General features: G+C 45.3%; 1 protein-coding gene and 1 pseudogene across 1 annotated transcript; both read left to right on the forward strand.

The window, feature by feature from the left end:
• The first annotated feature begins 2,965 nt into the window (after nt 1–2,965).
• On the forward strand, nt 2,966–44,021 carry LOC120044886 (inactive tyrosine-protein kinase PRAG1-like). The gene is made up of 7 exons (XM_038989606.1): nt 2,966–3,244; nt 7,221–7,574; nt 7,750–9,539; nt 27,895–28,061; nt 31,137–31,906; nt 40,652–40,921; nt 41,094–44,021. Exons 2-7 carry the CDS (start codon nt 7,320–7,322, stop codon nt 41,898–41,900), a joined length of 4,059 nt encoding a protein of 1,352 aa, XP_038845534.1. The 5' UTR covers nt 2,966–3,244; nt 7,221–7,319; the 3' UTR covers nt 41,901–44,021.
• A 3,892-nt stretch (nt 44,022–47,913) lies between these two features.
• LOC120044887 lies at nt 47,914–57,407 on the forward strand (annotated as a pseudogene).
• The last annotated feature ends 6,530 nt before the right edge of the window (nt 57,408–63,937 follow it).

Consider the following 63,937-nt stretch of genomic DNA (forward strand, 5'->3'; position numbering starts at 1 on the left):
GTGATTAGACATCAGGATAGATAATAATAAGGTATTTGAGGTAGATATGTACATGAAGGCAGGTTAAAGTGACTAGGCATCAGGATAGATAATAATAAGGTGTTTGAGGTAGATATGTACATGAAGGCAGGGTAAAGTGACTAGGCATCAGGATAGATAATAATAAGGTATTTGAAGTAGATATGTACATGAAGGCAGGGTAAAGTGACTAGACATCAGGATAGATAATAATAAGGTATTTGAAGTAGATATGTACAAGAAGGCAGGGTAAAGTGACTAGACATCAGGATAGATAATAATAAGGTATTTGAGGTAGATATGTACATGAAGGCAGGGTAAAGTGACTAGGTATCAGGATAGATAATAATAAGGTATTTGAGGTAGATATGTACATGAAGGCAGGGTAAAGTGACTAGGCATCAGGATAGATAATAATAAGGTATTTGAGGTAGATATGTACATGAAGGCAGGGTAAAGTGACTAGGCATCAGGATAGATAATAATAAGTTATTTGAGGTAGATGTGTACATGAAGGCAGGGTAAAGTGACTAGGTATCAGGATAGATAATAATAAGGTATTTGAGGTAGATATGTACATGAAGGCAGGTTAAAGTGATTAGACATCAGGATAGATAATAATAAGGTATTTGAGGTAGATATGTACATGAAGGCAGGTTAAAGTGACTAGGCATCAGGATAGATAATAATAAGGTGTTTGAGGTAGATATGTACATGAAGGCAGGGTAAAGTGACTAGACATCAGGATAGATAATAATAAGGTATTTGAGGTAGATATGTACATGAAGGCAGGGTAAAGTGACTAGGCATCAGGATAGATAATAATAAGGTATTTGAGGTAGATATGTACATGAAGGCAGGGTAAAGTGACTAGGCATCAGGATAGATAATAATAAGTTATTTGAGGTAGATGTGTACATGAAGGCAGGGTAAAGTGACTAGGTATCAGGATAGATAATAATAAGGTATTTGAGGTAGATATGTACATGAAGGCAGGTTAAAGTGATTAGACATCAGGATAGATAATAATAAGGTATTTGAGGTAGATATGTACATGAAGGCAGGTTAAAGTGACTAGGCATCAGGATAGATAATAATAAGGTGTTTGAGGTAGATATGTACATGAAGGCAGGGTAAAGTGACTAGGCATCAGGATAGATAATAATAAGGTATTTGAAGTAGATATGTACATGAAGGCAGGGTAAAGTGACTAGACATCAGGATAGATAATAATAAGGTATTTGAAGTAGATATGTACAAGAAGGCAGGGTAAAGTGACTAGACATCAGGATAGATAATAATAAGGTATTTGAGGTAGATATGTACATGAAGGCAGGGTAAAGTGACTAGGCATCAGGATAGATAATAATAAGGTATTTGAGGTAGATATGTACATGAAGGCAGGGTAAAGTGACTAGGTATCAGGATAGATAATAATAAGAGTAAAATAAAGAACAGAGTAGCAGCAGCATATGATGAGTGTAAAAGTGTGTGTGTGTGTGTGTGTGTGTGTGTGTGTGTGTGTGTGTGTGTGTGTGTGTGTGTGTGTGTGTGTGTGTGTGTGTGTGTGTGTGTGTGTGTGTGTGTGTGTGTATGTGTGTGGTTGTGTCCCAAAAATGGAAGACAATAACATAGGATTGGACTTCCCAAACCTTAACTGACTGTGTAGATAAAGCTGGCATGTGTTGTTGAACATGCCAGTACATGTCCTCTCCTCTTTACCCCTTCTTCTTCTCTCCAGTCCATACATTAAACCTTCATAGGCAATGATGGTGCTACAGGTGTAGGATCATAATTAGATTTTTTGTTTATTCAACTAGGCAAGTCAGTTAAGAACAAATTCTTATTTATGTTGACAGCCTACTGGGGAACAGTGGGTTAACTGCCTTGTTCAGGGGCAGAATGACAGCTTTTTACATTGTCAGCTCAGGGATTCAACTCAGCAACCTTTACAGTTACTGGCCCAACGCTCCAACCACTAAACTACCTGCCACACCTGTTGATCAGGAAAAAAGGGTGAAGGCAAGTGTTTTCAATTTGCATTGAAAGTTAATAATGAATAATCCCCTATCAGCATATTAGGATAATCATGGGTTGCTCAGACGAAAACAATTCACAGACAGACAGGTTCCTTTTCGGTATGCCTGCCCTGAGGCGAGAGTTGTCAACTCAACTCTCTCTGTGTGTGTGTGTGTGTGTGTGTGTGTGTGTGTGTGTGTGTGTGTGTGTGTGTGTGTGTGTGTGTGTGTGTGTGTGTGTGTGTGTGTGTGTGTGTGTGTGTGTGTGTGTGTGTGTGTGTGTGTGTGTGGTTTGCCTGGCTGTTCTGACAAAGTTTGTATTTATTTATTTGCACCACAGAAAACAAGTGATACACAAACAATAAAGATAAAATAAAAAACGGTGTGCAGGTGTGGTTGGAAGCTCTGTTCGGTGAGGTGACAGTGATGTTTCAACTTTCAGTTGTGGAATGGGATGATACTGAATGGTACTGACAATGCGGAGTTGTGTTAGGATTTATGTTTATGCACTATAGGCTGTTAGCATATTGGTTGTTTAGTGGGGGACCCCTACAGGGAACCCCAACAGTTGGGCCTCCTTTGGTCCCGGTCATAATGCGGTCATAATGAGGATCAGCGGGGACCGATACCGCTCCTCCCAGCTGTCTTTCTCTCCTCTCAATTAAATTCGCCACTGTTGCTCGGCAGAGGTTGAGAGCAGAAGGTGAGCTAGTTGTACTGCGATATTAACTGTACATTTTTTAAAATGTTTTTTTGTTGATGTTGTTTTGTGTTTCTTCTCACATTTGTTTGTTGTTTATTTCACTGGCTTTGGCAATGTAAACATATGTCTCAAATGCCAATAAAAAACCCTTTGAATTAAATTGAATAGTACCCGAAACCACTTTACATCCACTTGAATGCGGCCAGACTAGTCTGCAACTCAACGAATAGTTTATTCGTTTAGACTAGGAAGCTCCGCCCCTCGCTGAAGCGCTTCATGCTCACAATTCCCCCGTTCCTCCACCAGTTCACCTCGCGGTGCGTTTCAAGAGCCGCGGATCAAAGCTGCCTGCTGGGACACATTTCCCAAGCTACCTATCAGTGCGTCGGATGTAGGATGAATAACATAAAAATTTGCCACTTTGTTTTTGGGACCTACATTGTTTAGAGTTTTTGGGGAGGCGGAAGGGGTTGCCAGGCAAGTCAAGAACGGGAGAAGTCCTCAGGTAAGCAAAAACATTTGACACTTTCCACAGAACTGACACGCGTTTTTCTTTTCTCCGACCAATAGATTCGCATATACAGTTATGTTCATTTAAGCCAGTAACGTTGTTTGTTTAATGTATATAGGTTGTTGAACATATAGCTGTCCGTCTATTTAGTATTTGCATCCTTATAACCAGGCTAAGAACCCCCTTATTGGGTAGGAATATGTCACAGGTGATAATGCTTAGCCTCTAACCATAGTCCAGGAGGACGCATTTAGATACTACAAGTGAAACATGTTATTTGATACCATGTCTGAGCAAGGATAAGGAGCTTGAAAATGTCAACATATATCTATAGATATTCTCAGGAACGAGGCACGTCCTCTAGGAGGCTATAGGCATCCCACTTGTTTCAGAAATGGAATGAATGATACCTTCAGGAGTCGCGGTTCGAATGAGAAGACATTCCAGAGATGGGAGCAATGTGTTCGAATGCTCGATCAACTGAATGGGAAATTCTGTCTCGATGTTCAACCAGGCGCTTCTGCACAGGAATGAATTAATCGCGTGAAACAAACACTGCGTGGCAATGCCTTGTAGATCTTTACGATAATTCGATGTATATCGTCCGTGATCGAGTTGAGAATGTATGGCTCTATTTGGTAATATATCGTTTTTGTACCGTTTATTAGACAGTCAAGGAATGTAAGGAGTATCGATGTCCCCCCCATATGTGCGCGTGCGTGCTAAGGCTTGAATTACTGGTCACATAATATCAATATTGTCTTAAGTATCTTATGGCTACTTTGAACTTGGAAGTGTAAAAGTCAACCAATAATTCCTTCTTTTTTTTCAGTTGTTCTTTCTTTGACAAAGCCCTGCCCCGCCCCTCTGTCGTTATCTGCCTATGACTGTCAAAATGTTGCCTCTGAGTCTAAACATTGTCACACAGGTTGCATTCCCCACTGCATCAGGCTAGCCCTGAGCAAATAATACATTGTGTGTGGTCAGTAGTGTTGTGTTGTTAGGGCGACAGGAGTCAGGCAGTTTGGCTTCCAGACACTGTTCTGTTATTGCATGCCAGAGTGAGACGGCAGGGGGTAGGCTACAGCGCAGAGGCAACACTAGTTGATTACACACTCGCACTCACAGAGAGACAAAGATGGTTTTTATTATGTACCCAAGAGGCGGAATGACACAAAGTTTGAGGACAAAGTTGACCCAGACCCATGCAGCAGGTCACCTTTGCACTGCTGATCACTTTTGTTTTCATTGTTTTCCCATTTTGACTTCTGAAGTTCTTACCAGCTATATGACAGAAAGCCCAGACTTGAATTTGTGTCATGACTCTTGACCATCTGACCGTACTCGTGTATATAGATGTTAGTCTCAGAGTACAGGACTAGGTCTACATAGAAATGTCATTTTTTACTGAGGAAGAATAGGCTACACTCAGAATCTGTGTGAGGATTTGGTCGTGTTCATTTCTAGAGGTGATGGAGCTGGAGAAATGGACATCAGCCTCAAATGAAACTCCATCTCACCACATGTCCAGTCTTGTTTTTGTTTTGGGTGTTACAGTGCATTTGGGAAAGTATTGAGACCCCTTGACCTTTTCCACAGTTACAGCCTTATTCTAAAATAGATTTTTTCCCCCCTCATCAATCTACACACAATACCCCATAATGACAAAGCAAAAACAGGTTTTTAGAAAAAAAAATAAAAAAAATATCACATTTACATAAGTATTCAGTAAGGGGTCTAAATACTTTCCAAGTGCACTGTAGGTAGATACCCAGGCTGATGAGAAAATGGAAAAGATCATATTTGACTATACCATTCAGAAGTAGACCATGTGCCATACATCTATCAGTCATACATTTTAATATAGGCTACAGTGGAAACAACAATCAGTGCTGTTTCCAGTGCTTTCCAGATAGTTAATGTGTCATTGAAACAACAAAGGAATATCAGATTATGCTGTAGGTGTAAACATGCATCTCACTAAGTCAAGAAACTCCCCTCCTACAACCCATGTCTATAGTTGGTCCCTAGATATTATAATGATAATAATAATATAATGATATTGAATGAGTAATCTGTGTTATTCCTCCGGCTTTTATATAAGGCTACATCCCCTGTATTGCTTTATTAATGACTTTCGGTGGTGGGGATATGTATACTGCTGTGTGCCATTTCCAAGGCTTGTCTCTGGGTATTTAGCTCTGTGTGAAGACAGAGAGCGACATCTAGGAGAAACAAGACAGACAAACCCTCTAGTCATGTTGATTTTCTCACCGTCCTCCAGTCTTTAACATGAATTGCACAGGGAGAGGTGTTAAGAGCTGCTAGTGTGGTGGTCTGACACTTGCGCCTCTCCACATTCCAGGCATTCTGACCTCTGGGATGTTTGAGGCATTCTACAACAGAAGACTGCATTCTAAACGCCATTATGTTCCTGGGGGTCACGTGGGCTCAACAGAAAGTAGGACCCTCTAATTTAGGAAGCCTGGGAATGAGGACAGAGCTCAGAGGCATCTGAAGTTACAAAGAACACTGCAGTGGAGTGATAGTGGAGGAGCGTGTTGAGTTTACTACAGAGGTTAAAGCCTGGTATAGTTTAAACTTACTGGCATCACATGACCACACAAATTCAGACACTTGATGGATTTGGCCATAAGTAATTTGTTAGAATCACTGGGAAAATTGAATCCGTAGAGTATTATTGTGGAATCAATGAAACGCGCATCATTATTCTGAGGTGTTTACTGTGGTCTTTCTATTCTAGTTTACTCTGCAGTCAGACAGGTGCTTCCTGAACCAGACATAATGCTCGTTCTGTTAGGAAGAGGAGACCAGAGGAAAGGGCTGTGTCCGAAAATGGCACCCTAATCCCTACATTTTACTAGGCAAGTCAGTTAAGAACAAATTCTTATTTTCAATGACGGCCTAGGAATAGTGGGTTAACTGCCTTGTTCAGGGGCAGAACGATAGATTTTTACCTTTGTCAGCTCGGGGATTTGATCTTGCAACCTTCCGGTTACTAGTCCAACGCTCTAACCACTAGGCTACCTGCCATACTTTTTTAGTGCAGTACTTTTAACCAATGTAGGGAATAGGGTGCCAGTTAGGATGCAACAGAGTATTGCACCTTGTGCTTTTCATCAGTGGGTGTCAAGTACTGATCATTATGCAACACCACAACCAACTCTCAAATACCTTTTCCTTAAAGGTTATATTTTTATTGCGCTGATATGAATGAAGTTGTATTTCGTAATTCAACAGAGAGAACTGAATGGTGTAATGTTGAGGGTTAAAGTCTAGAAAGGTGACTGATTGTCTGACTGTTGTCTCGGCGTGTACCTGTAGGGGATCTGGGATTCCAGGTTGACAAATCTGTTGGAGATGAAATGGGTATAAGAAACATTGTAAACTATGAGTCTCCAATTACATCCAGCTCCAGGCCGATTCTTCCTTGAGCGGAAGGTCGGGGGGGGACATGTACACTGCAAATTGACCGCAAGAATCCCAACCAATATAGTATTAGACAAAAACAGAATAATTTCAAACCTTAATTACATTGGGATACGATCACATATGGCTTTATTTATGAGTGGGAATACTTGGGAACAGATTTCTTAAATTAAAATCACTTTGACCTGATTTCCTGGTGATTTTTTTTTTTGTCTTTTATGTCCAATAATAAAAATGGTATAATTTTATTAGTTTTTATTTATTTTGCTCAGGGTAAATAAAATCACCTCCGGGCCAAATTGTTCCATTGAGCCACCTATTGAGGAATGAACTTGTCTTGTTCATAACCACTGCTGTTATGTTCAGCTCAAACTCTGTGCTCTCAATAGCATTCCTTTGTGTTATGATAGTTATTGATTAACTCAAGGAATTCAGATAAGAAACGGTGCTTTTAAAATGAGAATCTCCACAGTAAATACACTTCTATTCACATTGTTATTCTGATTTCTTCTCTCTGCAGGGTTTCATGTGACACCAGGCTTCTGTGTACAACTACGAACCATGTCGGATCATCCCATCTCCCACCTACATTGACATCAACTACACGTTTCGGACAAACATGTCGGCCTGCGGTGAGTTTTCAGAACACGTGTGGAAACCCGGCTCGTGTAAGAACTGCTTCCATCCGCGTAGCGCCCACCGTGCCAGCGGGGGCAGCATAGTGCCCTGTGGTGCCCTGAGGACCAGTTTGGGGGGAGAGGAGGAGGAGGGAGTGACCGTGCCTTACTCCAAACCCACCATCGCCGTTCGCCCCACCATGATGCTCCCTGACTCCAGCGAGATGCTGGCAGACCTCAACATGAACATAGAACAGGTTAGATCTCACTAGCTCAAATACAAATGTATGACACTGTATGCCTTTGCATTTAACTAAGTACATCTAGAATGAAACCCATAGGTTTTAGAGTCACTTAATGTGAAGTGATTCAATAATGTCTATGCTTTCTATAACCATGAATTGTATTTCCCCTCAATATGTTTCCCCTCAGGACAATCTGAAGAGTCCAGTGGACCGACTGGGCCTTAAGAAGATGTTGGGCCTGTCCCCTATCTACATAGACAGTAAAGGTTGTAACAAGGCCCTGAGAGAGGCCGTACTACAGAGTACTACAACCCCTGAGAAGATAGACTACCCCTGCAGCCGTTTCTCCCCCGGTCCTATCAGCCCCCGGTCTTCTCTGTCCACGTCAGCCCTCCAGAAGAACTCTAGTACGATCATCAGCAGTGTCTTAGTGACCCAGGAGGACGGACACAGCCGAGGGCCTCACAGTCTGAAGGAGAAAGGGAATAGCAACAGTGACTCGTCCTACAGGCAACAGATCACCAAGACTACCAAAACAACCAAGAGTACTTGCAACGGGCACGGCGTCCACATGGTGACCACCACTAGAGGGTCTTCCACAGTCCAGGCCATCCAGGAAGTGAAAGCACCTCTGGGTATTGCTATCAACATCATTGCCACGGTAACAACGACGGCTGGTAACGGCATCGGTAACGGTCTTATCACCACCACAACCGCCCCTAGTAATGGGGGCCTTACGTCTGGGAACACCAACCAGTCCAGTACTTCTTCCGTCCCATCCTTAACCACCCTGGGCTCAGGGGCATCTCCGGGGCCTCTAGGGCACAACCTCCTGTCCTGTGGAGGAGGCCGAACCGGCTCCTTCCTCTCCGAGCCTGGTACTCTGTCTCTGTCAGACTCTTGCTCCTATCGCAGCAGCACAGACTCTCTCACAGGGCCGGATGGCTTCGGACTGGCTGGGCCAGATAGTCCCACTCCTCAGAGCCTCTCAGCCTCGTCAGCCAGCTCTCCCTCAGACGGACAGACGCTGTCGTCAGAACCCATCTATGCTGAGAGCACCAAGAGGAAGAGGAGGCCTCAGAGCGCTGGAGGAGGGAACGGGAAGGTCCAGGCCCAAAAACAGCACTCCGAGCTGGAGGTGGAGCTCACAGAAGAGGGTCAGAACCAGAGGGCCAAGATAACCGTCCGGGCTGCTCATACTGAGGAGAACAACCGGACATTCTATCTGAGCAGCCCGGACTCGGCCGTCAGCACCCAGTGGCCTGACTTCAGCCCCACGGCCCTCAGCAACCCCGGAAGCCCAGCTTTCAAGTGGCCCTCCAGCTCCTCTGTAAAAGAGACATCATCCCCAGGTTTCCCTGCTTCCCTCCAGCCCAAACCCCAGAACAGCCCCCCTATACCGCCCAAGAGGAACAACCGATCGCCCAAACCGCTCCTGGGGGCCTCCAGCATCTCCCCGGTGCCTGAGCTCAGCATACAGACTCTGGTTTTATCACCGTCTTCCAGGGACATCCAGGTGCAGGTGAAGTCCCAGATAGAGCCCAACAGCTCAGCCTCATCTGAGGTCCGGAGGCACAAGCTCCATACCACTCCCTGGAACTGGGAGGGCCGGATCGAGGAGGAGGAGGAGACAGAGGAGGGCCATGCTCAGGAGAGTGCCTCTCAGAGCAGGGTGACGGGGCTCATCAATAGGGCGGCTGTCTGGAGAGACGCCAGTGACTGGAGACCCACGGGGGTGACACAGGGCAGCGAGGGCCAGCAGGGCAGCACCCAGACCCTGCCAGGCACCACGGCCAACAATAGTGCCAGTCAGAAGCAGGCAGGCTGCAGCAGCGCGGAGGAGGGCAAACATAGCGGGAGCATGTTGGCCAAGTCGCCTCCGTCGTCTCTCTCCAGCGCGGAGCAGCTCTCAGCAGAGGGGAAGAGTTCAAGCCATGACCCCACTCCACCACCCCCTCCCCCTAAGAAACACCACAGGTAAGAACCTGGGCCTTTTGGTGTTAAACACTGACTGAGCTACGGGCTATGGATGGCATTCCTGACAGTGTAGAATGAACATCAGTCATTCTACTGTAGTGAATTAGTTTTGTGATTCTTTGTAGTTTAGTCACTCTTTTGTGATATACGGTACCTGTATTTTATTCACACTGAGCTTTGGGAGATTCCTGAGAGTGTAGCATGAATGATGTTGAGAAACAGAAAGGCCATGGATGACAAATTGAAAATGAATGGGCTTTTGGAACATCACTCATTCTTGACAAAGTAGGTTTGCTTGTCTTTATAGTTTACCCATTTAATATACAGTATTGTCATTGAGTTGTCATTAAGTTCAGTGATTTCAGTTGGAAATGGATGGCTACTCCATATTGATGAGACAATATTTTAAGTGAACGTAATATATCATGACAGAAACAACTTCAATCTGTAATGTTCATTATTGGTTTTTAGACTCCTCACTTACCCAGTGTACTGCATGGTGCTGCTTGCCAGCAATAGTGTAATTCTTTATAGCACGACAGTAATGAACTTCATCCATCATGAATTGGATTCTCATTTTCTAATGGGGGAAATGTATTTCTGTTCAACTTCAAAGGGTATTTCATCCTTTAGATGTGATTTACATTTTAGTCGTTTAGCAGACACTCTTATCCAGAGTGACTTAGAGGACTAATTAGGCTTAATGTACGTGCCTTGCTCAAGGGCACATCGGCAGATATGTCACCTAGTCAGCTCGGGGATTTGAACCAGCAACCTTTCGGTTACTGGCCTTAACCTGCCACCAGGTCCCAGTCACTCACTACAGCTACTATTCCACAGGTGGATACAGTCATGCGAGGCTGTATAAGTTAAGTAACAAAATAAGGTATTAACACTAGGTTAATGTAGTGTGGACATTTTTATTAAGTATTCACAGACTATTTGGGGAATCTTAACTGTGTTTTGATGAATATTTTCAGCTTTGCAGCCACATGGTTGATGCCCTTGTTCTGTCTGTCTTGACTGTCTATCTCTTTCTGTCAATTCAATTCAAAGGGGCCTTTATTGACATGGGAAACATGTGCCAAATGAAATAAACAAAAGTGAGAACAAAAAAACCTCCCGCTCGCTAACACTTCTCTCGCTCCTCGCTAACACTTCTCTCGCTCCTCGCTAACACTTCTCTCGCTCCTCGCTAACACTTCTCTCGCTCCTCGCTAACACTTCTCTCGCTCCTCGCTAACACTTCTCTCGCTCCTCGCTAACACTTCTCTCGCTCCTCGCTAACACTTCTCTCGCTCCTCGCTAACACTTCTCTCGCTCCTCGCTAACACTTCTCTCGCTCCTCGCTAACACTTCTCTCGCTCCTCGCTAACACTTCTCTCGCTCCTCGCTAACACTTCTCTCGCTCCTCGCTAACACTTCTCTCGCTCGCGCCTCGCTAACACTTCTCTCGCTCGCGCCTCGCTAACACTTCTCTCGCTCGCGCCTCGCTAACACTTCTCTCGCTCGCGCCTCGCTAACACTTCTCTAGCTCGCGCCTCGCTAACACTTCTCTCGCTCGCGCCTCGCTAACACTTCTCTCGCTCGCGCCTCGCTAACACTTCTCTCGCTCGCGCCTCGCTAACACTTCTCTCGCTCGCGCCTCGCTAACACTTCTCTCGCTCGCGCCTCGCTAACACTTCTCTCGCTCGCGCCTCGCTAACACTTCGCCCGCTCGCGCCTCGCTAACACTTCGCCCGCTCGCGCCTCGCTAACACTTCGCCCGCTCGCGCCTCGCTAACACTTCGCCCGCTCGCGCCTCGCTAACACTTCGCCCGCTCGCGCCTCGCTAACACTTCGCCCGCTCGCGCCTCGCTAACACTTCGCCCGCTCGCGCCTCGCTAACACTTCGCCCGCTCGCGCCTCGCTAACACTTCTCTCGCTCGCGCCTCGCTAACACTTCTCTCGCTCGCGCCTCGCTAACACTTCTCTCGCTCGCGCCTCGCTAACACTTCTCTCGCTCGCGCCTCGCTAACACTTCTCTCGCTCGCGCCTCGCTAACACTTCTCTCGCTCGCGCCTCGCTAACACTTCTCTCGCTCGCGCCTCGCTAACACTTCTCTCGCTCGCGCCTCGCTAACACTTCTCTCGCTCGCGCCTCGCTAACACTTCTCTCGCTCGCGCCTCGCTAACACTTCGCCCGCTCGCGCCTCGCTAACACTTCGCCCGCTCGCGCCTCGCTAACACTTCGCCCGCTCGCGCCTCGCTAACACTTCGCCCGCTCGCGCCTCGCTAACACTTCGCCCGCTCGCGCCTCGCTAACACTTCGCCCGCTCGCGCCTCGCTAACACTTCGCCCGCTCGCGCCTCGCTAACACTTCGCCCGCTCGCGCCTCGCTAACACTCTGTATCTCTCTCTCTGTGTGTGATGATTAAACGATGCTCCCTTGTTTTTGCAGGGATGCAACTTGAGGGCTGACTGCCTACTGTGATCTCTCCTTTCATAGTGAGATTATTCAGGCGGTATCAGCCTCCATTCTCAGTCTAGAACCCTAAGGATCATTCCGACTGTTCCGGAACCAGTCTCAATGCATTCCTTGTTCCATTTGTAGTAGTCTTAACTTTTCACTGTCATTTCAAGAACAACATGGGCTGTAAAAATATTCCCTGTCACATTGTAAATTTGTTTTGGCCACCACACAATAGATGGGACTGGTAAAAGAGTCCTTGTGCCTTTGTCCCATTGACACTGACAGGCACACACACAAAGATAACCTTGTCAATGATCTGCATTTAACTAAGATGTTAATGTATCTTAGATTGTAATTCACTTTATAATATTTTTGACACTGAGAAAGTTGTGGCCTATCTATGCACAGACTGTATAGAATAACCTAGTGACATTTCCTCCTGTACTGTTTAGACCACAGGGCTTCAGATCACTACTACACGTTAAGCTTTCTGACTCACAGACCTAAACCAGAAGGAGACAAATAGTTCGCCAGCATGTTGACTTCAAATGGGCACTTTTTAAAATAAGCCTTGCTTTATCGGGTATGTTGTAGGGTTTAGAATACAACTGTGTATTCCCCAAGTCCTTTCAGAGATTCAGGCGTTTAATCAACAAGGCTGTGCTGGTTCACTGTGTAGATTACTATCTCAACAACATCTAATGTCTTTGTTTTAACCTGCAGGGAAGCTGTAGTGGTGGTATTATTATGTGTGTTACAATGTGTCTAACTTAGCCTAATACTATACAAGTCCTTGGGGAGTAAGATCATTTCAGGCATCAAGATGATCCCAATAAAAAAACTTTTCCTCTTAATTCTTTGACATTAGAAACTAAACTAATTGGTCTTGGCGACAGCTCCTGTTTTGGCTGGCTGTAGGGAACACTATCACCGCTGTTTCTGATGGCGTTTCCCAGACCTTTATTTCGGTTGTAATACTAGTAAGCCGATGCATCTCTCCTATTTTATATTATGACATTGCTAGCATGCTGCTGCTGCGCTTGTAAAAATACATTTTCTAGAGACTCATGTGGGAACGTGCCCTAGCGATGTCCTGATCTTATTTGTTATCCCAGGGCTTAACTATTGAGGGTAATACTGTAGTCTTGGTCTGACCTGCCTGTGCCAAGCCAGAAAGCTTATTGTCTTTAAACAAACGCCCTGGAGCTGTTTCAGCCCTCATGTAGACTACAGTGAAGTGTCCTTTTAACATGGCAGCAGATTCAACCTCACAGTTCACATAATACATTCAGGAAACATCTTGAACAGACCTAAATCACAACGAGACAGTGTCTTAGAAAAGCCTTTGAGAACAGTGTAACACAGGGAAGTAGAAGACAATCATACAGTGTAGTGTGTCCCAAATGGCACTGTTTTTTTCCCCCCCTATATACTGTACTACTTTTGACCAGTGCCCCATAGTGCTCTGGTCAAATGTATTGCACTATATAGGGAAAAGACTCAACTAGTGATACGGTGTCATTTCCACAGGGATGTGAAGGAGGAAAACTGGGCAAACCAACAACACAGACGAGGCAGCGTTTTGTGTGATGAATCATTTAAAGAAACAGATGGTTGAGAAATCTGTCCTTCTCATGGGTGCATCACAGTTCTTTTGGTCACTGTGAGGAACCAAACAAACATGGTCGCAGTGAGATCCTCGTGTTAGGTGATACTTTTCAACCAGTCCTTTTATCCTTAGTGACAGTTTGTCCAAACCGTTTGGGTGGCCTACAGTCTTACCCCAAATAGTATGTGTGTTTATTATGTACTGCTGAGCGTTTAACGGAAATGTTGGTTATTTTTTGTTGGACCATGTTGGTTCAATAATTGAACCATGTTTGTTCAATTATTTGAATTCCATTTCATTCTGTTTTTTTTCTGTTTTTCTAGAGATAAATTGTATCAATCCTGAACTGTGGGATGTAGGCCAATATTTTACATAATTACCACGTTTTCTGTGCTAAACTAACTACAATGACCATAATCCATTACATTTTCTGTGCTAAACTAACTACAATGACCATAATCCATTACGCGCCTACTTGTCCGGGTCTGTTTCTTTTACGCATGCTGCGCGATTGAGAGAGCAGTTGCTTCGTGAGGTATCGCTACCTGAAAATACATGATCTAAGTGATTGATAGTTGGTGTTCAGCCTTATTTACTTTGATGAACTACTAAATAGTGATTTTGTCAGACAGCAGCTCTATAGAGATGAGATGATGACTTGGAATTAAATAATAGATTCATCAAATAAAACAAATGTAATATACACAACTGAAATATATTTTATTAAAGTAATGTGAATAAATGATGGTTAGTGATAAGCAGTAATGGGCAGTCACTACTTTTATTCATTGTTTTATTCTGTTTTACAGCATTCAACCCACAATGCATAGTGCTTTTTTTTTAAAGTAATCAAAATGGAAAACCATTATTTTTGTAATAATCGAACCAAATTCAAAAAGCACTATTCGCTCAGCACCAATATTATGGGACGAGGGTGTTTTCAGTTGGTAGTGGAAGAGCAGATTGTTGCCCGGGGCAACTATCAAACTGTCCCTGGCAAGGAGGTGACATTGCTTTTCCTGTGGAGAGACACTTTAAATATACCCGTCTCTTGTTGAGAGAGAGTTGTGTTACTTCATGGGCTGAAAGCGCCCGTCAGATCTGGGATCATGTCGGATGTCCGTCATGCCTGGACCTTCGCTGATACTTCAGTGTGAGGTACTGTGTGAGACTTTTAGCTGAATCCTTTTACAGAGCGTTTGAACAAACTAATAATGGTTTCCGATATGAGCTGATTGACACCTTTTAGCCTAACCATCTGTCTACTGCTTTTGACCTGCTCTAGAGTAGACAGTGATTTAATGCCAAGGAGCAGGTACTGTGTTGCATAAAGTGGTTGTAAACTACAGAAGCTTACTGTGCTGACTCTACAATAGGTGTTCCCAAACTGTTTTGCTCTGCGACCCCATTTTGATATAAAAAAAATTATAATAATCTGCGACCTCACCATGTAAAAGAGTGATGTAATCAACGGCCAATGTTTACTTTTTTTTAATGCTATGACAGTACTTTTGACAGTATTTCAAGTTGAAGGAAGTATTGGTTTGAAGTGACTGCAATATATCAGAAAAGTGTTGAAGTTCCTCATAGGTCAGTCAGCCTCTCTCCTCTCTGACTCCTGGCCCCCCAGCACTGTGTGTGAAACCATGTCCTTCTGCCAGCTGCCCAGATAGATACAGGCATCTCCTGTCTGATTTACATAAGCTGCCATCACCCCTCCCTTCCAGGTGTATTCCTCCCATGGCTTGTGGATGTGGAGCTTACAGGTTCCTTCCCAAATGGCACCCTATTCCCTTTATAGTGCACTACTTTTGACCAGAGCCCTATGGCACCCTATTCCATTTATAGTGCACTACTTTTGACCAGAGCCAAGGGTTAGGGAATAGGGTACCATTTGGGATCAGCCCTAGTCATCTGATGAGCTGGAGGTGATGGGGTGAAAGATGGTCTGGTGAAGGATGTAGGGGGTGTATCTGAATGTTCAATGGGATACATCCATCCGGGTAGCATGACTAGTCCTTGAGGACTCAGAAATCGTGAGGAGGGAAGGAAGGAGAGCTCTGTGGCTGTACTTTAATATCCTTGGCAGCAAGGACATTGTCCATGTGACCCGCCCGTTGTCCATGTGACCCGCCTGTTGATGAAACAATGGTCACTATTCTTCTACCATAGTATAATAACTACCCTGGATGCAACAGCAAGAGAATCCGCATTTGAACGGGTGAAAGTAAGCCGGTCCGGTACGGCTTCCCGGCAAAATAAATAGTGGGGGTACACCGTACCAGTAAAACGTGAGCCTATCACAATTACTAACACAAAATGCCAATAACTATATTACACTATTATTTAACATTTACTGCATGTCAGCTGCATGAAAAATGTGTGAATTGACTTGAGGCCAGGGTGGTACATGCTCCAAATTGCATTGTGGTTTGACGAGAACACTTTGCCAAGGCGGAGATGAGTGGCCAAGACGCGTGGGGACAGCAGTGGACGCATCAATTGTGTATGAATGACATAATACACATTTTAGGTGTTTTGTAACAGATGTCTCTTTCTATTCATCAAACTGCGGATGCACAGTGCACTGTTTTGATGCTGGAATTATTTTATGAGTGGACAAACGTGTACGGGTAACCTACAGGAGCGCCCTTTTCTGAAATGATTGTTTGACAATCAGATGAAAACATCACGACTGGTTTTGTTGATTTCTCATTTAAAACATAATACATGATAAAAGTGATATGACAATTCTTCACTAGGCCCACGGAGATCATATGAAATTGATAGGGATTCTTCTATATGTAGGAAGTTCATCTTTACAGCGTGATGGAATGTTCCCGCTTTAGCTGAGACTGTATATCTCGGCTCAATCCGAAATGACCATTACATTTCTATCTCGGTATCTGTAACACTTCCACTTCAGACTGAGTAGAGCCCCTAGGCTATAAAGAGAAGGTGTGCGAGCAGTGCTGTGTGGTTCAGTACTGTGTCACTGTGCAGTTCAGTACTCAATTAGCCCGACTAACCGGTGCCTGTATATAGCCTCGCTACTGTATATAGCCTCGCTACTGTATATAGCCTCGCTACTGTTATTTTCACTGTCTTTACTGTTTCTTTTTCTTTATCTATTGTTCACATTATACGTATTATTTACTTAAAATACTCTTGGTTAGGGCCTGTAAGTAAGCATTTCACTGTATTTCACCTGTTGAAGTCGGCGCACGTGACAAACTTTGATTTGATTTAAGATTTACTGTGTCACTGTGGTTCGGTACTGTGCCGTTCAGTACTCTACACAGCAGGTAGTGCTCATTAGGCTGTATTAACGTTGTATTTCTATCCTCTAGCCCAGGTATTCCCAAACTGGGGTATGTATGCGCAATGCCATCGGGGGTACGCCAAATAAAAATGTGATTCACATTTATTTTTTTCACATTTTCAAACAGTCAATTTTTATATTTTCTTGCCTGAGTAGCCTCGTTTCACTGCCAAAAATAAAATGAAACCATCTAGTGTTCAGCGAAATAACAACACAATGTCAAATACAGGTAGCCTAGTCAAATAATTAACATCCAATCACATTAACCATTACTCAATTCTGGGAATTCCACTAACGGTCTGTATGTAGCCAAACATAGCTGCTGCTCATGTTGGTATCTACTGATGATGCAAAAGCCATGACAGGGAGACATAGTGGAGTGGTAACGCGCGTGCAAACAGTTGCTCCCGACGCCACTTGGGTACACTGCAGTATCCACCGAGAGGCTCTTGCTGCCAAGGGAATGCCTGACAGCTTGAAAGACATTTTGGACACTAAAGTAAAAATGGTTACCTTTGTTAAAGCAAGGCCCCTGAACTCTCGTGTATTTTCTGCATTATGCAATGATATGGGCAGCGACCATGTAATGCTTTTACAACATACAGAAGTGCGATGGTTATCAAGGGGCAAAGTATTGACACAATTTCTTTGAAATGAGAGACGAGCTTAAAGTTTTCTTTACTGACCATAATTTTCACTTGTCTGACAGGGAGACATAGTGGAGTGGTAACGCGCGTGCAAGCAGTTGCATGATGATGATGATGAGTTTCTCACACGACTGGCCTATCTGGGTGATGTTTTTTCTCGCCTGAATGATCTGAATCTAGGATTACAGGGACTCTCCGCAACTATATACAATGTACGGGACAAAATTAAGGCTATGATTAAGAAGTTGGAGCTCTTCTCTGTCTGCATTAACAAGGACAACACACAGGTCTTCCATCATTGTGTGATTTAAAAATATATATATAATTGTGTGCAAATGAACTCAAGTTTATGGACAATGTCAAATGTGATATAGCAAAGCACCTGAGTGAGTTGGGTGTGCAATTACGCAGGTACTTTCCCGAAACGGATGACACAAACTGGATTCATTATCCCTTTCATGCTCTGCCTCCAGTCCACTTCCTGATATCTGAACAAGAGAGCCTCATCGAAATTGCAATAAGCGGTTCTGTAAAAATTTCATTTAATCAGAAGCCACTGCTAGATTTCTGGATTGGGCTGCGCTCAGATTATTCTGCCTCGGCAAATTGTGCTGGGGGGGGGGGGCTTACAATGACGGCAAAAAACAACATTTGCACTGATTCTGGTGCTAGAGGGGGTATGTAGCTGGAGGTTGAATGTTGTAAGGGGTACGGGACTATAAAAAGTTTTGGAACCACTGTTCTAGCCTAACACCATGTTTAGTTAACAGCCTAGCTAGTTGATGCTGAAGTGCTGCTGGGAGGAGGCTACAGGAAGGCTATTTTTAGGTCAGTCATGGCGGGAGGGTAGCATATTGGAGGAGGAAGATGATGCTGATTTATGCTGCTACTACTACTTCATAACATTCACTCTGCTTTCCCTGTATTGATTAACAACAGTCAGTTCTAGATCTGTTTTGGATTTTCTTTTAAATGATTAAAATGATTTTTGAATGACTACCTCATCTCTGTACCCCCACACATACAATTGGTCCCTCAGTCGAGCAGTGAATTTCAAACATTGATTCAACCACAAAGACCAGGGAGGTTTTCCAATGCCTCGCAAAGAAGGGCACCGATTGGTAGATAGGTAAAATAGAATTAAATGCAGATGTTAAATATCCCTTTGAGCATGGTAAAGTTATTAATTACACTTTGGATGGTGTATCAATACACCCAGTCACTACAAAGATACAGACGTCCTTCCTAACTCAGCTGGAGAGGAAGGAAACCATGCAGGGATTTCACTGGTGACTTTAAAACAGTTGGAGTTCAATGGTTGTGATAGGAGAACAGTGTTGTTGATTCATCCTCAGTTTAGTTACTCCACAACACTAACATAAATGACAAAGTGAAAAGAAGGAAGCCTGTACAGAATTTTTTTTTTTAAATGTGCCTTTGGAAACTATTCAGAACCCCTTGACTTTTTCCACATTTTGTTACGTTACAGCCTTATTCTAAAATGGATTGAATAAAAAAAATCCTCATCAGTCTACACACAATACCCCATAACGACAAAGCTAAAACAGGCTTTAAAAAATAATACCTTATTTACATAACCCTTTGCTATGAGACTCAAAATTGAGCTCAGGTGCTTCCTGTTTCCATTGATCATCCTTGATGTTTCTACAACTTGATTGGAGTCCACCTGTGGTAAATTCAATTTATTGGACATGATTTAGAAAGGCGCACACACCTGTCAATATACCGTCCCACAGTTGACAGTGCATGTCAGAGCAAAAACCAAGCCATGAGGTTGAAGGAATTGTCCGTAGCGCGCCGAGACAGGATTGTGTCGAGGCACAGATCTGGGGAAGGCTACCAAAACATTTTTGCAGCATTGAAGGTCCCAAGAACACAGTTCTTCCATTCTTAAATAGAAGAAGTTTGGAACCACCAAGACTCTTCCTAGAGCTGGCCGCCTGTCCAAACTGAGCAATCGGGGGAGAAGGGCCTTGGTCAGGGAGGTGACCAAGAACCCGATGGTCACTCTGCCAACGCTCTAGAGTTCCTTTGTGGAGATGGGAGAACCTTCCAGAAGGACAACCATCTCTGCAGCACTCTACCAAGCCGGCCTTTATGGTAGAGTGACCAGACGGAAGCCCCTCCTCGGTAAAAGGCACATGACAGCCCGCTTGGAGTTTGCCAAAAGGCACCTAAAGACTCTCAGACCATGAGAAACAAGATTCTCTGGTCTGATGAAACCAAGATTGAACTCTTTGGCGTGAATGCCAAGCGTCACGTCTGGAGGAAACCTGGCACCATCTCTACGATGAAGCATGGTGGTGGCAGCATCATGCTGTGGGGATGTTTTTCAGTGGCAGGGACTGGGAGACTAGTCAGGATTGAGGGAAAGATGAACGGAGCAAAGTACAGAGGTCCTTGATGAAAACCTGCTCCAAAGCACTCAGGACCTCAGACTGGGGCGAAGGTTCACCTTCCAACAGGACAACGACCCTAGGCACACAGCCAAGACAATGAAGGAGTGGCTTTGGGACAAGTCTCAATGTCCTTGAATGGCCCAGCCAGAGCCCGGACTTAAACTCAATCAAACGTCTCTGGAGGGTCCTGAAAATAGCTGTGCAGCGACGCTCCCCATCCAACCTGACAGAGCTTGAGAGGATCTGCAGAGAAGAATGGGAGAAACTCCGTGGCCTACCCAGTTTGATCTCAGGCCTATTATTCAATGTACATTTTTATTTGTATTTATTTTATTACATTTTTAAAATAAATGCATGTGAGATTTATTTTCTATGGGTAGTTTTAATATAATGTAACAAAGAAATAGTCCGCGACAATCAAGCTGGCTTCCGACTTGGTTACATTCTTTATTTTTTATTAATTCGGTGGTTTACCTGAACAACCTGGCAACGTCACGTGGATAAACTTTGTAGCGCATAAGCTAGCAAACTCTACCACGCTAGCTTACTGGAATTGACTCACCAGCTAAGGTAATTTAGTAGTTCTAGCAATGGCAAATAATTTGTATCAATCTACCAATAGCTTCCGGAATGAGACATTAACAGGAGGCGCGCGCCAGGATAGAAACAACCGCAATCGCCATCACAACAGCCAATGCCACGTTGAGCCAGGCATGCTTGCCAACCCCACCGTCTCCTCTCGTTCTTGATGCTGCGGGCGGGGGTGAACCTGCAGTGGGTCCACCGACAGATTTGTCTGCCGTTGATGAACCAGCCTGTCAACCAAAGCTAGCAAAGTTCCCTTCAAGTATGATAAATGGCAAATCACGCTGCTTCTCTTCAAGGTGGTATGACCAGTTCGTGTGGATTGAGTATAGTAAAGCAATAGATGCAATTTATTGTAAGTTTTGTAGGCACTTTCCTGGGGCAAATTTCGAATTCAGATTTGTACGAGATGGATTTAAAAACTGGAAACTCACAAGAAATGCTTGCTGCAAACACGAGAATAGCAAATGACATGCTAGTGCCCTGGCAAAATGTGAATCCTACAAGGTGACCCATGAGCCTAGAAGTCGTGGGACTGTGTTGAACCAAATACATGCTGATGCAAACATGGATTTTATAGAAAGAAACCGTGCACATGTTAAAGTGGTCAGAGATATTGTTCTAATGTGTGCAAAGCAGGATATTCCACTCAGAGGGCATAGAGAAACCCATGAGGCAATCAACAAAGTTAACTTTTTAGAAATCTTCAATTTCATCTCAAAGTATGACTCAGAAATACAAAACAGGCTTGATGAGCTACCTGACACTTATGAGCCGTGAAATTCAGAACGAGTTGCTGGAGTGTGCAGCATCATTGTTACTGTGCAGGATAAAAGATGAAGTTCATTCTGCGCCTTCCACGTATTTTGCCACACTAGCAGATGAATATAAAGATCAATCTAAACCTGAACTTTTTGCTGTGTGCATCCGATACATTCATGCTGGATTGATTAAAGAAAGAGCTGTTGGGTTTATGGAAACCGCTGATTTGTCTGCATAAGGAATTTCTCAAATACTTGAAGTGTTGCAACCCCTTGGAGTTGGATCCCACTGTGTGTGTGGGTTTGTGTTTCGTTGGCGCTTCAGTCATGTCAGGAAACAGAGGTACATGTCCTACTAAAGCAAACCTTTAAGCAAGTGGTATATGTGCATTTCAACTCCCACCGTTTTGAATTTGGTTCTGCGGCAAAAGTGTCGGGACATGTCAGTACTTTTTGACACAGTAAACCAGCTACACACATTCATGAGTGGATCCCACTGACATGCTGGATTCATAGAAGTACAGAAAGAGTTGCATCCCGACAGACCATGTATCGAGCTAGAAAGATCCACGGATGTACGATGGAGTTCAAAATCAGGGTCTGTGAGTAAAGTGCTGTTCCTGCTAGATGTCATTTTAGAGGTTCTTGCAGATTTTTCAGAGGCTTGTGGACCAACCACATTTAAAAGCCGATGCCCTCTTACAACAAATCCAGAATAAGTTTTTATTCCTGTTAGTCACGGACTGTATTGGTTTAATTGAAATCCTCAAAAGCAGCTTTTCTACGTTCAGAGAACTCAGGGGGAGACTTTGATGAAGTTCTCAAGCTAACTAAAGAGATGATGATGATGATTAAGCGTGATATTAGTAATTGGGATGTGAGCGCATCGCAGCAGCGAGAACTGCCTGTAAAATTGGCAGACAGTGTAGTCACAACTTCATTAGGGGAAACATTCAGCATCAAGAGTGACAGTGACCTGAGGCAACTTTGGAACAATATTCTAGACAGACAGATTACTGAGTTAAACTCAAGATTTCAAGAAGACACTCATGCAAGCGGCAGCCTCCTTTTCCAAAGAATCCCAAACCTGCCCGCTTAAAGAGCAGCTGAAGACCACATGCGAGGATGCTGAATTCACTTTTTTTTTTTTCAGCAGTTGAGTCGCAAAATGAACATGGGAAAGAGTGACTTTTCCTCCATAATGAGTATACTTGACAGCTGCCCTGATATTTTCCCTAATATAAACTCTCTGTTAAGGATCATTGTCACACTTCCAATGACATCATGCAGTGTGGAGAGACTTTTCTCAACAACAACTTCGCACATCAGTGACAAGCGCCCGGCCCATTGGATTATGATGAAATCATCACCATATTCAACTCAAAGCCTCGCCGTCTGCGCCTTATGATGTAGGTCACGCCTTATTGATACGTCTACTAAAGGGAAGGTACCTTTTTATAGTACTACTGCCCGCTGTGGTATACATGGTAACATCAAATATAGGCGTGTTTGCCAATCGAGATTAAAATGCGCCTGAAGATGAGTTTTATGTTGTTGGCAACTGGTCTAAAGTTACTGTCTTATTTTAATATGCTGGGATAAGTCATTATTTGTATATGTAACAAGGTTGCTCCAAGTACTATGCACTAGTATAAAATGATTGTATTACGAAATAATATACAGTGCACATCGCAAAATAAATGTAATAAACAAGTAGGAAAAATGCCGATCCAAATTCTTCTAGGCCTATCCAAAAACAACCGTTCTGTCTACGCCCCTGGTGCAAACGGAACACTAGAATCAAATCAAAGTTTATTTGTCATGTGCGTCGAATACAACAGGTGTAGACCTTACAGTGAAATGCTTACTTACAGGCTCTAACCAATAGTGCAAAAAAGGTATTAGGTGAACAATAGGTAAGTAAAGAAATAAAACAACAGTAAAAAGACAGGCTATGTACAGTAGCGAGGCTACATACAGACACCGGTTAGTCAGGCTGATTTGAGGTAGTATGTACATGCAGGTTTAGTTAAAGTGACTATGCATATATGATGAACAGAGAGTAGCAGTAGCGTAAAAGAGGGGTTGGCAGGTGGTGGGTGGGACACAATGCAGATAGCCCGGTTAGCCAATGTGCGGGAGACCTGGTTGGTCGGCCCAATTTGAGGTAGTATGTACATGAATGTATAGTTAAAGTGACTATGCATATATGATAAACAGAGAGTAGCAGCAGTGTAAAAAGAGGGGTTGGGTGGGGGCCCACAATGCAAATAGTCCGGGTAGCCATCTGATTACCTGTTCAGGAGTCTTATGGCTCGGGGGTAAAAACTGTTGAGAAGCCTTTTTGTCCTAGACTTGGCCCTCTGGTACCACTTGCCATGCGGTAGAAGAGAGAACAGTCTATGACTGGGGGTGGCTGGGGTCTTTGACAATTTTTAGGGTCTTCCTCTGACACCGCCTGGTGTAGAGGTCCTGGATGGCAGGCAGCTTAGCCCCAGTGATGTACTGGGTCGTACACACTACCCTCTGTAGTGCCTTGCGGTCGGAGGCCGAGCAATTGCCATACCAGGCAGTGATGCAACCAGTCAGGATGCTCTCGGTTGCAGCTGTAGAACCTTTTGAGGATCTCAGGACCCATGCCAAATCTTTTTAGTTTCCTGAGGGGGAATAGGCTTTGTTGTGCCCTCTTCACGACTGTCTTGGTGTGTTTGGACCATTCTAGTTTGTTGATGTGGACACCAAGGAACTTGAAGCTCTCAACCTGCTCCACTACAGCCCTGTCGATGAGAATGGGGGCGTGCTCGGTCCTCCTTTTCCAGTCGTCCACAATCATCTCCTTAGTCTTGGTTACGTTGAGGGATAGGTTGTTATTCTGGCACCACCGGGCCAGGTCTCTGACCTCCTCCCTATAGGCTCTCGTCGTTGTCGGTGATCAGGCCTACCACTGGTGTGTTGTCTGCAAACTTACTGATGGTGTTGGAGTCGTGCCTGGCCATGCAGTCGTGGGTGAACAGGGAGTACAGGAAGGGACTGAGAATGCACCCCTGGGGAGCTCCAGTGTTGAGGATCAGCGTGGCAGATGTGTTGCTACCTACCCTCACCACCTGGGGGCGGCCCGTCAGGAAGTCCAGGATCCAGTTGCAGAGGGAGGTGTTTAGTCCCAGGATCCTTAGCTTAGTGATGATCTTTGAGGGCACTATGGTGTTGAACGCTGAACTGTAGTCAATGAATAGAATTCTCACATAGGTGTTCCTTCTGTCCAGGTGGGAAAGGGCAGTGTGGAGTGCAATATAGATTGCATCATCTGTGGATCTGTTTGGGCGGTATGTAAATTGGAGTGGATCTAGGGTTTCTGGGATAATGGTGTTGATGTGAGCCGTTACCAACCTTTCAAAGCACTTCATGGCTACGGACATGAGTGCTACGGGTCTGTAGTTATTTAGGCAGGTTGCCTTTGTGTTCTTGGGCACAGGGACTATGGTGGTCTGCTTGAAACATGTTGGTATTACAGACTCAATCAGGGACATGTTGAAAATGTCAGTGAAGACACCTGCCAGTTTGTCAGCACACGGAGCACACGTCCTGGTAATCCGTCTGGCCCCGCAGCCTTGTGTGTGTTGACCTGTTTAAAGGTCTTACTCGCGTCGGCTACGGAGAGCGTGATCACACAGTCGTCCGGAACAGCTGATGCTCTCATGCATGCCTCAGTGTTGCTTGCCTCGATGCGAGCATTGAAGTGATTTGTGCTCGTCTGGTAGGCTCGTGTCACTGGGCAGCTCGCGGCTGTGCTTCCCTTTGTAGTCTGTAATAGTTTGCAAGCCCTGCCACATAAGACGAGCGTCGGAGCCGGTGTAGTATGATTCAATCTTAGCCCTGTTAACGTCTTTGAGACAATTTCAATTTCAATTTCAGCCACAGAGCACATTCCACCAAATAGTCAATGGTTACAGATTGAGCTTTGAAGTCCGTTTGAGTACTTAATTACTCATCTAACCCTCATCATCCTCAACCACTCTGTATCTAACCCTCATATCATCCTCTACCACTATGTATCTAACCCTCATCTCATCCTCTACCACTCTGTATCTAACCCTCATCTCATCCTCTACCACTGTATCTAACCCTCATCTCATCCTCTACCACACTGTATCTAACCCTCATCTCATCCTCTACCACTCTGTAGCTAACCCTCATCTCATCCTCTACCACTCTCTGCTACTTGCCAAGGTCACCCTTTGCTCTGTAAACAGAAATCATGTTCTCAGTAATCTATTTCAGCCAGAGCTGTCCTTCCCTGGTCCTATTCCCTATTCCACTTCCTCTTTCAGGCATACACTTGTCTGAATTGTTTTGTTTCATTGTTCAATGTAAATGTTCATCATGACCTGGGAGAGAAATGTTTTTTTATATATGTTACCCAGTAGTAGTGATAGTAACTGAATTCATTAAACATTAGGAACATCTGCTCTTTCCATGACAAACTGACCAGCTGAATACAGGTCAAAGCTATGATCCCTTATTGTTGTCACTTGGTAAATCCACTTCAATCAGTGTAGATGAAGGGAGGAGACCGGTTAAAGAAGGATTTTTAAGCCTCTGCAAGGGCCGCGGCCTTTGTGGAGCGATGGGTAACGATGCTTCGTGGGCGACCGTTGTTGATGTGTGCAGAGGGTCCCTGGTTCGCGCCCGAGTCGGGGCGAGGGGACGCCATAAAGTTATACTGTTACATATGCTATTCTGTTCTTCTGAAATAGACATTTTCTGCATATCATGTCTAAACCTGTCTAAAATAAATGATTGGTTTATTGTGAAGGTGTAGACTATATTAAATGGATTTATTAGACTTTTTAAAATGTAGATGTTCCAAAGGTCTGCATTGGTGGCTTGTAGGCAATGCATGGAAGCCAGGAGATGCTAAACGTTTTTAATTAACGGTCAATTACCGTGAGACCGGCTTGACAATCACCGGCTGACACAATTTCATGACCGCCACAGCCCCAACCAGGATGCTAGTGGGGCTCAGCTTTCAACACCGCCATCTGTAGAGTCCCCTTATAGAGTCCCCTCAACCCTGATGCTTCTTTAAATGATATCCGTGTCAACAGTTCCATAGCACTGTTGTTTACATATTACATATTAGTTGTAAGTACTGAGCTCCAAACAAATGCAGATGGATTACCCCGTACACTGACATTTTATTTTTGAAGGTGATTTATGCTATAGCCTACAATACAAATGAGACGACACACACACCCTTTGTCTATTACCATATGTCTCCGCCTCATTTCCACCGTCTCATCATCATACGCCTTTGTTTGGTCTGAAAAATGGTCGTGGGTTTTGCTCTGCTCATGTATGAGGGTACACACACACACCTGCACTGCTGTTTATTGAGGGGTTTACGGTGTGATTGAAGTTTAAAGACCTAGTGGATAGAGCAAAGAGCCAGTCAATCTGAGCTGAGATGAAGGATCCGGGGCTATGCTCAGTTTGACCCATTAACCAGCTAGAATGAAGCAATTGAATAGCAATGAGATTCAGATTTGCCTAGCCTGTCACTCAGCCTAATTGGACCCCATGATTAGGAAAACTACCCCCAGAGGGTATCAGGGGCTCCATTTCATTCAGATAGGAGCTATCATGGCATGGGAAAGCAAAAAATTGATTCCTCTATATGTTTAGAGTACAGTGTAGGATGTTGGCAGGGAAATTACTCTAATGGAAAAGTGGAAGACATTTTCAAAAACGTCATTATTATTCCCTAGCTCTAGGAAGTATATGTATTGTCTCTTTTTCATGACTTGGCACTGAGAAGACTGTATGAGACAGTTCTGTGTGCCATCAATTATTTATCGTAAAGGGAAACTACACTCAAAAACCATCTTTTGGTATTTTTTTCATTAGTCTTGAAAGTCCAATATCTTAAACTTGACTGCTGACATGCAAAACATTTTGTCTCTATCGATAGCGGACTAATGAACAAAATACCAAAATTCAGCAAAATTTAGATTTTTAAGAGACGCAGCAATAACAAGCATTCACTCAGCCAGAAGAGTGTTCCTCTCCGAAGAGGAAGTGAGACTAGTATCTGACGTTTCATGTGTTCTTGTGAAGAGTGGAGGCCGTTTACCTCATGTAGTGGCTTAACCGTCTTATTTACATCCAGATATGTTGAGATATCTAGATGAGAGGGAAACTAGATGTTTGGCTCACAGAGACAACGATAGATTGTAAAGAACCGTCTCTCAGCCTGAAGCAAAACTGACAGGCAGCGCAACACACACACACACACGCTTTACCTGTTCGCTGAAATTACACGAGAACTAACATGTTTGGTTTAACAGGTTGGAAGAGAGAACACTGTCTGTTATTGTTGAGAGCTGCAATAGAGACATTTTGTTAGGTGTTTGTAAGCCGTGTAAGCATCAGCCGGTTTTGATAACAGTGGTAATTTGTTTTTAATGGTGGGAAGCTGTTGCGTTAACTTCCTGGTTATGGAAATTAGATAAGGTACCAAACATCATCCCCCAGAGTAATATCCTCTGTTACGCTCTCTGCAGGGTGACTGGTAAGATGAGCCAGAGCAGTATGGAGCTGGACCACTGCAGCCAGCAGGGCTCTGTCGAGAGCCTGACCCACAGTCTCCGTGGCCTGGGGAGCAGCAGCCTGCCTACAGCCTCCACCGACAGCTTGCCTGGAGACTCCAACAGAGCCCTCTCTGATTCTGGTGAGTAAATGTTAAAGCCTCCTTCGACAGCTTGCCTGCAGACTCCAACAGAGCCCTCTCTGATTCTGGTAACTGTTATAGCCACCCGCCGGGACATATAACTAGGGCCGAGAGATCCGTGAGAAAACATTGTTTTGAGAGCAACTACTCGTATCATATCTGGTGCTGTTGGAATGGTGCCCCAGAGTTGGTCCTGGGAGGGGGGGGGGGATAAATGTGGTAAGGAAAAATGTACCCTTACACCATGTGACCTGACCAGAAAAAAAACCGGTGCCTTACATTTAACAACAACCACCACCACCAACAGGAAGGAATTGGTTGTTTGACATTGGCCTGTTTTTCCATTTGTGGCAGTCAAATGGTTCTACTAGAAGCATCTAACTAGGTGGAAAGTAGTGAGAAAACAATGAGAAGAGGAAAAGGCCCACAGAGATGAGGTTATTACGGTTATGCTAACAGCTACTGCAGATATGAGGTTAAAGTAACAGATTACTTTATAGTAACATATGAGGTTATTTATTTGTAGGCTATGAGTGCCATTTTTAAATTCATATAGTTCTGTTCTTGTCTAGAGTAGCTTCTGCTTTCACAACAGCTAATGGGGATCCTAAAACAATACCAAAAATACCAAATAAACTCAGCAAAAAAAAAGAAGCGTCCCTTTTTCAGGACCCTGTTTTTCAAAGATAATTTGTAAAAATCCAAATAACTTCACAGATCTTCATTGTAAAGGGTTTAAACACTGTTTCCCATGCTTGTTCAATGAACCATAAACAATTAATGAACATGCACCTGTGGAACGGTCGTTAAGACACTAACAGCTTACAGACGGTAGGCAATTAAGGTCACAGTTATGAAAACTTAGGACACTAAAGAGGCCTTTCTACTGACTCTGAAATAACAAAAACAAGATGCCCAGGGTCCCTGCTCATCTGCATGAACGTGCCTTAGGCATGCTGCAAGGAGGCATGAGGACTGCAGATGTGGCCAGGGCAATAAATTGCAATGTCCGTACTGTGAGACGCCTAAGACAGCGCTACAGGGAGACAGGACGGACAGCTGATCGTCCTCGCAGTGGCAGACCACGTGTAACAACACCTGCACAGGATCGGTACATCCGAACATCACACCTGCGGGACAGGTACAGGATGGCAACAAAAACTGCCCGAGTTTCACCAGGAATGCACAATCCCTCCATCAGTGCTCAGACTGTCCGCAATAGGCTGAGAGAGGCGACAGAGTTTTACCTTGTCAGCTCGGGGATTCGATCTAGCACATTTTCGGTTACTGGCCCAACGCTCTAACCAGTAGGCTTCCTGCCGCCCCGATATGAGGTTGTAGTAACAGATATGAGGTTATAGTAAAATAAGTAGTGTCCTCTTCCTCTGTCCTCTTCCTCTTTTAGACTGAGTGTGTGTGTATGTCTGTCAGCCTTTGTTTTGAGATGTGTCATTTTCCACAAAGAGTGTGTGTGACCCTGCACGCTGCTGACTGAGGTCTGACGCACCTTCGTTTGGTTTGGCGTCACCCGTCTTCATCTCTCCATATATGGTCTAAAGCCCAGTGGATGTGGCCCAAATGGCACCCTATGCCCTATCTAGTGCACTTCTTTTGACCAGGGCCCGATACGGCTCTGTTCAAAACTATTGCACTACATAGGGAATAGGGTGCGAATTGGGACATCGTCAGTGACTCCCAGACAGTCTGTAATTGCCTCACTTCCTGGGAAGTGTTTGAAGAGATAATTATGGGACTGTGATAACTAGGAAAATAAGGGCTTTTGCCACTCCATGCATACATGCAATCTTTCCTTTAGATTTTCCCCCCTGGAAACCTACTCATTTAGTGTCGCATGGGGAGCACAGCCTATCTATGCAGCCTTACTGTCAACAACCACACAATTATCTGTCTCTCTGGGGAAGACTGTGGAGTTTCACATTCTTTATAGTCTACTCTTTAATTCACTATTTCCTAATGGTACAGCACGGCAGACACTGTGACCATCATCTTGAACCTTAAATTGTGCACCAACTCATTCTAAACTTGTCACTACACCCTCCGAGGGAACGTTGAATAGATGAAGTGTGTGTGTGTGTGTGTGCTGACTGACTGACTGATATGACTAAGCCATTATAGGGAGGGCCACGGTGACAGGATGGGTGCAGCTACTACGAATAGCCTGCTGAGCTGCTGCCACCCAGTCAGATGCTGTTGGGGTGTGGATAATGTACTGTAGATTTATGGGTGAGGGTATGCTAATGTATTTACTGTTTATGGGTAGTATCACTGATTTTCAAAGGTTATTTAGAAGGTTTTGCTTCAGTGATTGACATGTGGTTGTTTTACCTACCTTCATTGAATGCACTGATATGTAAGTAACTCTTAATAATAGTTTACAGGTGAGGGGTCATGTACTATATGTGTAAGGGGTCATGTACTATATGTGTAAGGGGTACTGTACTATATGTTTGTGTAATGGGTAATGTATTATATGTGTAAGGGGTAATGTACTATATGTTTATGTGTACGGGGTAATGTACTGTAGTTATGTGGGTAAGAGGTAATATAGCTTTATGGGCTAGCGAGGCACTGGGACACAACGCTCCCATTTATAAGAATCAGTACAGGCACCTGAGGCACTAGCTCTTCCAGTTAAACAGTAACTACTAGCGACAGTTAAGTCAATCTCCTCACTCTGCTTATTACTGCCTCTGCACTCAGTCTGTATCAGCCTGAACCCTTGGTGACCGACTGTACCTGTTCTATACTAATCCTGTTTATGGTGTGTGTGTGTGTTCACTTAAACTGACTGTTGGGCATACTGTAAATCGGTGAAGATTTAGTAGTGCGAGATGTTATTTTGAACAAGTTTTATCTGTGCTGTGGCAATTTGATTTGTGTTTTTTTTTGTGGGGGAAGTTGTTTGAGCAGAGAAGTGTTGATTCCTCTAGTAGTTCTCCAGTCATGTGTTTCAGGATATAACATTTTTTCTTAATGTAATATCTTATCTTGTGTCTGTTACGTGTCAGTGTGATGTTCAACATGAATACTGATGTATTGTATCTCTCTCTGCAGGTTCCCATGATGCCCCTCGTCTGTCGTGCACCTCGCCATTTCCCAGAAGCCCGATGGCCTCATCCCCAGGGTCTCCTCACATTGACCCGTTCTCTAGCAACACCCTGTCCAACCAGCTGCAGCCACCGCCCCTACCTGAAAAGAAAATGGTGAATCGAGCCTTATCCGCCCCTGACAACATGGCCGGGAAACCCTTAGTCCGGGCATACCCCTGCTTCCCCTTCACCGGTGGCTCTGAGAGCAACGTATCCTGTCCTGACGTCCCATCCCTGTCCAGTCTTCCATCCTCCCCCATGGACCCTCGGGCCATTTATTCCTCCTCTGAGTCCTTAGAGCGCTGTCACACCCCTCTGGGACAACCCCTGCGCTCCCGGACCCTGGACGAACCTCTGAAAGTTCGGGGCCGACTAGGGGGTCACAGCCGAGGCAGCATCACCTCCTCCTCCTCCCCCCAGCTCAGCGCCCCCCACCTCTCGGCCTCTGGACCCACCCAGGGCTCCGGCCTGCAGCTGCAGACCCTGCTCAGTAACATAGACAGTAGAGAGGGGATCTACTCCAAGCTGGGAGGCCTATATGCTGAATCGCTGCGCCGCCTGGCTCTGAAGTGTGAGGACCACTTCACCCGCAGCCAGAAGAACCCGCTGAGGTTTGATGAGAGCAACTGGTCCCTGTTCAAATTGACCTGTAACAAGGCCAGCTGTAATGCAGGAGACGGTGTCTACTACTCTGCTGCCTGCGCCTCAGACCCATCCAACTCCTACGCAGTGAAGGTAACTGGAACACTGGCTCCCTTTCATCTCTATAGCTTTTATTTATGTAACCAGGAAGTCCCATTTAGGTTAGAAGACCACTTTCCCAATGGAGAACTGTCTCTCTGTTTTCTTGATTCATTGGGGGCCAAGGCTGTCATGTAGTGCTTTGATATCAAGGACTGGTGGTTAATGTTCACATTGCAATAAGTGTGGAGACTAAACAAGTGGGGGGGAAAACCTGTTGAATTATGTGCGTGTCAGTCAATGAGAGACATGTCTAGAGGCATCTCCCCTAATTACTGTGAGAAGAACGTCTTTGTAATCTGCAGCTCAAATTCAAACTCCCTGATTGGTCCTTACTCCCAAACTCTTATTGGACAGTGTACATTCTACTCCTCAATCAAGGTCATGCTCTTACCTCGTTAAACAATAAAACCTGTACAATGAAGTAAGCCAACACCTTAACGAGCTCTTAGACTGCTCAGAAGACCAAAGGGATCCTCAGCCGAACCACAGACCCTCCATGTTGGCTGTGTGTCCCAAATGGCACTCTATTCGCTACATAGGGTACTACTTTTGACCAAAGACTCGTAGTGCACTATCTAGGAAATAGGGTGTAATTTGAGACGCAGACTGTGTTTGTGTTCCTCCAGGTCATGTTCTGTACTGTAGCCTGCTGTACTGAGGAGAGAGGAGGGTGTTACTATAGCCTGCTGTACTGAGGAGAGAGAGGAGGGTGTTACTGTAGCCTGCTGTACTGAGGAAAGAGAGGAGGGTGTTACTGTAGCCTGCTGTACTAGGAGAGAGGAGGGTGTTACTGTAGCCTGCTGTACTAGGAGAGAGAGAGGAGAGTGTTACTGTAGCCTGCTGTACTGAGGAGAGAGAGAGAGGAGGGTGTTACTGTAGCCTGCTGTACTGAGGAGAGAGAGAGAGGAGGGTGTTACTGTAGCCTGCTGTACTGAGGAGAGAGAGAGGAGGGTGTTACTGTAGCCTGCTGTACTGAGGAGAGAGAGAGAGAGAGGAGGGTGTTACTGTAGCCTGCTGTACTGAGGAGAGAGAGAGAGGAGGGTGTTACTGTAGCCTGCTGTACTGAGGAGAGAGAGAGAGAGGAGGGTGTTACTGTAGCCTGCTGTACTAGGAGAGAGAGAGGAGGGTGTTACTGTAGCCTGCTGTACTAGGAGAGAGAGAGGAGGGTGTTACTGTAGCCTGCTGTACTAGGAGAGAGAGAGGAGGGTGTTACTGTAGCCTGCTGTACTAGGAGAGAGAGAGGAGGGTGTTACTGTAGCCTGCTGTACTAGGAGAGAGAGAGGAGGGTGTTACTGTAGCCTGCTGTACTAGGAGAGAGAGAGAGGAGGGTGTTACTGTAGCATGCTGTACTGAGGGTGTTACTGTAGCCTGCTGTACTGAGGAGAGAGAGGAGGGTGTTACTGTAGCCTGCTGTACTGAGGAGAGAGAGGGGGGTGTTACTGTAGCCTGCTGTACTGAGGAGAGAGAGGAGGGTGTTACTGTAGCCTGCTGTACCGAGGAGAGAGAGAGGAGGGTGTTACTGTAGCCTGCTGTACTGAGGAGAGAGAGAGGAGGGTGTTACTGTAGCCTGCTGTACTGAGGAGAGAGAGGAGGGTGTTACTGTAGCCTGCTGTACTGAGGAGAGAGAGAGAGGAGGGTGTTACTGTAGCATGCTGTACTAGGAGAGAGAGAGAGGAGGGTGTTACTGTAGCATGCTGTACTAGGAGAGAGAGAGAGGAGGGTGTTACTGTAGCCTGCTGTACTAGGAGAGAGAGAGAGGAGGGTGTTACTGTAGCCTGCTGTACTAGGAGAGAGAGAGGAGGGTGTTACTGTAGCCTGCTGTACTAGGAGAGAGAGAGGAGGGTGTTACTGTAGCATGCTGTACTGAGGGTGTTACTGTAGCCTGCTGTACTGAGGAGAGAGAGGAGGGTGTTACTGTAGCCTGCTGTACTGAGAGAGAGGGTGTTACTGTAGCCTGCTGTACTGAGGAGAGAGAGGGGGGTGTTACTGTAGCCTGCTGTACTGAGGAGAGAGAGGAGGGTGTTACTGTAGCCTGCTGTACTGAGGAGAGAGAGGGGGGTGTTACTGTAGCCTGCTGTACTGAGGAGAGAGAGGGGGGTGTTACTGTAGCCTGCTGTACTGAGGAGAGAGAGGAGGGTGTTACTGTAGCCTGCTGTACCGAGGAGAGAGAGAGGAGGGTGTTACTGTAGCCTGCTGTACTGAGGAGAGAGAGGGGGGTGTTACTGTAGCCTGCTGTACTGAGGAGAGAGAGAGAGAGAGAGGAGGGTGTTACTGTAGCCTGCTGTACTGAGAGAGAGAGGAGGGTGTTACTGTAGCCTGCTGTACTGAGGAGAGAGAGGGGGGTGTTACTGTAGCCTGCTGTACTGAGGAGAGAGAGAGGAGGGTGTTACTGTAGCCTGCTGTACTGAGAGAGAGAGAGAGAGGAGGGTGTTACTGTAGCCTGCTGTACTGAGGAGAGAGAGGAGGGTGTTACTGTAGCCTGCTGTACCGAGGAGAGAGAGAGGAGGGTGTTACTGTAGCCTGCTGTACTGAGGAGAGAGAGGGGGGTGTTACTGTAGCCTGCTGTACTGAGGAGAGAGAGAGAGAGAGAGGAGGGTGTTACTGTAGCCTGCTGTACTGAGAGAGAGAGGAGGGTGTTACTGTAGCCTGCTGTACTGAGGAGAGAGAGGGGGGTGTTACTGTAGCCTGCTGTACTGAGGAGAGAGAGAGGAGGGTGTTACTGTAGCCTGCTGTACTGAGAGAGAGAGAGAGAGGAGGGTGTTACTGTAGCCTGCTGTACTAGGAGAGAGAGAGAGGAGGGTGTTACTGTAGCCTGCTGTACTAGGAGAGAGAGAGAGGAGGGTGTTACTGTAGCCTGCTGTACTAGGAGAGAGAGAGAGGAGGGTGTTACTGTAGCCTGCTGTACTAGGAGAGAGAGAGAGGAGGGTGTTACTGTAGCCTGCTGTACTAGGAGAGAGAGAGGAGGGTGTTACTGTAGCCTGCTGTACTAGGAGAGAGAGAGGAGGGTGTTACTGTAGCCTGCTGTACTAGGAGAGAGAGAGGAGGGTGTTACTGTAGCCTGCTGTACTAGGAGAGAGAGAGAGGAGGGTGTTACTGTAGCCTGCTGTACTAGGAGAGAGAGAGAGGAGGGTGTTACTGTAGCCTGCTGTACTAGGAGAGAGAGAGGAGGGTGTTACTGTAGCCTGCTGTACTAGGAGAGAGAGAGGAGGGTGTTACTGTAGCCTGCTGTACTAGGAGAGAGAGGAGGGTGTTACTGTAGCCTGCTGTACTAGGAGAGAGAGAGGAGGGTGTTACTGTAGCCTGCTGTACTAGGAGAGAGAGGAGGGTGTTACTGTAGCATGCTGTACTGAGGAGGGTGTTACTGTAGCCTGCTGTACTGAGGAGAGAGAGGAGGGTGTTACTGTAGCCTGCTGTACTGAGGAGAGAGAGGGTGTTACTGTAGCCTGCTGTACTGAGGAGAGAGAGGGGGGTGTTACTGTAGCCTGCTGTACTGAGGAGAGAGAGAGAGAGGAGGGTGTTACTGTAGCCTGCTGTACTGAGGAGAGAGAGGGGGGTGTTACTGTAGCCTGCTGTACTGAGGAGAGAGAGGAGAGTGTTACTGTAGCCTGCTGTACTGAGGAGAGAGAGGAGGGTGTTACTGTAGCCTGCTGTACTAGGAGAGAGGAGGGTGTTACTGTAGCCTGCTGTACTAGGAGAGAGAGGGGAGAGTGTTACTGTAGCCTGCTGTACTGAGGAGAGAGAGAGAGGAGGGTGTTACTGTAGCCTGCTGTACTGAGGAGAGAGAGAGAGGAGGGTGTTACTGTAGCCTGCTGTACTGAGGAGAGAGAGAGAGAGGAGGGTGTTACTGTAGCCTGCTGTACTGAGGAGAGAGAGAGAGAGGAGGGTGTTACTGTAGCCTGCTGTACTGAGGAGAGAGAGAGAGAGGAGGGTGTTACTGTAGCCTGCTGTACTGAGGAGAGAGAGAGAGAGGAGGGTGTTACTGTAGCCTGCTGTACTGAGGAGAGAGAGAGAGAGGAGGGTGTTACTGTAGCCTGCTGTACTGAGGAGAGAGAGAGAGGAGGGTGTTACTGTAGCCTGCTGTACTGAGGAGAGAGAGAGAGAGGAGGGTGTTACTGTAGCCTGCTGTACTAGGAGAGAGAGAGGAGGGTGTTACTGTAGCCTGCTGTACTAGGAGAGAGAGAGGAGGGTGTTACTGTAGCCTGCTGTACTAGGAGAGAGAGAGAGGAGGGTGTTACTGTAGCCTGCTGTACTAGGAGAGAGAGAGGAGGGTGTTACTGTAGCATGCTGTACTAGGAGAGAGAGAGGAGGGTGTTACTGTAGCATGCTGTACTGAGGGTGTTACTGTAGCCTGCTGTACTGAGGAGAGAGAGGAGGGTGTTACTGTAGCCTGCTGTACTGAGGAGAGAGAGGGGGGTGTTACTGTAGCCTGCTGTACTGAGGAGAGAGAGGAGGGTGTTACTGTAGCCTGCTGTACCGAGGAGAGAGAGAGGAGGGTGTTACTGTAGCCTGCTGTACTGAGGAGAGAGAGAGGAGGGTGTTACTGTAGCCTGCTGTACTGAGGAGAGAGAGGAGGGTGTTACTGTAGCCTGCTGTACTGAGGAGAGAGAGAGAGGAGGGTGTTACTGTAGCATGCTGTACTAGGAGAGAGGAGGGTGTTACTGTAGCCTGCTGTACTGAGGAGAGAGAGAGAAGAGGGTGTTACTGTAGCCTGCTGTACTAGGAGAGAGAGAGAGGAGGGTGTTACTGTAGCCTGCTGTACTAGGAGAGAGAGAGAGGAGGGTGTTACTGTAGCATGCTGTACTAGGAGAGAGAGAGGAGGGTGTTACTGTAGCATGCTGTACTGAGGGTGTTACTGTAGCCTGCTGTACTGAGGAGAGAGAGGAGGGTGTTACTGTAGCCTGCTGTACTGAGGAGAGAGAGGGGGGTGTTACTGTAGCCTGCTGTACTGAGGAGAGAGAGGAGGGTGTTACTGTAGCCTGCTGTACCGAGGAGAGAGAGAGGAGGGTGTTACTGTAGCCTGCTGTATTGAGGAGAGAGAGGGGGGTGTTACTGTAGCCTGCTGTACTGAGGAGAGAGAGAGGAGGGTGTTACTGTAGCCTGCTGTACTGAGAGAGAGAGAGAGAGAGAGAGGAGGGTGTTACTGTAGCCTGCTGTACTAGGAGAGAGAGAGAGGAGGGTGTTACTGTAGCCTGCTGTACTAGGAGAGAGAGAGAGGAGGGTGTTACTGTAGCCTGCTGTACTAGGAGAGAGAGAGGAGGGTGTTACTGTAGCCTGCTGTACTAGGAGAGAGAGAGGAGGGTGTTACTGTAGCATGCTGTACTGAGGAGGGTGTTACTGTAGCCTGCTGTACTGAGGAGAGAGAGGAGGGTGTTACTGTAGCCTGCTGTACTGAGGAGAGAGAGGGTGTTACTGTAGCCTGCTGTACTGAGGAGAGAGAGGGGGGTGTTACTGTAGCCTGCTGTACCGAGGAGAGAGAGAGGAGGGTGTTACTGTAGCCTGCTGTACTGAGGAGAGAGAGGGGGGTGTTACTGTAGCCTGCTGTACTGAGGAGAGAGAGAGAGAGGAGGGTGTTACTGTAGCCTGCTGTACTGAGGAGAGAGAGGGGGGTGTTACTGTAGCCTGCTGTACTGAGGAGAGAGAGGAGGGTGTTACTGTAGCCTGCTGTACTAGGAGAGAGGAGGGTGTTACTGTAGCCTGCTGTACTAGGAGAGAGAGGGGAGAGTGTTACTGTAGCCTGCTGTACTGAGGAGAGAGAGAGAGGAGGGTGTTACTGTAGCCTGCTGTACTGAGGAGAGAGAGGAGGGTGTTACTGTAGCCTGCTGTACTAGGAGAGAGAGAGGAGGGTGTTACTGTAGCCTGCTGTACTAGGAGAGAGAGAGGAGGGTGTTACTGTAGCCTGCTGTACTAGGAGAGAGAGAGGAGGGTGTTACTGTAGCCTGCTGTACTGAGGAGAGAGAGGAGGGTGTTACTGTAGCCTGCTGTACTGAGGAGCGAGAGAGAGGGTGTGCTCTGCATTCATTTTGACTGACCTTTGTCCCAAAGTCATTAGCAATGTGTAAAAGCAACATGTAAATCCAGAGCTGTGTGTCAAGGGGCCTCGCTGCCTGAGGCTCTGTAGTCTTGCCTAATGCCTCTAGGTCCATTAATCTTTTCATGCCAGCCAGGATTTACAGTTCAGACACACCCCTGTTGTCAAGGCCTACACACAACCACCCTTACACACACACACACATTCTTTCTCTCACACAAACACACTACCCACAAACACACGGCAGCAGCTCTGTGATGTGACTGCGTAATGAAATCATCCGGTCCTCATATTAAATCATCAATCTGGCTACATCCCAAATGAACCATATTCATTATCACTATGGCTACATCCCAAATGAACCATATTCATTATCACTATGGCTACGTCCCAAATTAACCATATTCATTATCACTATGGCTACATCCCAAATGAACCATATTCATTATCACTATGGCTACATCCCAAATGAACCATATTCATTATCACTATGGCTACATCCCAAATGAACCATATTCATTATCACTATGGCTACATCCCAAATGAACCATATTCATTATCACTATGGCTACATCCCAAATGAACCATATTCATTATCACTATGGCTACATCCCAAATGAACCATATTCATTATCACTATGGCTACATCCCAAATGAACCATATTCATTATCACTATGGCTACGTCTCAAATGAACCATATTCATTATCACTATGGCTACGTCCCAAATGAACCATATTCATTATCACTATGGCTACATCCCAAATGAACCATATTCATTATCACTATGGCTACATCCCAAATGAACCATATTCATTATCACTATGGCTACATCCCAAATGAACCATATTCATTATCACTATGGCTACATCCCAAATGAACCATATTCATTATCACTATGGCTACATCCCAAATGAACCATATTCATTATCACTATGGCTACATCCCAAATGAACCATATTCATTATCACTATGGCTACATCCCAAATGAACCATATTCATTATCACTATGGCTACATCCCAAATGAACCATATTCATTATCACTATGGCTACATCCCAAATGAACCATATTCATTATCACTATGGCTACATCCCAAATGAACCATATTCATTATCACTATGGCTACGTCTCAAATGAACCATATTCATTATCACTATGGCTACGTCTCAAATGAACCATATTCATTATCACTATGGCTACGTCTCAAATGAACCATATTCATTATCACTATGGCTACGTCCCAAATGAACCATATTCATTATCACTATGGCTACGTCTCAAATGAACCATATTCATTATCACTATGGCTACGTCCCAAATGAACCGTATTCATTATCACTATGGCTACATCTCAAATGAACCGTATTCATTATCACTATGGCTACGTCCCAAATGAACCGTATTCATTATCACTATGGCTACGTCCCAAATGAACCGTATTCATTATCACTATGGCTACGTCCCAAATGAACCGTATTCATTATCACTATGGCTACGTCTCAAATGAACCATATTCACTATCACTATGGCTACGTCTCAAATGAACCATATTCATTATCACTATGGCTACGTCCCAAATGGAACCATATCCATTATCACTATGGCTACGTCCCAAATGAACCATATCCATTATCACTATGGCTACGTCCCAAATGAACCATATTCATTATCACTATGGCTACGTCTCAAATGAACCATATTCATTATCACTATGGCTACGTCTCAAATGAACCGTATTCATTATCACTATGGCTACGTCCCAAATGAACCGTATTCATTATCACTATGGCTACGTCCCAAATGGAACTGTATTCATTATCACTATGGCTACGGCCCAAATGGAACTGTATTCATTATCACTATATTCATTTTATAGTGTACTACTTTTGACCAGGGCCTATAGGACTCCCGTCAAAAGAAGTGCACTAAGTAGGGTAAAGGGTGGCATTTGGGACGTAGCCTGTGTCATATCAGGGCTCAGCTGTGTTTGTAAAGTGGGAGAGATGGACAGGTTGCATCCCAAATGCCACACTTCCCAATATAGTGCACTACTTTTGACTAGGGCCTATATGACTGGTCAAAAGTAATGCACTTTATAGGGAATACGGTGTCATTTGGGACATAACCACAGTGTTTGACTTTACTCGTATTAAACATGATGAAACTCATTCATGGCTGCTTGTAGTTAGACTGGTACACTTATGGAATTACTGTCTGTCTGCTACTACTGGATGGAAAACAAGATCTAAATGAATTAAGGATTTAAAGCTTGTTGACAGCAAGTGGGGATAATATTCCACAGTCTCTTACTTAACCAGAGAAGAAATATTTTCCTCACTGTGTACATTGTGCTCTAACCCTCCCCCTTCACCCTCCAGATATCTAAGATACCATCTACTGCATCTTGCCTATGCCGTTCTGTACCATCACTCATTCATATATCTTTATGTACATATTCTTTATCCCTTTACACTTGTGTGTGTATAAGGTAGTAGTTGTGGAATTGTTAGGTTAGATTACTTGTTGGTTATTACTGCATTGTCGGAACTAGAAGCACAAGCATTTCTCTACACTCGCATTAACATCTGCTAACCATGTGTATGTGACAAATACGATTTGATTTTAAGAGCCAGGCAGACATTTTCCTCCACATGATTATGTCTGTGTTTCTATTCTAACCACGGTGTCTCTCCTCTTCTCTCGCCAGATCTGTAAAAGCCAGACCTCAGAAGCCAAGCAGGGTCACCTCTACAGCCTGTCCGTCCAGCAGACCGTCCCCCCCCACTTCAACCTCCAGCAGGACTGTGGCCACTTCATAGCCTGCGTGCCCCGGAGCATGCTCCCCGCTGATGAGGCCTCGCTGCCCCCCAGTCCCAACCCCACACAGGGGGACAAGGAGCGTGTGGTGGTTATCACCCGGGAGGTGCCACAGCAGACTACGGCAGACTTTGTCAAGGAGTGGGCGTCCGTTCACCAGGTATGATTGTGCACATTTGAAACATCTCATTGCATCTTATCTTGAGGAAGGCCACTAGCGTGGAAAGTTGACTGAATGGTGCGATATTCACCATTGTGGACATGGAATGAAAGACGCAATATTGCTTGACTTTTGCCTGCCAGTGTCTCATTTGTATTTGTTTTCCCAACAGGCCCAGCCAGAGGTGTACGAGCGGTGGGTCTGCTTCCTCCTGCTGCAGCTGTGCAATGGTCTGGACCATCTAAAGGAGCATGGGGTGACACATCGAGACCTTTGTCTGGAGAACCTCCTCCTGGTCCCACACCGCCGCCCCCCGCAGGCCAACCCCAACGCCCCACACGACCAGAAGCACCTCCCCCGCCTGGTCATCTCCAGCTTCGCCAAGGCCAAGCAGCGGAACACTGAGGACTCTGCCCACAATGACCCCCGCCTCAAACGCAACCACGCCCGCCTGGCCCCGGAGATCGTCTCGGCCGCCCAGTACCGGAAATTCGATGAGTTCCAAACCGGTATTCTAATCTATGAGCTCCTCCACCAGCCGAACCCGTTTGAGGTCAGCCCGAAACTGAAAGAACAGGACTACAGCTGTGAGGACCTGCCCCCCATCCCTCCAGTCTCTCTCTACTCCGCTGGACTCCAGAGACTAACCCGGCTACTCCTCCAACCGGACCCCATTAAACGCATCCACATTCAGGAGGCCAAGCGGGTGCTGCAGAGCCTGCTGTGGGGCCCCCGGAAAGACCTGATGGAGCAACAGCAGTGGGGGGACAGACTGGGCCCCGGGGAAGGGCCCCGCCACGAGGGCCTCCTCAACTGGTTGGATGTGAAGAGAGCTCTGCTGATGATGAAGTTCGCAGAGAGGTCTCTGGAGCCGGAGAGGAACGCAGAGTTAGAGGACTGGCTGTGTTGTCAGTACTTCAGCTCTGCTCATCCTCTGTCCCTGTGTCATACAGCTGAACTGCTCTACTCACTCAAGTGACTGACACACTGACCGGACAGACTGTCTGAATCCCAAATCATTGGGATTGGTGGTGACTGTGTTAGTGTGTAGAGACCATGAACTGCCATGGGTTTCCTCTGTATCTGTCTCGGAGGATACAGTGACACAATGTGAACCTGTCTGTCTGCTCTCCACCCATATGCATGAAAGTAACAAGGCATCACTCACTTTCCTGTCCATTCAGCTGTATGTCTACAGACTGCTGTTGTTTTACTTTACTGTATGGACTAAGACACAAACCCGCTGGTAAGGAACCGTCCCAAAAGCACAAGCAGGCCAGCGATGGGCAGAACAGAACAGGATAGTCTCTCTTGCCAGAATCAGAGCGCTCTCTGTTCCACCCCAGACACAGCAGCTGTTAGAGCTAAGCATGGAATGGAGGATTGAAGTAATGCAGGAAGACCTACATTTACTTACCTATTTAGTATTGATGAACAACAGTCAGTATACACACCTGCCAAGACGTTTCAAGTGTTAATGTTTTGTGTTGTCCTTATCAATGGGACTACTTGCCCTTTCAAACAAGAGCTCTCGTCCTCATTTATCCATGTCCAGCAACTCTTGACAAATGTTTGATTGTGCCTGTGCAGCTAGCTAATTTTGATTTGCTTTCACACATTGGTTTTATGTTACACACAGGCATTGACACTGGCGTGTATTGAATTGTGCATACACATTCATACCAGTGTGTTGAAATTGAGTAAACTGGTTCCTGAAGGATACCTTGTCTACAGCTCAGTTTAGAGTGATTGGTGTTGTATCTCTCCTTGTTAATCCACGAGGAGGACATGTATTGGTTAGAAAGGTGGCCATCTTGAAACCAAAGCTGTTTTGATTGGCCTAGATGGAATGGTAACTATGGAAATGGTCTGACATGAACCAATCTAAAAAAGTGTACTGCCTAATGCCACAAAATACAGTATGTATATCATTAGTTAAGCGATACTAAGACAGCCAGTACCACCACTGCTATGGTCCCACTTACCCCAATACTTACCTTTTTAAAGAGATACTCCGGTACTTTTGCATACTTTTAGCCAGTAGTTCAGAAAGTAGCACTCACGAGCCAAAAGTGGTCCCTGAAAATGGCTTACTATGTCACATATGTGCAGATACAGTATTTGCACCATGTCATTGCTCTATCTCTGCTGTGTCCATTGGGCCTGCCCTGCAACCTCATTGGATAATGCTGGGCAAGCCTCTTGCTTGCTGTCACTTAAATGCAAGAGTACTGAAACTCATTGGCTATAACTCAAATTGCTATGTGGGGGGAAATGTGGGGGAAAATGGCCCGGAACAGCTTCAAGAAAAGTAACTTTCAAACTAGGGATTTCGTGGCTAATTGAGTTAAAACAGTAATTGTGTATGAACTACGCACTGACACAATCAGCCCAAAGCGGGAGGTTTAAAACATACTTTCTTAGTTGCCAAAGTACCAGAGCATGTCTTTAATGTCATCTATAATTGTTGTTTTTGATATTATCAATTGTTACAGTGCCTTTACTTCTCCATATACATGTTATGGTGACTGAGAACCTAATTGTAAATCTTAACCCCTATGCCCCCTCTGCAATTTGTGAAACTGGAATTTCACAGAATGGTCTGGAGACGGACAGAACTTGTACATAAAGAGGTTGTAGATCAAATAGCGAGCCCCACCTCAAGCAGGTCTTAATAATTGCAATGGATAAGATCCATAGTGAAAAGTATCTATTATATCCAATTGTTTTAACCCATAGTAGTCACTGGAGGAAGGCCTTTCTGTTTTTCCTTGCATCCTAAATGGTGCCCTATTCCATTCGTAGTGCACTACTCCTTACCAGAGCCCTGTGTAGGGTAGTGCACTACTCTTGACCAGAGCCCTGTGTAGGGAAAAGGGTACCATTTGGAACACACACACGCTTCAACTTCTTCTTGTTTCATCAAGAATTAATCATTGATTATGGCCTGGGGCTGCAGGCAAACAGTCCAAATTCTGTTCTATTCCACTGCTGTTATCATTATGTGAATAGAAAAGATACTGGTCTTTGTGACCACTAACACATTGATTAATGTGAGCCTCACCTGCATTCATCAATAAATTGTAAATATGTTTTCACACATGCACACCATGCTCCGTCTGTCTTTTGGTTGTGAACGGCATCAATGGATGTAAGTGGGTTTTGTGTGTGTGGTGGTGTTTGCACTTTTAAAGATATCTGCGAATGGATGGAAGAATGACTTAGTCAGGGAGCCATAAGGAAATGTAAAAGCCCATGTTGTAAAATGTGGTACCGAACAGTAGTTCCAGTGAAAGCATCTCCACATAGTTTAACATAGGAGCTTTCAGTCAAATTGGGGAATTTTACAACAACAAAAAATGACCAGATTAAGAGATCATACAAACCATTTAAGGAGGACCAGCGCACTCTGTGCAAATGAAATGTCTTCATTGTGGTGGAAATGTTCAATTGAACAAAAAAATGTCTCCCTGTCTCTGCCTTTTCAATATTGTTCACAGCAGCACATTGCAAAATCAAATTCCTGTTTGTCTCATCCTTGGCTTAAAGCTAATTATAACCCAGTACCGCAGTGTGAGATACTACAGAGTTTTACAGATGGAAACAGGTCTGTCTGGGGTTACTGTCTAGCTATTTACATTCCAGTCAAATTCACTCCAAGGAAGGCCACTGCAATCTGACCCTGGAGTGGGAGAGCTCATGTTAAGTTTGTCACGTGCACTAGTACAGTGAAATGCCTTTCTTGCCTGCTCTTTCCTAACAATGCAGTGGTACTATAAAAAAATATTACAAAATCAAGTAGAACAAATACGAGAAATAGAAATAAGAACACGAGAAAGTAAGTAAGCTATATACAGGGTTAGTTCCAGTAGCATATTTACAATGTGCAGGGATACTGGAGTGGTAGGGTTAGATATGTATAGGGGTAAGGTGACTAGGCATCAGGATATATGATAAACAGAGTAGCAGCAGCGTATATGATGATTGTGTGTGTAGAATGTGCATAGAGACAGTACAAAAATAAAATAGAAGGATCGGTGCAGATAGTCTGTGTAGCCATTCTGTTAGCTATTTAGCAGTCTTATGGTCTTTGGGATAGAAACTGTTCAGGAGGCTGTTGGTGTCAGACTTGATGCACTGGTACCGCTTGCTGTGTGGCAGCAGAGAGTCTATGGCTTGGGTGACTAGAGTCTAATTCTTTTTTCAGGGCCTTCCTTTTACACCGCCTGATATAGAGGTCCTGGATAGCAGGGAGCTCAGCCCCAGTGATGGCCTGGGCTGACCGCACCGCCCTCTGTAGCGCCATGCGATCGAGGGGCGGTGCTATTGCCATACCAAGCAGTGATGCAGCCAGTCAAGATGCTCTCAATGGTCCAGCTGTAGAATTATTCGAGGATCTGAGGGCATATGCCAAATCTTATTAACTTCCTGTTGTCACGCCTTCTTACCGACTGTTTGCGTGTGTGTGGGGAAGAGGTGCTGTCACGCCTTCTTACCGACTGTTTGGACCATTAAGTCCTTAGTGATTTGGACACAGGAACTTGAAGCAGAAATGGGATGAAAATTAGTCTGGAGGTTTTGGGTCTCGGAATAAATACACACACACCGTGCGTGTGTGTGCCTTTCAATCCTCCTTTGCTTTCTGCTTCATATCACTCAAAAACACAGAGCTCCTTTGTCATAGGTGGAATGTGTTGCTATGGTGCACTGACCAATGGAATTACATGTCTAGGGGAGCAGGAACTCAGAGTACCACAGACAACACTGTTGGGGGGTGTGAGTGAGTGGAGTGCCCCAGACAACCCCCAGTGACAGCAGCTACACTGAATGCTCCCCTCTTCTTTTGTTTCTCCGATGAGCACAGGTCATGAGGCTCATTCCACAGCAAATACCAGAGTTCCACAGAATAGTTCTCTTTAAACATTCTATTAACCAGTAGGACAAAGGAATAATTCAAATGTGAAAGTGAGTGGTTCAAATAGCAGTCAAACTGACATTAAAGAGATGTACATGATTAGATTGATAGGTAGATTAACATTACCTCAAACCAACCCTCTGTTACGATTCAATTCACTTCAGATTTCTCCATGAGATATCCTGAGGTCTGAATGTATAATTAACAGATCAGACCATATTGTATCTGCACTGAGGAACATACCTATGCCAAACAAAGCCAGATTGGGCAATAAGTACAATGTTCCAAGCCCAATTTTCTATGTACTTAATCATGATTCCTTCTCAGTCATCTAAATACCTTAAACTATGGGAAATGTTCAACTGCAGTACAGAGGAGTTTTTACAGAGGGATTTTTGGAGCGGTTACACAGCTGAAAAGCAAAACGAGCCTGTACTAGCTCGCTGCCCCCTCTGCACTTCACTGAGTCTATTTTGACAATAAGCGAAGCCACACTGAGATAGAGAGACAGTGGTTTACCACTTCAGCCAGCCTCTGAGATGTCTGTTGGGGATCCTATTAGGGCTGGTTTTGAGTGACAATGTAATCCATTGCTCAAATATAAAACAAATGGCTTCATAGAACATAACTGACATGACAATGAATGTAGCCAGAACACGTCAAACCTGATACAGGTGTTTGTGATGCAAGGCTGACACCTAGTGATCAACATGACGTATTACACGTAGGCTCTACAGCAGTTAAACTACCGCAAGCAGCTGACTTGCTCAACATCTCAGCAGGGCCCCCAAGTATTCGAGCTGAGCTGATAAACTGTAGCACTTTAGGTCAGTGTCTGAAATGGCAAACTATTCCCTTAATAGTGCACACTATCCAAAAGTCTCTGGTCAAAACTAGTGCACTATATAGGGAATGGGGTGCCATTTGGTTCATTTTAACCTTTATCTAACTAGGCAAGTCAGTTAATCTTATTTACAATGACTGCCTACCCTGGCCAAACCCTAACGGCGCTGGGCAAATTGTGCGCCGCCCTATGGGACTCCCAATCACGGCCAGTTGTGATACAGCCTGGAATCGAACCAGGGTCTGTAGTGACACCTCTAGCACTGAGATGCAGTGCCTTAGACCACTGTGCCACTCGGGAGCCCAACTATAATTATAATAATAGTCTGCCATTTTTAATTGGGGGGGGGGGGGCTTTAGACAATTCAAGGAAACAAATCAGCCTAAATTTCTCTCAATAGGCTTCACATCTCAATACAAGACTGTCTGTCTACCGGTACTATACTTCATAATCCAGATTAGATGTGGCAACTTGTATAAGGTCCAGCCAGTGGCTTTGTCACCATTCAATTGAGTTATGTATTAAAGTTATGTTTAACTCCAAGGTAAAAGGTCACTGGGTTCAACTCAAGCACTGACTTGTGCTAAATTCCAATCCAAATGGCACCTAGGGAATAGGGAGCCATTTAGGACATTCCTTACTTTGTCCCTGTTAATAGCATTCAAGATAAATAGCTACTCCTTAAAGCTTACCCACCAGACAGACAGTGGCATTTATAGCCAGGTAAACAAGCCAATGCTATATCCTCATCCCAAAAAGATAAACCTGCTTGGCGAGAACGTGCATGTAGCCTATTGCAGTCTCTGCAGTCCACTGTTGGGTTCATGGAGACATGCTTTAATGGCAAAGTGAAAGTGGTATTTTATATTGCAGGGGAGGCTAGAGTAAAAATCTGTAAACCTACACAAATATGTACCATACTAAAGTTTAAATGGGCAATAATATGAATAATGCCTTTATTAATTAACCCATTTAATTGCCACTGTGTTCCTTTATTCAAGTCTCTACAGACCTCTTAATAATTCAGTACATTTCAATCAAATGAAATGTAACTTAATGTTGCATGGGGGCTTCAGATTCAACATGTCTTACCTTGGTCACAAACATCAGACCTACTGTCTGTCTTTGTTGTTAGTTTGCTGGCTTTGGTACTTTTCCACTTGCACAGAAGACGCCCCCACGTAGCTATCTTCACCTCTAGTTACGTATCGCTTGTTTCCCTCTACGTAGCTCGGGGCTCATTTAGCTTGAGTTCAGCACCGATCGGGCTTTATTACTCAGCCGACCATTGCAGTGAGCAGTCAGAAGCCCGTCGTGTCTCTACCCGAGGCCGGATGGTAAAATCCAACCTCCAGCGGATCTTAAACAGTCATTGCTTTGCTCGCGAGAAAGAAGGAAAACCACAGTGCTATACTACCATGGCGGATTTAAGTAATAGTATTTGTGACATGATTGGCAAGTAAGTGGAGACAGACAGCAAAGTCAAGTGGGGGATGGTAGCTAGCAATTGTTTTCAGTGACGAGGAAGTAGCTACGAATATAAACTGGGATTTAATTTACTATGTCACAAAATACCCACAACTGGTTAGCTAAGTAATCTATGAAAAATGTCCAGAATGAATTAGAAAATAATTAAATTGTTTCCAGTTAGTCATCTTCTATTCTATTGTGCTAAACTAGCTTAGCTACGTCACTTATCTAACAGAAGCTAGGCTAACGGTTAGTTACGTTATCAAGATCTTTTAGGAAGATACTATCACTTTACACACGTAACATAAATAAATGGTTAGGGTTTTCTATGTTTCAATGGTTGCCAATGACGCCTATATAAGATGAGTTAACGTTAGATTGTTGACGTTGGCATAGTACCTAGGCTAACTATCTTTCCACCTGAAAACATAACGTTAGTAGCTATAGCATTAACATAGTCAGGTAGCTAGTTGGCTGGTGTATGAGTTAAAGGGCACAAATGAAACTCATTAGAATGGCTCGTCGTTTCACGGATAAACTTCAAAAACAGAATAAAAACATTTCCCTTTCCACTGTAATGTGGGAATCTGCATCCATGATTGTTGCGTTTGTCTCTGTAATCACAACACACTTGATTATTTAATAAGGCCTCAGTGACGCAACAATAGTCGTTTCTCCGCCTTGACATCACAAAAGCATTTATATTGTAACATTACGCCATTATACTATTCTTCCCTCAAAATGATACAACATTATTGTAATTGGGCATCATAATGTCTCGGTATTGTTGAGTTGGAGTTTATCTGACCCGCTTGCTTACAGCTGGATTAGGGTCTGACAGGCTTCCGGTTTAGATTGAAACCCCAAGGAGCCCCCGAGAGATACATAAGTATGTGTGGACACCCCTTCAAATTTGTGGATTCAGTTATTGCAGCCACACCCGTTGCTAACAAGTGTATAAAATCGAGCACACAGCCATGCAATCTCCATAGACAAACATTGGCAGTAGAATGGCCTCACTGAAGATCTGTCACTTTCAACGTAGCACCTTCATAGGATGCCACCTTTCCAACAAGTCAGTTTGTCAAGTTTCTGCCCTGCTGGAGCTGCCAAGGTCAATTGTAAGTGATGTTATGGTGAAGTGGAAACGTCCAGGAGCAACAACGGCTCAGCCGCGAAGTGGTAGGCCACACAAGCTCACAGAACGGAACCGCACAATTGGCCCAGTGTCAGGGTTTGGCTGTGGTAGGCCGTCATTGTAAATAAGAATTTGTTCTTAACTGACTTGCCATAAAGAAATTGTTTGTCGAGATCGGTGTGGAAGAACTTGACTGGCCTGATCTCAATCCCATCAAACACCTTTGGTATGCCGACTGAGAGCCAGGCCTAATCACCCAACATCAGTGCCCAACCTCACTATTGCTCATGTGGCTGAATGGAAGCAAGTCCCCGCAGCAATGATCCAACATCTAGTGGAAAACCTTCCCAGAAGGGTGGAGGCTGTTATAGCAGCAAAGGGGGACCAACTCCATATTAATGCCTGTCATTTTGGAATGAGATGTTCGACAACCAGGTGTCCACATACTTTTGGTCATGTAATGTATGCCTCGGAAAACCTACCTCAATCTGGGGATGAGAAATGTGTTGTACTCCGAATTGTTCCATTTATCCCAACTGTTACACAGATAAGATTGAATGCTTTAGTCCTCATGCTAGCTAGCAGTAGCCACAGCAGCTGTAATGGCATGTCACGTTGAACAGCAGAGCTGAGTGGCTTACACTGCCATTCCAAAATGACTGCTGTGACTTCTGCTACCTAGCATGGCAGTTTTCCATTCAATCTTCTGTGTAATAGTTGGATTAATGGGAAACTTCGGATTTCAACGAATTTCTCATCCCCGGATTGAAGTATGTTTTCTGAGCCGTATCTCATGCTGGCCCCGCTGTGTCTTCCAAACAGGAATCCTGTCTGACCCTAGTGCAGCTGTAAGTAAGCCGGTCGGATCTGCTGGCTACCCACCCTTATGAAACAATTAAATATCTACATGGGATGAATTCATTATTCCATGTAGTAAGCTACTTATATTTTTGACTTCTAGCGATCATTGTCTGGTTTTAGGGTCATATAGTTTTAATCGTAGGTAATCAAGTAGAAGCTTAGTTTAGATTCTGCACGTTTTTTCCTCATTGTGGTGCCTTCCTGTCGACATTCAAGTCAGCCTCATCAGATGTTCCCTGAAGGGGATTCTGCAACCCGCTGTGGCGTTGACCAATGAATTTACATTTACTGACATATGATGGCGGATGTGTTTGTTGATCTTGTTTTGCCTTAGATTAATACATTCCGTTTTAACAGGAAACCTGGCCCTACTGTGCCATTATATTATGTGCTTAATAATGCACAGATTCTGATCACAATTATGAAGGAAGAGCTGATGCATAATCACATACAAAAAATATAGTACGGTTTTTCATGGGAGGTTTTAAGATCACACAAAAGCTGTGTATTGCATCCACTTTACTGGCCCATCTCACTGCAGTGAGCCTGTGAGCTTTGTAGCGCACATCATTGTTTTCAGACACCCACTCCAGCATCCCTGGCTGCCCCTTAGCCTGTCCTACTAATCCACTCCTGTCCTGTTAGCTAGTTAGCCTGTTGCACTAAATAAATACACTCGGCAACACAAGTGTAAGATTCACATAACAGGATCTGAGTTTTGGAAGTCCTATTGTTGTATCACTAATTCAACCATAGGTAGGTCTAGGTTTATTTACACCGATAAATGTGCCACAATGGAGCACTTTGTCAGTTTATAACAAGGCAAGAGTAAACATGTCATCCTCCACGAATGATGCAGCGCCCGCCCCCTTGGGCCAATTGCGTGTGACTAACATTTGAGTTATCGTATCCATTATATTAACCAGATACTCAAGTGACCGCTATATAACAATGAAAATAAATATCTTCAAAAATGAAAGGCATTTAGCCTGGGTACCCGTCTCTTCAGATAATCCACTCCATGTCATGTGCCTAAGGAAAAACGCCACCTGCTGGAGAAGACAGATTTTGGGGCCTGTTATCCCTCTTGCTTCTCTTCTTCCTCTCTGTTGTGACTCACAAATTTCAGTTAATTACTATAGCTCCCATCTTTTGCCAATCAGTGTAATTTTGTAAATGGCAAGACTCGTCATTCACCTAAGTTTCATGAAAATCGAGCCAGTGCTTTTCTGAGATATGGCGTGTGACTAACGGATGGACCGATCCACCGTCCCATCCCTGATTTCATCGCGGGGGACAATAAAGAAAACTCAATTGCAGGATAGGATAGTAATAATAACGTGAGGAAAACCAGCCCCACCTCCTACGTTGTTGTGTTGAGCCTAGAAACAGACGGGAATGGGTTTCTTTAGGCTCTGCTTCCTTTGGGTTTAGAAATACAATGGAGAACCGGTGGCAATGAAATGCGAACGTTAGCGTAAACAAACCCCTGTTTCTCCCTCATCCTTTCTAGCCTGTCCCTGCATTGAAGTAGTATCTGTGGGCCTAACCCCACCTCTCTCTCTGTTTCTCTGTGTGTGTGGCCAGTCTTTCCCTGCACTGTAGTAGTTCCCGTGGTCCGGGGCCTCTGTGGTGCTCCTGATGCCCCTCTCCCACCCCTGAAGATCCCAGGTGGGCGAGGTAATGGTCAACGGGATCACACTTCTTCATCTCGGCCGCTCGACTCCGTGAGTACATCAACCCTCACATACACGACCTGCTTGTTAAATGCAGTGCTTACATAATGCTCCACTGCATCAAGCACACTCGTCACATACTACAAAGAAATATTGTTAGAAGATTATATTTTCAGTTGCAAACTTATTACATTTTACGTTTACGTGTTAGTCATTTAGCAGACGCTCTTACCCAGAGCCACTTACAGGAGCAATTGGGGTTAAGTGTCTTGATCAAGGGCGCATCGACAGATTTTTCTTCCCCCCCCCACCTAGTCGGCTCAGGGATTCGAACCAGCGCCCTTTCGGTTACTGGCCCAATGCTCTTACCCACTAGGCTACCTGCCGCCCTAGGTTTGTAGTCTCAGTACATGTACTCTGAATGACATAAACAGGGCCTACAGCTAGTATGTGATCGTCGTACTATATATCGTGAATAGGCTACTTGGTCCTTGGGGGAAGGGTAGTAAACAGCTGGTAATTTCACTTCTCTGTGTTTTGTTAATGCCTCTATTCTCCAGGTTTCATTGTTACATATCCTGTTATCTAGTCCTTAGCTTTCATTATGGGGTATCACATGAGTTTACACTACTGCACTCTGACTCCAATCTTTTTTTGGAAGGGTTTATAGTGCACTACTTTTGGCCAGAGCCTTATATAGGGAATAGGGTGCCATTTTGGAACACATACAAAACAGGCAACAATTACACACCGGTCGTTGTCATTCACTCAGCGTTCAAAACAAACAAATGAGAGAGAAACTCTTGTTTTCATGGTGATGCCATGGCCACATCCTGTCATGTGATGGCTCTGTTAGCTATCTGTGTGAAGTAATATGGGAGTCTGTACAACACAAGGCTGACATTGTTGACAGACATGCAGGCTCACTCTTTCTGCTACTACCATGTCCTATTGCAGTGTGCAGGTTGACTGACAGAGAGTACAAATGACAGTCGCGTACTGGTACTATATAGGAAAGGTCCCGTCACCCTCTACTGACTATGATTCATTAGTAATTATTTGGTTGACTGCAAACTCTACCAAGCCCTTCTTGAGAGGCTATTACATGAGCTGAGGGCATAAAAAACGGAAATAATTTCCCCTCAGGTCAGTGGAGACCCGTGAGACCTCCAGTTAATACGTAAGATCCAGCAACTTTTCAGAACCGCTCTCTGGACTGGCTGGTTCTGGAGGTCCAGCGGTTCTCCACTGACCTGGGGGAAATTATTTTAGTTATTATGCCCCCAGCTCAAGGAATAGCTTTCGGGCCACCTTGAAATTAGACTCACTGGGCTCATTTGGACAGTTTAGATTGAGTTTAAGGGAAGTGATATGTTTGTTTTGATTCATCTTGTCTATTATGTATTGTATGGTCTCAATGGTGACTCACCCAGTATAATACATTTAAAACATTTGCATATAGTGATGTACTGCCTGAACTTGTCTAATAACAACACAGCTATTTCCTTTCTATTGAAACGGTGTGCTCTAGTGAACACAACCATGAAGTTGTCCAAGAAGTTGTTTTTAATCATTAACGTTCCTTCTGTTTCCTTCCATATTGGTTTTCCAGAACTTGACGGTGACAGCGGAGCCGGCAGGGAACGGTCGCCCCGGGATACTCCACTTCCAGAGCCGCCTCACTGTTTCCAGGGTGATCAACTGGGACGCGGTGCTGAGTGGGAATGCTCTGTATGTGGAGATACCCATAGACCCCCTCCCCGAGGGCAGCAAGGAGAGGTGAGGACAGGGAGAGTGCTCTGTATGTGGAGATGCCTATCAGGGTATATTTTATTTATTTTTACCCCTTTTTCTCCTCAATTTCATGGTATCCAATTGGTAGTTAGTCTCATCGCTGAAACTCCCCTACGGACTCGGGAGAGGTGAAGGTCGAGAGCCATGCGTCCTCTGAAACACAACCCAACCAAGCCGCACTGTTTCTTGACGCAATGCCCACCCCATGGGTCTCCCGGTCGCGGCTGGCAGCAACAGAGCCTGGACTCAAACCCAGAATCTCTAGTGGCACAGCGATGCAGTGCCTTAGACCACTGCGCCACTCAGGATGCCCCTCTATCAGGGTGACTCTGGACGTTTGACCGGCAACATTTTAATTTATTGGACATTTGAGAAGTTTACGGGGCCCATATGCATTGGGTGCGTAACCTGATTAAGGTGTCCACCCACGCTGCTCAGAATGACAGAAATCATATTTACATGATGGTCATTTATATGAAGAGAACATACAAGTCGAGGATGCAACGATACGCGGTACTTCTTAACGAATTCTGATGTGCACTCTGAAGATGTTCGAAGAACTGTCCACATTTAGTTTTCCTCAGACAACAAGATGAGTAACAAACAGCTAAATCACTAGCCTGTCAATCTACTATCCCCCATAGTTAAGTTGACCTATTCTATTGGTCAGCTTATCAAGAGAAAATAGCCTATTCCAGACAGACTCTGGGACAGTTGTGGGAATATTGATCCCTAGTTCATAGAACCAGTTGGCCTAAACTACATAAACATTTAAAATAAACGTTAAAAAACAATGAGTCTGATGCAACAGATCAGAACGTTTATCTGAAAATGTTGATAAACGATTATTTCTTCACATTATAAGTGCAGCAACGCGCACAAGGCGGTAGTCTACCTGGCGCCCCACAAGGCGGTAGTCTACCTGGCGCCCCACAAGGCGGTAGTCTACCTGGCGCCCCACAAGGCGGTAGTCTACCTGGCGCCCCACAAGGCGGTAGTCTACCTGGCGCCCCACAAGGCGGTAGTCTACCTGGCGCCCCACAAGGCGGTAGTCTACCTGGCGCCCCACAAGGCGGTAGTCTACCTGGCGCCCCACAAGGCGGTAGTCTACCTGGCGCCCCACAAGGCGGTAGTCTACCTGGCGCCCCACAAGGCGGTAGTCTACCTGGCGCCCCACAAGGCGGTAGTCTACCTGGCGCCCCACAAGGCGGTAGTCTACCTGGCGCCCCACAAGGCGGTAGGCTACCTGGCGCCCCACAAGGCGGTAGGCTACCTGGCTTCGCACAAATGTTCGTTCCATAATGCAATTAGCAGGAAAACACTGTTGTCAAAAGGGCACTGCACATGCGAGCGGTTTCATGTGATGAAAATATCAGTTAGAAATTTAGGAGAGGAGATCTAATAGGCTACTTTGAAGCAAGAGAAGACGTGCCTCATATGTATTAAAACATTCAGGTTTCAAACAATTAAGTATATTTTTCAAAAGGCATACTGCCTATAGCTCATTGCAACGTGGTGTGTGACATTGCAGTTTGAGATGCTGTGCTGGTTGACAGATTTTCCGCTCTAAGGCTCTATCTGTATTCTGTGCGAATATACGGTACACACGCCAATTTAATTCCACTAAATTATGCAAATTAACCTATAGACCGATAGCATGACCAGTCAAATGTATTTCCATCAATCAACATTTCACAATGTTTTTTTCCCCTTCTTTCTCCCGGACAATTGGCCGGTTGGTGTCAAATTTAATTTATCTGGCTATTACCAGCTAACGGAAAAGCTGATACCTTTGGAAGCCGCTCCCTGAGGAGAGGACCGCGTGTGGCTGAGGGAGAGGCCAGGATGGGGTGGCGTAGATCTTTAGAATTGGTGTTTAGTCTGTCATCCAAGTTAACCTCTCTCTCTCAACAGTTTTGCGGCTCTTTTGGAGTATGCAGAAGAACATCTTAAAGTTGTCCGCGTGTTCGTCTGCTTTTACAAGAACAGAGATGATCGTGGTACGTATAACAGTCCTATTTTAAAACGTATTCCTACACCAAACCCACTATTTCAATAGAGAAGCACATCCCAACTGTCCATTCCCCCCCCCCCCCCCCCCCCCCAATCACTGTTTGGGAGATCGTTTGCTCACTAGGAGCTTTAAGGAATAAGTCAAGTGAGTTCAACAACTATATATTAACAAAGGTCATATTGTTTTTTTTGTTATTTCTAATGTGTTTCTCTCCACAGCTAAACTTGTGCGCACATTCAGCTTTCTGGGCTTTGAGATAGTGAAACCGGGCCATGCCGTTGTCCCGCCTCGACCTGACGTTTTCTTCATGGCCTACAACTTCGACAGGGACTCTTCCTCCGACGAGGATTAGCTCTGACCCCTGTGGGGTGTTCCAGGAAGCAGAATCATCATATTAGCCAGTTAACTTTGATAAGCAGTCAATCTCTTGATTTTTAGAAAGCTTAACTTCAATATGGGTTTGTTGGTTGTCAAGTCAGTCATACAAAGTCTATATTTCTAGGAATGATTAAATTAATTCAGAATGTTTAGTTATGACAGTTGGATGTCTAAGTAACACATTGATCCTGCTTTCTGGAAGAGCCCTCTGAGCCCTGCCTAGCCTGCATCCCAAATAAAGAAAACTGCTGTTTTCGCTATTGTCTCACTAACAGTTTCAATGAAGAGATGGTTCAGTCAGACTGAAGTCTGAAAGCCAGACTGTGATGACCACAATTGTGAAGTGAAGCAGTTGTGAAAGGGAGCAATTTCAGTTTGGATCCAGGCTAACTCCTGCCCCCATCCCTGCCCAACGTCCTACCCTCTCCTGTACCCCAGCCAATCGACCACCTGACCCGAGTGCTTACAGCCTTCCATGCTTTGTGTCAAAGGAAGCGGATGATTAGTTTAGATATGTGTGCCCTAGTTTCACAGCTCGCCTGATATTTATCCCTTTGTTAAATTCTTCAGTTCGGTTTCCTTTTGTATTTTGTTCCAACACTTCAGAGGGAACAATGTTTTTTAAGGACTTTGAGCATATTGCAATTCTGTTGTCATCAATCAATTGTCTATTGCTATTTTCTGTTCTTTATTCTTGTTGCTAAAAAGATGGAGAACTCGTCGTTATTTCTTAAATGTACAAAAACAGGTTGTCAGGATTACACTTGGGTACTCCAACTTTTAATTTGATTGGCTAAGATATACCTTACTTATAGTCATTGAAATAAAAGCATACGCTTTTATCTAATTGGCTATATTCAATATAATCTTTTTATTTCATTGTCTAAGATTAAAACAAAAAAACAATGTCAGCCCCACCTTTAATCTGACAATTGTTTAGATGTAAAGGCACTCAATCTTCTGAAAATGTTGTAATGGTGTGTGTGTAAACATTACTTTTGAGCAAAATCTGCCCTGATATTGGTACTTCGTGGCTGGATAATAGCTCTTTAGACTAGAAGTGTGTGTTGGAGAGCACAGGTGAATGCTGTTTTGTGTGACTGGTTTGGATGCATTTGTGATAAATATGTAATATGATGGGTGAATTGGTACAAAGCTAAATTAAAAAAAAGAGGGGAGGGGGGGAAATCCAAAGTGCTTTTGCTTTTCTGTCTCTATACCTGAACATTATTGTAGAGCGTTGTTTGGATACATGTGGTGCCTGATGGGATATTTGGACTTGCATTCCTTTTAACTTTTTTTTTTTTAAATTCAAAATAGTTTATAAGTTTGATGTGCATCTTGCATAGTGGTACCTAATTGTGCTTCTGTGACAATAAAATTAAGAAAAATGCAAGTCTCGTGTGTGGCCTGTTTACATGGCGCGCTGTTGAAGACGCCTGTGGTGGCCAGTCTGTAGCCATGCCTCAGGGCAAGGAGGCGCTGGTTCTCATTTTAGACATTTACCATCAGGGTAGTACGCTAGTTACTGACGTGTCAGTATTTCTGCGAAGTAAGGATACAGTAGGAACAGATTGCCGAGTTGTGACTGAATAAACTGTTTTCAGCTCAGATACAGTACGCGTAAATATTCTCAGAGGACTAGCATGCTTATTATCCCTGACCTGTAATTGATTGAATTCAGGGGTGCGTTATGTATTCTATGGCTGTCTGCACTCCTATTTTATACCCTTTGCACTCGTACACTCCCCTTCATGGATTTAAAAGCAATGCACTAGTGTGAGGAATATGATGGAAACACCTACCAGCCATGCTTACACCAATCCAATACTTTTAAATGCATTAAGGGGGGGGGGGGGTGCACACTTCTGGAGAAGGGTAGAGAATAGGAACGCGTTCCTAGTAATTTTATAAAACGACGGTATTGGGGGTGTAATAAGATGTTAGTCCACGAGGAGGCAGCGCACCACCAGGATATTCCCTGTTCTGTTATAACCTGCACCATTTTGTATGTATGGCATTGGTTTCACATGCAGAATCCAGGGGTGAACTAAATCCTCTCTACACTAAACTGCCTGCATTCTCCCCTAAGAGACCATTTGTTTGATCCCGAAAATGTGGTCGGAAGTGCCGTATGGATGGTGTTACGCAATTGCGGAGCCTCCAGAGGCCAAATTGAGCTCTGTACTGCATCGCCAGACAGCTCTCAAATGTTTTAACAATGCGGAGGGCTCTGTATAGCGCCGCGTTCACATTGTTTGACGGTAGGTGAGGGCACGAGGTCCTGTATAAACAAAAACTCCCTTCCTTGACAACAGCTCTGCGCTGCTCGGCGAGACACAAGAAGTGTGAATGCTTTAATTTATGCAGATGCCATATCGCTGTAAATGCTGCACGGTCGATGCAGACGGCAGATTGACCATGTAGCGCCTTTAGACTTAATCTCCTCTATTGGGTTCTCTACCTGGTTTTATAGTAGAAAAGTTGCACTGGCATAGCACACATCTCACGTTCCAGAATGCAAGATCAGCATAGCAATATTTACACTGTTCCACAAGAAACCAAGCCATAGCACAGCACCCGGCTCTAATCATCAGCTCAGTAGGTACAGCACCCGGCTCTACTAATCAGCTCAGTAGGTACAGCACCCGGCTTTACTAATCAGCTCAGTATGATCAGGACCCGGTTCTACTAATCAGCTCAGTAGGATCAGGACCCGGCTCAACTAATCAGCTATGTAGGTGCAGGACCCGGATCTACTAATCAGCTCACTGGGTGCAGGACCCGGCTCTACTAATCAGCTCAGTAGGTACAGGACCCGGCTCTACTAATCAGCTCAGTAGGATCAGGACCCGGTTCTACTAATCAGCTCAGTAGGATCAGGACCCAGCTCTACTAATCAGCTCAGTAGGTACAGCACCCGGCTTTACTAATCAGCACAGTAGGTACAGCACCCGGCTTGACTAATCAGCTCAGTAGGTACAGCACCCGGCTTGACTAATCAGCTCAGTAGGTACAGCACCCGGCTTTACTAATCAGCTCAGTAGGTAAAGGACCCGGCTCTACTAATCAGCTCAGTAGGTGAAGGACCCGGCTCTACTAATCAGCTCAGTAGGTAAAGGACCCGGCTCCACTAATCAGCTCAGTAGGTGAAGGACCCGGCTCTACTAATCAGCTCAGTAGGTATAGGACCCGGCTCTACTAATCAGCTCAGTAGGTACAGGACCCGGCTCTACTAATCAGCTCAGTAGGTGAAGGACCCGGCTCTACTAATCAGCTCAGTAGGTAAAGGACCCGGCTTTACTAATCAGCTCAGTAGGTACAAGACCCAGCTCTACTAATCAGCTCAGTAAGTTCAGGACCCAGCTCTACTAATCAGCTCAGTAGGTAAAGGACCCGGCTCTACTAATCAGCTCAGTAGGTAAAGGACCCGGCTTTACTAATCAGCTCAGTAGGTACAAGACCCAGCTCTACTAATCAGCTCAGTAAGTTCAGCACCCGGCTCTACTAATCAGCTCAGTAGGATCAGGACCCGGTTCTACTAATCAGCTCAGTAGGTACAGGACCCAGCTCTACTAATCAGCTCAGTAGGTACAAGACCCGGCTCTACTAATCAGCTCAGTAGGTACAAGACCCAGCTCTACTAATCAGCTCAGTAGGTACAGGACCCGGCTTTACTAATCAGCTCAGTAGGTACAGCACCCAGCTCTACTAATCAGCTCAGTAGGTACAAGACCCGGCTCTACTAATCAGCTCAGTAGGTACAAGACCCAGCTCTACTAATCAGCTCAGTAGGTACAGGACCCGGCTTTACTAATCAGCTCAGTAGGTACAGCACCCGGCTCTACTAATCAGCTCAGTAAGTTCAGGACCCGGCTTTACTAATCAGCTCAGTAGGTACAGCACCCGGCTTGACTAATCAGCTCAGTAGGTACAGCACCCGGCTTTACTAATCAGCTCAGTAGGTAAAGGACCCGGCTCTACTAATCAGCTCAGTAGGTGAAGGACCCGGCTCTACTAATCAGCTCAGTAGGTAAAGGACCCGGCTCCACTAATCAGCTCAGTAGGTGAAGGACCCGGCTCTACTAATCAGCTCAGTAGGTATAGGACCCGGCTCTACTAATCAGCTCAGTAGGTACAGGACCCGGCTCTACTAATCAGCTCAGTAGGTGAAGGACCCGGCTCTACTAATCAGCTCAGTAGGTAAAGGACCCGGCTTTACTAATCAGCTCAGTAGGTACAAGACCCAGCTCTACTAATCAGCTCAGTAAGTTCAGGACCCAGCTCTACTAATCAGCTCAGTAGGTAAAGGACCCGGCTCTACTAATCAGCTCAGTAGGTAAAGGACCCGGCTTTACTAATCAGCTCAGTAGGTACAAGACCCAGCTCTACTAATCAGCTCAGTAAGTTCAGCACCCGGCTCTACTAATCAGCTCAGTAGGATCAGGACCCGGTTCTACTAATCAGCTCAGTAGGTACAGGACCCAGCTCTACTAATCAGCTCAGTAGGTAAAGGACCCGGCTCTACTAATCAGCTCAGTAAGTTCAGGACCCGGCTCTACTAATCAGCTCAGTAGGTACAGGACCCGGCTCTACTAATCAGCTCAGTAGGTGAAGGACCCGGCTCTACTAATCAGCTCAGTAGGTAAAGGACCCAGCTTTACTAATCAGCTCAGTAGGTACAAGACCCAGCTCTACTAATCAGCTCAGTAAGTTCAGGACCCAGCTCTACTAATCAGCTCAGTAGGTAAAGGACCCGGCTCTACTAATCAGCTCAGTAGGTACAGGACCCAGCTCTACTAATCAGCTCAGTAGGTACAGCACCCGGCTCTACTAATCAGCTCAGTAGGTACAGCACCCGGCTTTACTAATCAGCTCAGTAGGTACAGCACCCGGCTTTACTAATCAGCTCAGTAGGTAAAGGACCCGGCTCTACTAATCAGCTCAGTAGGTACAGCACCCGGCTTTACTAATCAGCTCAGTAGGTACAGCACCCGGCTTTACTAATCAGCTCAGTAGGTAAAGGACCCGGCTCTACTAATCAGCTCAGTAGGTAAAGGACCCGGCTCCACTAATCAGCTCAGTAGGTGAAGGACCCGGCTCTACTAATCAGCTCAGTAGGTATAGGACCCGGCTCTACTAATCAGCTCAGTAGGTACAGGACCCGGCTCTACTAATCAGCTCAGTAGGTGAAGGACCCGGCTCTACTAATCAGCTCAGTAGGTAAAGGACCCGGCTTTACTAATCAGCTCAGTAGGTACAAGACCCAGCTCTACTAATCAGCTCAGTAAGTTCAGCACCCGGCTCTACTAATCAGCTCAGTAGGATCAGGACCCGGTTCTACTAATCAGCTCAGTAGGTACAGGACCCAGCTCTACTAATCAGCTCAGTAGGTACAGCACCCGGCTCTACTAATCAGCTCAGTAAGTTCAGGACCCAGCTCTACTAATCAGCTCAGTAAGTTCAGGACCCGGCTCTACTAATCAGCTCAGTAGGTACAGCACCCGGCTTTACTAATCAGCTCAGTAGGTAAAGGACCCGGCTTTACTAATCAGCTCAGTAGGTAAAGGACCCGGCTCTACTAATCAGCTCAGTAGGTACAGCACCCGGCTTTACTAATCAGCTCAGTAGGTACAGCACCCGGCTTTACTAATCAGCTCAGTAGGTGAAGGACCCGGCTCTACTAATCAGCTCAGTAGGTAAAGGACCCGGCTCCACTAATCAGCTCAGTAGGTGAAGGACCCGGCTCTACTAATCAGCTCAGTAGGTATAGGACCCGGCTCTACTAATCAGCTCAGTAGGTACAGGACCCAGCTCTACTAATCAACTCAGTAGGTGCAGGACCCGGCTCTACTAATCAGCTCAATAGGTAGTAGGTAAAGGACCCGGCTCAACTAATCAGCTCAGTAGGATCAGGACCCAGCTCTACTAATCAACTCAGTAGGTGCAGGACCCGGCTCTACTAATCAGCTCAATAGGTAGTAGGTAAAGGACCCGGCTCTACTAATCAGCTCAGTAGGTAGGTGTGTGTAAAAGGAGGCCCCCTGTACATCATTCTCTGACTCCTACATTACCTAAGTAATGTATAGAGACGGGGATCTTTATAGAGTGCCTAAATTGACCTCTTTCCACTTTCCTTTTGCTTGGGTCTTATATCAATCAGGGAGGCCCATACGGAGTCTGAAACCAACGTTTCAGGTGAGGCCAGCGGAAGCCTGGTCCCAGATCTGTTTGTACCTCCTGGCCAACTCCTATGATCATTGTCTACACCAGTGTTTCCCCAACTCCAGTCCTCCAAGACACCCAACAGAAGACATTATTGTAGTAGCCCCAGACAAACTCACCCGATTCAACTCATTGAGGGCTTGATGATTAGTTGATCAGTTGAATCAGGTGTGCTTGTCCGGGGCTACAACCTGTGCTGTTGGGGTTACTGTTGGACTGGAGTTGGGAAGCACTTATCTACAGCACAAAACAGAACTGGGACCAGGCTAAGTCCACTATCCTCCTCTAATGTGAAGGAAACGAAACAGGCAAGTTGTTGTTTTCTGGAATCAAAATATTTAATTAGGTACATATCAAGTATTATTATACCATGTATAAAATTTCAGATCACAATATGAAGCAATGAAACTCTCCATTCAGGCTGACACAGCAGTAGGTAAAGGTTGCCACAAAAATAACTACAGATTAAAATAGAATAGGCAACTAAAATTATAGAAAAATGGCATACGTTGTAGTAGTATAGGAAACGATAGACATCACTTTTTTTCTTTTCAACATATTTTCTTTTTAACAAGTACAATAAAAACAGAACATTAATGCTGAAGCGAAGCATCCACTTGACGTCTAAAGAACTGTTAGTACTGTAGTCCACGGTAGGGGTCGGTACGGTACAAGACTGGGGGGCAGGTAGGGTTGAAAAACTTTCTCAAATGTTTTCCTGAAATCCCTGTTGAAGGAGGATTTCCTGCTTACTCCCCCCTGATTCCGTGAATCTTTCAACCAGAATTTCTGTAAAACCTGGGAATTTTGGAAAGTTACCGGAATCTTGCAACCCTAGGGACAGGGGGGGACGAAGAGAAGCTCAAAGGAGAAGGACACAATTAGCTTGCCAGTCAATGCAGAAGAACATTTCTGTTTTGTATATAAGCACTTCGAGCAGTAGGTAGGAAGGAAGTAATAAACATCACAGTTTGCTGCTTTAGAGACCATAGCATTATTTAAAACATTTTGCATTTGCATGTCTTTAAAAAATCCTGAAATATTTGAAAGAAAAAGAACATCACCACAAGAACAGACAGACAAGGAACAGAGGAGAAAGGGAGGAACAGGCAGACAAGGAACAGAGGAGGAAGGGAGGAACAGGCAGACAAGGAACAGAGGAGGAAGGGAGGAACAGGCAGACAAGGAACAGAGGAGAAAGGGAGGAACAGGCAGACAAGGAACAGAGGAGGAAGGGAGGAACAGACAGACAAGGAACAGAGGAGAAAGGGAGGAACAGGCAGACAAGGAACAGAGGAGAAAGGGAGGAACAGGCAGACAAGGAACAGAGGAGAAAGGGAGGAACAGGCAGACAAGGAACAGAGGGGAAAGGGAGGAACAGGCAGACAAGGAACAGAGGGGAAAGGGAGGAACAGGCAGACAAGGAACAGAGGAGGAAGGGAGGAACAGACAGACAAGGAACAGAGGAGGAAGGGAGGAACAGGCAGACAAGGAACAGAGGAGGAAGGGAGGAACAGGCAGACAAGGAACAGAGGAGGAAGGGAGGAACAGGCAGACAAGGAACAGAGGAGGAAGGGAGGAACAGGCAGACAAGGAACAGAGGAGGAAGGGAGGAACAGGCAGACAAGGAACAGAGGAGGAAGGGAGGAACAGGCAGACAAGGAACAGAGGAGGAAGGGAGGAACAGGCACACATCTTTAA

This window comes from Salvelinus namaycush, chromosome 3, assembly GCF_016432855.1.
Source record: "Salvelinus namaycush isolate Seneca chromosome 3, SaNama_1.0, whole genome shotgun sequence".
Taxonomy (NCBI): Eukaryota; Metazoa; Chordata; class Actinopteri; order Salmoniformes; family Salmonidae; genus Salvelinus; species Salvelinus namaycush.

Bases quoted from the DNA above. Each gene is read 5' to 3' on its own strand.
- LOC120044886 (XM_038989606.1), top strand. From the start codon at position 7,320: ATGTCGGCCTGCGGTGAGTTTTCAGAACACGTGTGGAAACCCGGCTCG. The intron at 28,062-31,136 runs GTGAGTAAATGT...CTCTCTCTGCAG, and splicing joins CAGAGCCCTCTCTGATTCTG to GTTCCCATGATGCCCCTCGT. The intron at 40,922-41,093 runs GTATGATTGTGC...TTTTCCCAACAG, and splicing joins AGTGGGCGTCCGTTCACCAG to GCCCAGCCAGAGGTGTACGA.